Below are 60,948 nucleotides of genomic sequence, written 5' to 3'. Positions count from 1 at the left end.
TGCGGCTGCATGACACCATCAACCTTGAGGTCCGCTCTACTAGACGGGACCTCAGGAAGGGCTAGTTCCAACACCCGGCATGCTCTAATCAAGAGCTAAAGGGATCCATCTCGCCCGACACTATGCCTGGGGACCAGCAGGGGGCAGCCCAGGGACAGATGGGCAACACCGGAGGAGAGGATGGAAGCTTCTTCAACATCCGCATCTGATAGTCAACCTCCACTGGCCCAGGCCTCACAGAGGCGGAGCCATGGGAGGGATGCTGTGGGAGGGGCCAGCAGTGAATCAGCAACAGGTGTGGGAGGGGACCCAGCCCATGGCCTGCCTATCTGGTGTCACAGCAGTGGCAACCATTGTCCCCATAGTAGCCTGCTTTCTTTGTTTTTGGAGGCATAAGATGGCGGAGGGGCGGGCCATTTAAATGCTTCCAGAAAACCAAGCACGGTCTCCCTAGTTCGTGCTGGCAACAAAGCAGTACATGCAAGTGTCAGCTTCTCTAGCCAGCACAGCATGCTCTGGGCTGCTATTATGTAGTTATTTATTTCCCTTTTCACTCAGGCACAGCAACACTGCTCGTGCCTGAGTGAAAAGGCAAAAATGGCATACACAGACATGTTTGGGACGTGTGGGCTGCCATACTTCTGCTACCAAGCAAGGGGACGGGGACACACGCTACCAGGAAGTGCTAACAGGTAGCCGGCACTAGTCACAACCTGAATTCCCCTTTCACTGTTTATTTGCTTCTGCGTCACAGTGCTGACAGGTTAAAGCGTGTGCTTGGAACTCTGACACCTTTCCACAATGTAGCCGAGTTACGAGCGGAGCCCTGCTGGCTGTGTTAACCTGCGAGCTGCGGGCGATTACAGGCTGGGATGCTACTCGCTGGCCGGCTAACGGTTAGCTGGCACGAACTGTAGCCAAGTTCCCCCGTCCAACGTTCATTCCCCACAGTGTTAAGCAGGCCGACAGCGAACACTTGGAATGCTGAAGCTGTATCCCCTCTGTGTTTACATACATCGCAGCCGAGCTGCACAGTACCCAGGCGACAGCATATGCTTGAATGCTGAAGCCGTGTCCCTGCGATGTTTGCTCACTGTAGCCGAGCAACTCGCTAGCCGGCAGCTGCACAGCGTGGTTCGACCGGCGCATAAATTTTTCGAGGCAATAAGGCGGGGAAGGGAGACCAACCAAGGGGAAAGCTAAGGGATACCAGGGCATACCAGGGGAATACCAGGGGAGAGGCAGCGCCCATGGAGGCTGCCGAAACAGGCTCCTGACGGACGCACATACATACAGCACTCTCGAAGGAAGTCACTCACACGCACAACACAAGTGGAGATCAAACAATCACCGGTGTCACGTCTGCACAGCTGTTTTATACGTGAGCTGTGGGGCGTGGCCGGGCGTGCCGGAGTGTCTTCAAGAAGTATCCACACGCCACGACCAAGGCGGGTTGTACCCCCTACATATGGAATATGTAACGGTGTGGAGAGATAGTCTTGATATACTAGAGAACCACTCGTAGTCATGAATGCCATAACATCTCCTCCACCATGTTCGACAGTAGTGATAGGATTTCCGGCTCTTTTTAGAGAACCGCTCTTTCGGCGCCAAAGGGGAGTGCTCGCCCGGGGCGCCAAACAGGCTAGGACCGCCACTACCTACCTCCTTCAGAGAAAGCTTGATGCCTGTCACATATTGAGTGATTTAAAATCAACTGTGAGGAAAACTGTGGTAAAACTACAAAAATTGCATCTTTGTCCAAAGCATTACGGAGTTTGAAAACCTTAAAGTAAGCTTTGTCCATCCTTATCAACCAGCCACATACCAGCACTTTGAGGTTTTTTTTACTAGCTATATGGAAATGTTTTTGTATTATTATTAGGTTGCCTTGAGTTTTAAGTTTAGTTTAGGTTATTCTGTTTTCTTAGTTATGAGTCTGTTTCTATTCTCTTTATTATACAGTCTGTCTTGTTCTCAGGGTTTTACTTTCTGTATGTTGGTGTTTAAGTCTCCCTTGTGGGTGCGTTGTGTGGAGTCTGCGTGCATTAGTCTGTCATGTTTCGTGTTCCCTATATTATCTTGCTTGTGTCATGTCTGTCTCCTGTTAGGGTTCCTGTTTTATTTTGAAGAGGTCTTGTGTTCTGCGTTCATTATTTTAGTTTAACTTTCTCCCGTGGTGTCATCATGTTAATTTGTGTCATCTGTTTCCCCATGTGTTTCCCTTCCTCTCATCACCTCTTGTGTATTTAGTCTGTGTTTTCATTCGTTCCTCGTCACGTCATGTCAGCTTCTTCTAATTTTCATAATTCTGTTCAGGTCATGTTCATGTTTTCATGTTTTTTTGCCTCATAGTCCCTTACATGTACCTGTTCCAGTGTAGATTTTAGTTTAGTTGTTGCCCTGCTAGTCTTTTGCTTTATTTTGTATGCTTGAGTCTCAGCCCCAAATAAAGGCTTGCTTTTTCTGAAAGTTTATTCCGTCTCCATCTGCTCAAGGCAAGATGGCTGCTAGGGTGCAGACACACAGCTTGGCAGGTCCTGTGCTTTTGCCAAAAAACCCACCTAAAAAACCATCTAAAAACCCCTGGATCTTGACATCAACTTGTCTTTTTGTTTTTATACATTTTTATCTTCTGTGGAGTTCGACATGTCCAAGAAAGCTGGATAATTATACCACTTTCCCAGCCAAATGGAGTCAACATCTTTTGTTCACAAGATTCTTGGATTTTGGTCATGCTAGACCACCCCCAGGTAAACACGAACAATCAAATATACCACAACTGTCGCTGGAGATTCTGAAACTTGTTCTGATGCTACTTTTGGCTGGTGATATAGAACTAAATCCTGGACCTAATTCAAACATCAGTGATTTGGACTGGCTACAACTAATTAGCCTAGTTAGCCTATGGGCACAGCTATCTCTGCATTGCTTTCCACCTCAACTAACTGTGCTCCAACCACCGTCCCAGTTAGTAAGGCTACACCTGCAGCTAATAGTGTTTACCCCCCTGTTGTCCGGGCCTCCACTTCTGCTGTTTGGGTTACCACCTCAGCTGCTCGGGCCTCCGCCTCAATTGCCTGGGTTTCTGCCTCAGCTGCCTGGGCCTCCATTTCAGCTGCCTGGGCCTCCACCTCAGCTGCCTGGGCCTACACCTCAGCTGCCTGGGCCTACACCTCAGCTGCCTGGGCCTCCATTTCAGCTGCCTAAGCCTACACCTCAGCTGCCTGGGCCTCCACCTCTGCTGCCTAAGCCTACACCTCAGCTGCCTGGGCCTCCATTTCAGCTGCCTGGGCCTCCATTTCAGCTGCCTGGGCCTACATGTCAGCTAGCTGGGCTTCCACCTCAGCTGCTCGGATTTCCACCTCGGCTGCCTGTGTCTCCACCTCAGCTGCCTTGGCCCCCAACACAGCTGCCTGGGCCCCCATCTCGGCTGCCTGGGCCCCCACCTGCTGTACCCAAACTACAGTCTCCGGTAAAGGGTTTTTCATCATTAAATGCTCATAGCATTGTCAACAAAAGGACAAGAAATCCTGCTATTAAAAGTTATAGAGGAACAAAGATCTGCAAGACATTTAATCAGGCTAAAGTAATCTGGGACACTAAAAATAAACCAAAGGGGCTTCTATGTGGACACATTAACATTCGCAGTATGTTACCAAAGCATGAGCAACTGGAACATATTCTAAGCAATTCCAATATTTCTATTTTGGGTATCTCTGAATCTTGGCTCACAAGTTCTTCTCCTGAGTCTGCGGTTGTCTTTCCAGAGTACACAGTATTCAGAAGGGATAGAATTGGAACAAGAGGAGGAGGAATACTTGTGTATGTAAAAAAACACCTGGATTGCTCTTTACTTAGTTCACCAATAGATGTCGAAATAGAACATATTTCTGTTAAAATCACTCTTTCCCCAGAAATGTCATTTACGTTGATCTGTTTATATCGCCCTCCTTCCGCAAAGAATATTTTTTATGAACAACTACAGATATTACTTAAATATCATACTATAAATAATAAGTCTAATGAAATAATTGTAATGGGAGATTTTAATGTCAACTGGGACTGTGAAAAGGACAGAAAAACACTCAAGGACAAAATGGAGACTTTGAACTTTACTCAACACATTGAACAACCCACAAGAATAACGAGACACTCTAAAACTAAAATAGACCTGGTTTTCAGTAATAAGCCCGAGCGAATTATTAAATCCTATAATTTTATCACTGGTATTTCAGATCACAATTTCATATTATTTTCTAGAAAACTTATAAAATCACGGGTTAAGAATCACTTTCAAAGTTCATCTAATAGGAGATCCTTTTATGAATTTATACCAAGAAGTCAGCGACAAAATGTAGCAGAAGCATTAGCATCAGTTAACTGGGAGCCTTTATTGTGTAGTGATGATCCACAATTTTGCAGCAGTCATTTCACTGACATTGTCAAGGATGTTATATCAACATACTCCATTAGAGGTCGACAAAAAATAAAGACAACATCTAATTTGCCCTGGTTAAACAAAGAGTGCAAGAATCTAATGAAAACAAGAGATCAGTTACTAAAACAGTTCCTGAAAACAGGTCTAACTCTGGATAGACAGAGATTTACTTCAATGCGGAACAAAGTAACAAGAAATTTGAGACAGGCCAAAGCAAATTTTTTTTATAAATATAATTGAAAGAGCCAAAGGTAATGGTAAAATTATCTGGCAACACTTAAATAAATTACTTGGCCGTCATTCAAAGAAAAGTAAAAATACAATTGAACTTTATGTAAATAACTCTATTGTTAGAGAGCCTCTATCTATTGCCAGTAGCTTAAACACTTTCTTTATTTCATCTGTTAAGGAGATCAGTCAGAGCTTTGACTCAGTCGTATGCTCTGATAATGTGAATGATGTTGGTCAAAATTTGTTCACCATCACTCATATTTCAGACACTGAAGTTGCTAAACTAATTACAGGTTTAAAACAATCAAAAGCACTTCATGTATATGGTATTAACACAAATTTCCTAAAGGAACATATGGATTTGCTTGTACGTCCAACCACTCATGTTTTGAATATGTCTTTCGAACACTCCATTGTTCCAACAGATTGGAAAATTGCTGCAGTTACACCAATTTTCAAAGCAGGTGTGAAGACTGACATGTCTAATTATCGCCCCATAAGCATACTCCCGGTCGTATCTAAAATAGCTGAGAAGTGGGTGGTTAAACTCCTCACTGCTCACCTAGAAAACACCCAACCCTCATTACATCCATTGCAGTTTGGGTTTCGGGCACATCACTCCACAGATACTGCCCTGTGTATGTTAGTGGAGAACTTGAAGAGCTTGCTGGACAAGAGTCCCTGTGTTGGAGCTGTATTTTTAGATCTGAAGAAGGCTTTCGACTCTGTAAACCATCAGATATTGTTGTCCAGATTGACTCAGTTTAATATCTCCAGTCAGGCTCTTCAGTGGTTTGCCTCATATCTCTCAGACAGGAAACAGTGTGTGGTGTTGGATGGGGTTAAATCTCCATATTTAGACTGTGATACAGGGGTTCCTCAAGGATCTGTTCTTGGGCCCTTATTGTTCTCTCTTTTTATCAATAACTTACCTGAAGTCTGTCCAAATATATTTGCTCAGATGTATGCGGATGATGCAGTTATATATACGCAAGCAAATAGTGTCCAGCAGGTGGCAAAAGATCTTACAGCTGCTTTAGCATTAATGCATAGCTGGCTGGAGGACTCATGCCTAATGTTGAACACCTCAAAAACTGTCTGCATGTATTTTTCAAAACGCCCCTTAAACTTGAAGCAGTCAAACATATTCCTGGATGGAGTAGAGCTTGATCTAGTACCAGAATTTAAATATCTTGGGGTCATTCTAGACCCAACATTATCCTTCAAGAGTCACATAAATAAAGTGTCCCAGGTACTTAAATTTAATAATCGAAATTTTAATCATATACGTAATAATTTAAATATGAATGTTGCAAAAACTTATTTTTACTCAATGATCATCTCTCATATGGACTATTGTTTGACGTCCTGGTCACTTGCTTGTCCAACAACACTTAAAACTATTGAAAACATTTATAAAAGAAGTTTAAAACTACTTGACAAAAAACCGACTTCCCACCACCACTGTCATGTGTTAAAAAAACATAAATTACTGAACTTCAATAACTTAATGAAACTTAAAAGAGTCTGTTTAATATATAAAGTCTTACACTCCCTTGCTCCACCACCACTAAAGCAGTTCATTAGGCATAAAGAAAGCTCAGACAGGACCACTCGAGCTACAATCCGAGGAGACTTGTTTATACCTCACAGACGGACAGCATTTGGGCAGAACGTCCTCTCTGTCAAGGGTGGCCATCTGTGGAACAGTCTTCCTCAACCCATTAGAGAATGCTCGACTTTCAATTTGTTTAAGGCAAAGCTTAAAAACTGGTTATGGACAAATCAAGTGTGTGATCATGTATGAGTTGTATAGTTTTATTGTTTTATTTGGGAACAGAATGGTGTGTATGTGTAAGTTTGGTGATGGAGTTTTTATTATGAATGAATGATGAATTTTTATGAATTATTATGTCTATTTTTTATGTTTAAGGACAACAGATGGAAATTAGCCTTTGGCTATAATCTGGCATGTTTACATTCATGTAATTTGTTTTTACATTTATGTTCATTAGCATGCACTGTCCTAAATAAATAAATAAATAAACTCCTCACCTGTGTCCGCACTTGGGTACTCCTCACACACTCTGCTCCCGCAGAATGTGACACATAAATTATATGAAATGCTCATATTTTTTCTGTCCTGTTTTGTTTAATTTACAGCTGATAACAAATCTGTTTTTGATTTATTGATACAAAATGCAGAACACAAGTAATCAAACAATTCAGCGATCAAAGCATTATTCTGATTTTATTGAATATGTATCCAACAGTACAAAAACTGATATCTTTTACATTGTTAAAAATTGTTAATTCTTCCTGGATTCTAGATTTGGCTAACAACGTAAAACATCATTAAGATGTAGTTGTTCCAGAGCTTCAGAAGAAGACTGTGATTAGGGCTGAAGACACCAGCAGGAGAATAGCACTGGGACCGGTTGGTATAGCACTGTTGCACAAGTTCCCTTCACAGCAGCTCATAGGACTGACACATGAGGCACTGTTTATGCAGTTCTTAGTGACGGTACCTGTAAGACATGATGGGAAAACCTCAGTTTTATTAATGCTATGCTCATAAAATGTATGATTTACATCTTTAAACACTTCTTAATACACTACAGAATTACTTACCGCTTTCAGTAAGGGTGAAACATCGGTCCATACCAGTAGGACAAGTTTTGATCTTAGTGCAGGAGTGAGGGTCAGAAAGCAAACATTCGTAGCATTGTAATCCACATGCTGGAGAGAAAGACAACTGTCATTCATGGATGAAAATTTCTAAATACAAAGAATCATTCATTAGACTGCAGATGTCTTAATGACATCCAGAAAAGCTTTTTTTTTTTTTTTTTCATTCAGAAAAAAGGCTTCTTATAAAGTTTGTGGTACCACAGCTCAGAGAATGCACTAGAAAATGTACCAAAAGAAAAAAAAGGAAAGAAAAGGCAAAGGACCAGGACTTTTTATTAATAAAATAATAAAACAATAACAACCCAGATTAGATAAAATAATACCCTGCAGATCTACAGAGTATATGCAGGTAAATAGCTTTCTTGGTAAAGATTAAATTTCAAGTTCAACAAAAAGCAAAACGAAACCGTTATTGCACTGTGCAAGCAACAGAAATGAATGTGTTTCAGAGCACAGCGCTGTGTGTGCCGTGTTCTATGTGAAAGGGCTTTAGGGAACTGCCATTTCTGTTACAAAATACAGTTAGAAAGGCAATTTTTTAATAGTTTTGTATCTGTACATGATTAGAATTCATATTAAATCAAATTGTTAATATTACAAAAGTTAAGTTAAGTCGCCCATTGTTTAAGAGTTATTCGATTTTTTTCCCATCACAGAGTGATGTGGTTCAGATGTGCTTTTCATGGTCATTTGAATCTCTCTTCAGTTTCATGTCTCTTACAGTTTTGCTTAAAAATAGAAGAGCTGAAAGGACCAGTGAATATCTGGTAAAGAAGAAAACAAGTGAATTATAAGCTGCTCTTACCTGTGGACACACTCAAAAACAGGATCAGAGCTCCAAGAAGTTTCATGGTAAGAAGTAAGAAAGAAGTACACGATTTGTGAGGAGGACTGGGAATTAAATAGCCTTTGTTTAGCTCTTCAGTTTCAATTCCTCAAAAAGTGAGTAGGGTGGTACCGAACACCCCGGCCTTCTGAGAAGGTGAAGAAATGTTTCACCACTCAACCAGAGTCCAGGGACACAGAAGAACATAATAACAAGAAGGCACTGAATCAGAATCAGAATCAGAAAGGGTTTTATTGCCAAATGTTGAGCAGGTTTACAACATTAGGAAATTGCTGTGGTACTTAGTGCAAACATACTGTTATATAACGCTTAAATAGACATAAAAATAAGAATTAAAAGTGCTAAGTAGATAGATATATACATGAGTGCAGGTGGTGATCAGTGCCAAACATGGAATGACGCAGTGAACACAGTGTAGGGTCATGTGTTAGTGGTGGGAACAGTCATATGGTTATTGTTCATGAGTCCAACAGCAGAGGGGAAGAAACTGTTCTTATGGCGAGAGGTTTTGGTGCGAATGGACCGGAGCCTCCTGCCTGAGGGGAGCAGGTCAAACAGACTGTGTCCAGGGTGAGAAGGGTCAGCTGTGATCCGAGCTGCACGCCCCAGTGTCCTGGAGGTGTACAGGTCCTGCAGAAATGGGAGTCTGCAGCCAATCACCTTCTCAGCAGAGCGCACAACACGCTGCAGTCTCTGTTTGTCCCTGATAGTGGCTCCAGCGTACCACACGGTGATGGAGGAGGTGAGGATGGACTCGATGATTGCGGTGTAGAATTGCATCATCGTCTGTGTTGGCAGGTTGAATTTCTTCAGCTGCCTCAGGAAGTACATCCTCTGCTGGGCTTTCTTAATGACGGAGGTGATGGTGGGCTCCCACTTCAGGTCCTGGGTGATGGTGGTACCCAGGAAGCGGAATGAGTCCACAGAGGTGATGAAGGTGTCAGTCAGGATGATGGGGGGGGAGTGGGGCTGTGTGCTTCCTGAAGTCCACAATAATCTCCACTGTCTTCTGGGCATTCAGCACCAGGTTGTTGTGGCTGCACCAGGACACCAGACGTTCAACCTCCCTCCTGTAGGCAGACTCATCCCCGTCCGAGATGAGTCCAATAACGGTGGTGTCATCTGCAAACTTGATTAGCTTGACAGACTGGTAGGTGGAGGTGCAGCAGTTGGTGTACAGGGAGAAGAGCAGAGGAGAAAGAACACAGCCCTGAGGGGAGTCGGTGCTGATGGTCCGGGAGTCCGAGACATTCTTTCCCAGCCTCACATGCTGCTTCCTGTCCGTCAGGAAGTCAGTGATCCACCGGCAGATGGGATCAGGCACATTCATCTGGGAAAGCTTGCCTTGAAAAACTCTTAATTTAAAAAAAATATTCCTGGATCTTAATTTTCTGTTAAGAACAAAGTAAAACATGATTAAGATGTAGTTGTTCCAGAGCTTCAGAGGAAGACGGTGATTATGGCTGAAGACACCAGCAGAAACATAACACTGGGACCAGTTGGTATAGCACTGTTGCACAAGTTCCCTTCACAGCAGCTCATAGGACTGACACATAAGTCAGGGAATTGGCAGCCCTTAGTGACGGTACCTGTAAGACATGATGGGAAAACCTCAGTTTAATTAATGCTATGATCATAAAATGCTCATAAAATGTATGATTTACAGCTTTAAACACTTCTTAATACACTGCAGAACAACTTACCGCTTATAGTAAGGCTGAAACATCGATCCATGTTTCAGGACAAGTTTGGATCTTAGTTCAGGAGTGAGGGTCAGAGAGTGCACATTCATAGCATCGTAATCCACATATTGCAGAGAAAGAAAGACAGCTGTCATTCATGGATGAAGATTCTCCAAATGCAAAGCATCATTGATTAGACTGCAGATGTCTTAGTGAGATCAAGAAAAGCTTTTTTTTTTCATTCAGAAAAAAGGCTTCTTATAAAGTTTGTGGTACCACAGCTCAGAGAATGCACTGGGAAATTAAAAAAAAGAGAGAGAAAGAAAATAGAAAATGCAAAGGCTCAGGAGTTTTATTAATAAAAAAAGAGCGCAGCGCTGGGCGTGCTGCGTCACATGTAAAAGGGCCTTCAGGATCTGCCGTTTCTATTACAAAATACAGTGAGCACCCTAATTTGATTTATAAAGGCATTTTTAAAATAGTTTTGCATCTGTACATGACTATAGTGTATTTTAAATCAAATTGTTAATAGTGAAAAAGTTACATAGTCACCCATTTAAAAAAAATGTATTCTTTCTTTTTTTCCATCACAGAAGAATTGTGGTTCAGATGTGCTGTTCAAGGTGATCTGAACCTCTCCAGTTTCATGTCTCTTACAGATTTGTTTAAAAATAGAAGAGCTGAAAGGACCAGTGATTATCTGATTATCTGGTAAAGAACAAGACAAACCAATGATAAGCTGCTCTTACCTGTGGACAAACTCAAAACCAGGATCAGAGCTCCAAGAAGTTTCAAGGTGAGAAGTAAGAAAGAAGTACCCGATGTGCGAGGAGGACAGGTTAAACAAACTTTGTTCAGCTCTTCAGTTTCAGTTTCTCAGAAAGTGAGTAGGATGGTACTGAAGCCCCTGCCCTCTTGAGAAGTTCAGGTCACTTTGAGTGGACTCAATGTTACTCTCATTTATGTGCACTTCTGCACTTGCGCAAAATGTTCTTAGCACTTGTGCAATATGGTCACAAAAGAAGCCAATGCTACCAAATAATCACTGTTGCTAAGATACACAGGAATGATACTGCAAAATGCAGCAATCATAAACTTGATTAAGAACAGCCCACTAGTACTGGGTTGGGCCCCACTTGCCTGAATCTGATTGCAGCACTGCACACTTAAGAATTCATCCTGCTACTTCTATCAGCAGTCACACCATGAATAAAAAATAGTGACCCTGATCCATTGTTAGCCATAAAAGCTGTAACATTTCCTCCACCTCGACTTTGACAATGATAGTCCTACTTCTTTCAGAAAAAAGCTGGATGCCTGCACTTCAGTCACATATTGACTGATTTAAAATCAACTGTGATGAAAACTCTGGTAAAGCTACAAACATTACATCTTTGTCCAAAGCATTATCGAGTTTAAAAACCTTAAAGTGAACTTTGTCCATTCTTATCAACCAACCACATAATTTATATGAAATGCTTATATTTGCTCTGTTCTGCTGTTTTTTTTAATTTACAGCTCATTCTAAAAGTCTTTTTATTTAATAATACAAAATGCACAACACAAGTAGTTAAACAATTCAGCAATCAAATATGTATATAGTTGTATATAGTTGTATATAGCACTTGTATTCTATTTTTATCTTATTGCATATTTTATTCTATTTTATTCTACTGTATACAGTATTTTATTTTATTCTATTCTGTACAGTTGTATACTGTATTTATTCTTATTTTATTTTATTCTAATTTTTGCTTCATAACTTTTGCACTGTCCACTTCCTGCTGTGACAAAACAAATTTCCCACGTGTGGGACTAATAAAGGTTATCTTATCTTATCTTATCTTATCTTATCTTATGGAGGACCACAAGAGCCACGCGCATCGAAATAAAAATTTCTATGCTTAAATAATGAATTGTAGAATAAATTCTGCATTTGTAAATTCATTTTTGAATTCCAATTTAATAAACTGCATTTCAAAATCCTTTTTCCAATTGCACTTTAATAAACTGCATTTCAAAATCCTTTATCCAATTGCAATTTAATAAACTGCATTTCAAAATCCCTTTTCCAATTGCACTTTAATAAACTGCATTTCAAAATCCTTTTTCCATTTGCACTTTAAAAAACTGCATTTCAAAATCCTTTTTTCAATTGCACTTTAATAAACTGCATGTCAAAATCCTTTTTCCAATTGCAATTTAATAAACTGCATTTCAAAATCCTTTTTCCAATAGAGATTGAAAATGTGACGTCATTGAGGGGTAAAACCGCAAAGCATTGTGGGTATCCGTGGCAAGAGGTACTAGCGCAAGCAGGCTTTCAATTGAAATCAGTTACACAGCGATAAAAAGAAACAAAAAATGGCAAGAAGCTGTTGTATTATTAACTGCACAAGCCGGGCGAACGACAGCTGCGTGAAGCCGACGGGTAAAGCGATTGGTTTTTATCAGATTCCGGCGTGGAAGAGAAATTGTCCAAGCCATGTCTCCGAAGTCACGAAGAGGCGACGGATGGCCTGGACAGTAAATATTCAGCTTTGAATAAATAGTGAATTGTCCTGACAGAATATTGCGTTTCGCTTCTGTTATTACCACGGTACATTGACAAAAACATATACTTTTATTCACAGGATAAAACAGTTTTTTGTATCACTAATTGCCCAGTACGGTTACAGCATACAATATTATTGTCACTGCTACATTTCTGTAATGCGTACCAGAAAATATTTCCACTACTAATTAATTCCCGTTGAGCTCAAAGTTCCTATTAATAAACGGTTAACGATTGTGTATTTATGACGCTGATTTATGAGACTGGTAAACTTACCTTTGTTCGTACGATGGTCTTTCGTTCTACACAGTGCATTTCAAGGTCCTGTACCCATCCGTCGGTAAACTGTACCTGGGCTTGCTGCAGTGACCTGAAGTTACTAAAAACTTCATGAGTGTATGCACTCACTCCAAGAACCGTATAATTATAAATCTGAGCGTGGTGAAAGTTGAGCAGCACGCTGACGTCTTTTGTCCACTCTGTGTGCTCGTAAGGGTCTAACCCCTTCACTCCTTTGATTTTTTCCTCATATCTTTTCTTTGCCTTTTCGTCGAGTCTGTCTTTGTACGGTCCGGCATTGTTCTCCTTCGTTTTGTACATTCCTTTTTTGGGGAGCAAAGAAAAAGCAAGAAGGCATTGAAACCGGCAAATGAACGTTTTGCGGTGCTGCAAATGCGTGCATTTGATGCGGTACTTGGATTGTTTTGCCACCAGTTCCCGGCATGCAATGCGCGAAAGTCACGTGGTCTGTCAATCTCTATCGAAGATGGACAAGAAAAGCTCAAAGCCATCAGGTGCTTAGTTTAGAAAAAAGAGAAAAGAAGAGGAGGAGAAGCAAGCAAAAGATACCGGGAAGCAGATGTGTCATTGGATAATGGGAGGTCATGTATCCTGAAACAATCAGTATCATATTCAAAATACTTTATTAATCCCTAAGGAAATTATGTGGGTTACAGTTGCTCCAAGAAGAAATTGTAAAAATAGTAACGGACTAAGCTCCAAACAATACATTATTTTACAGATTTTACACATTTAAGAAATAGCACTAATATATACAGATCACACAGTTCTAAATATGAAGGATTAACAGAGGTGATTATAAATAAATATCAAGAAAATTGACAAGAACATTCCAGAGTAGAAAAGAGCGCGTGTAAAAAGGGTGTAACTATTGCAGTGCTTACAGTGTATTAGATGGAGTTGTACAGGGAGATGGCCACAGGCAGGAATGATTTCCTGTGTCGGTCAGTGGTGCTTTTTGGTAATCTCAGTCTCTCACTGAACGTGCTCCTGTGACTAGCCAGCATGTCATGTCATGTCATGGAGTGGGTGGGAGGTATTATTCAACATTGTCTTTATCTTGGACAACACCTGCCCCTCAGACACCACCCTAACAGAGTCCAGCTCCATCCCCACAACATTACTGGCCTTGTGGATCAGTTTATTTAGTCTGTTGGCATCTGTGACCTTCAACCTGCTGCTCCAGCATGCAACAGCATAGAGGATAGCACTGACCACAACAGAGATACAACAAGATAACATCAATTAGTAGGGATAGTGAACTGTCACTTGGCTATGATATTAAAAAGTAGACACTGATGTAGCTTACTGAATCTTTTGGACTGTGTTCAGCACAATATTAATTAGTCATTGTCAGTAGTTGATTTGTCCTATTCTCAATGTATGACGAAGTAGAATGGCTGTTTGGTAGACGTTTGCATACTATGCATACTCTCTCTCTCTCTCTCTCTCTCTCTCTCTCTCTCAATTCATATATGTATGTGTCTGTGTATATGTTTCTCTGGTGAAATGTGAAATTCAGTATGGTTCTGACAACAGTTTTATGTTAATGTGTGTCTCTAATAAAACCTCTGTAACTTTGCTCTGCTTCACTTCAGCAGCATCAGGTAATGTTCATATGTTGATTAATGGTTTTCTTTCGTTTTTGATCTACTGCAGAATATTTTTATAAAATCCCAGGCCAGGAATATCACCTTCACGTTTTTCTGTTTTATCCTCAGTTACTTTGACACAAGGGCATCTGCTGTGATGCTTACACCTTTGATAAAGTCTCACAAGTGTCAGCTTTCTTTTTATGGATATAAAAATATAGATATGTACTGCTAAGTGATCAGAATTATAATATTTCTGACAGTCTGAGGCAAAATTTCCCCGATTCAAATCGAATCAAATCGTGGATCGAATCGATTGGGACCTTGTGAATCGGAATTGAATCGATTCTAGAAATCAGTGACGATACCCAGCCCTACTAGGTACTTGCTCAGAAGTTTAGTTTTCTTTTTATCGCTGTATAAGGAAGTTTTCTTCCTACGCAGTGTGCAGCGGACGCTATTGTTTTTGTCACTTTTTACGGAATCGAACTCAAAGTAAGGTCAATGCTTCCACGCTTTAAACGCTGCACGGTCATACTCTCTCCCACTCTTGATATATTATCCATTGTTGATCTGCACAGGTCTGTTACCACAAACGTTGCATGCGCTTACATCATTCACAAACAAAATCACGGTTTAGTAACGCAGTGTGCTTACCGGAAAGTAACAATAATCAAATTACTTTTTTTTGCACTAGTAATCACTCACTTTACTCGTTACTTACTGCTGTGAGAAAGTATTAGAGCAGGTGGCATGTTTCAGTTTCCCTTTGATGTGCAGAGATAAGGAGTATGTTGTAAAGAAGAATAGAAAAGCAGGAAACCACAGAGGAACAGTTGGGAAATGTATACCTTTCTATGTGAGCGTTGGGGGTGTGTCCTTGAATGTGCTTGATAAGGAAACAACATGTACTCTTTTTTGACTTGTTTTGCTGACTGTAGTGAGCACGAGGGTGGGCTCACCTGTAGCCCCCATGTCTAATCATGTAATCTAAAGGTTGCAAGATGCTTGTGTGACTACTAGATTACTATAGGGGCAGTCCCTTAAGAGAGCGTCCAGAGCCTTTATAATGAACAGACTGGGGAATTGCTCCTCAGATCCGCTTGGTGCTTGCTGTGGCTGCATGTAGTGTGATCTCACAATGTGCATTGGTAATAAAGCTTTGATGAAAGGATACTTCAGCCTCATCTGACTCTTCTTTTCCAGCTGTGATATCAAAGGATTGGTGAGGTCAAGAATTGAACCTCAACACTGCCCATCTCTGGTTGTAACTGCGCTGACTTATAGTGTGGGTGTTTAAGACTTTCATTGTCAGACTTTAAGATTTAATTGTAATTATTGTATTTAACATAAAAGCACATCAGGATAGCATTTAGCTGAGGGGATAGAGAGGCATTTTTGGACAGACCTGGACTTGCAAGGCCTGCCCTTATCAGCAAAGCTGGCTCACTAATGCTCATTGGAGCCACGCCAGCTTAAGACTCCTTTGAATGGTTTCCTAGATAGCTGATTTGACTTGTTGTTGCAGAAAAACAGCTTGAGAATGCTAAAGGACAGAACTGAAAGAACATGATTAAATGAAACCGAAGTCAATATAGGGCAGAGACTGCAGACATTCTTTTAGAGAAATCTGCAAAAGTTTAAAATCCTTATTTTAGAGGTGAAATGTGACAAATGTAGATGCATTGACTGCCCACATAAGTACCCTGAGACATTCTAAAGTTTCAGCCTGGTGGAGAGACCTTCCTCTATAAAGACAGTGCACATATTCCACATGTAATACTTCAAAATTAACTGATGTAAAATCAACTGTGAGGGAAACTCTGGTAAAACTACAAAAATTGCATCTTTGTCCAAAACATTATGGAGTTTGAAAACCTTAAAGTGAGCTTTGTCCATCGTTCTCAACCAGATGACCAAATTATATGAAATGCTCATATTTTCTTCTGTCCTGTTTTGTTTGTTTAATTTACAGCTGATAATACTGAGATAACAAATCTGTTTTTGATTTAATGATACAAAATGCAGAACACAAGTTTCATGGTGAGAAGTAAGAAAGAAGAACACAATGTGTGAGGAGGACAGAAAGTCAAATAGACTTTGTTTAGATCTTCAGTTTCAATTTCTCAGAAAGTGAGTAGGATGGTACTGAAAACCCCGCCCTCTCGAGAAGGTGAATTCACTTTGTGTGTTAACGCAACATTACTCTCATTTATGTGCACATCTAGGCTTTCACTTGCACATCCCAAAGGTCGGTTACTCTATTGAACTATGATCTGGTGACCAGTTTGAGAAGATTTAAACTTTGTGAGATTGTGCGTCATCAGAACACAGTACACTGTGGTCCTAAAGGAATGGACATGGTCAGCAACAACAATCAGCTAGGCTGCTTTAACTTACAAGGGCTAAATGTTTAATTCCCCATCGGTCTTATGTGCACATGTAGGCTTGCACTTGCACAACATGTTCTCCAAAAGAAATTAATGCTACCAAATGATCACTGCTGTTAAGATACACAGGATGGATTTGCAGTACTGCAAAAGGCAGCAATCATAAAGTTCATTAAGAATAGCTTACTAGTACTCGGTTGGACCTCATTTTACCACCAGAAATGGCTTAATTCTATGATGGCATCAATTCAACAAAGTGCTTGAAACATTCCTCAGAGTTTGTGATCCATGTTGACACGATGGCCTCACACAGCTGTTGTACATCCATGAGACAAATGCCCCATTCCACCACATCCCAAAGGTCGGTTACTCTATTGAACTACGATCTGGTGACCAGTTTGAGAAGATTTGAACTTTGTGAGATTGTGCGTCATCAGAACACAGTACACTGTGGTCCTAAAGGAATGGACATGGTCAGCAACAACAATCAGCTAGGCTGCTTTAACTTACAAGGGCTAAATGTTTAATTCCCCATCGGTCTGTCAGGAAAGGTGACCTCATGAAAAGAAAGGTTTCATTATGATAAAATGTGCTAATTCTATTTGTATTTGATCATCATAATAAAAGAATCATTATGAAAACAACAAGAACCCCAAAAATGGACAAAATCAAACTGCAAAAATGTGATAAATGTATATATAATTATGAAAATAAGAAAAATTGAACTCAAGTTATTGTTCTTTTGATTTTACGCAGAAAATGTTATTTAAAACTGTGAATAAATTAACTGGACAGTAGTGTACTGTTGGCTGTTTGATGCTGAAATCTTTTTAAGTGTTTTCAGTGTGATACAACACAACTGTGACCACTAATATCTTTGATGAACAAATGCTTGGCACAATGTGAAGGTAGGTGATCTTTAAACATATATGTTCTTCTTTTATTTGAAAAGCTCGGTGACACCCAAAGAAGTACTGTATGTGTACATGCAGTATACATGTACACATACAGTAGGAACTGTTTTTTACAAAAACAGTATTAAAAACATTATGTTTGAAAACCTTAAACTGAGCTTTGTCCATCCTCATCAACCAGCCACATGAATTATATGAAATGCTCATATTTTCTTCTATTCTGTTTTGTTTGTTGAATTTACAGCTGATAATACTAGGATAACAAATCTGTTTTTGGTTTAATGATACAAAATGCAGAACACAAGTAATGAAACAATTCAGCGATCAAAGCATTATTCTGATTTTATTGAAAATATTTCCAACAGTACAGTAACTGATATCTTTTACATTGTTAAAAAATTGTTAGTTATTCCTGGATTATAGATTTTGGTTAAGAACAAAGTAAAACATGATTAAGATGAGTTGTTCCAGAGCTTCAGAGGAAGACGGTGATTATGGCTGAAGACACCAGCAGAAACATAACACTGGGACCAGTTGGTATAGCACTGTTGCACAAGTTCCCTTCACAGCAGCTCATAGGACTGACACATAAGTCAGGGAATTGGCAGCCCTTAGTGACGGTACCTGTAAGACATGATGGGAAAACCTCAGTTTCAGTAACGGCAGTAATAAACGACTGCAGGATTTCTGCAATATCTACGCTCATAAAATGTATGATTTACAGCTTTAAACACTTCTTAATACACTGCAGAACAACTTACCGCTTGTAGTGAGGCTGAAACATCGATCCATACCGGTAGGACATGTTAAGACATTAGTGCAGGAGTGAGGGTCAGAGAATGCACATACGTAGCATTTTAATCCACATGCTGCAGAGAAACAAAGAAAGCTGTCGTTTATGGATGAAGATTCTCCAAATACAAAGCATCATTGATTAGACTGCAGATGTCTTAATGGCATCCAGAAAAGCTTTTTTTTCATTCAGAGAAAAGGCTTCTTTTAAAGTTTGTGGTACCACAGCTCAGAGAATGCACTGGGAAATTAAAAAAAAAAAAAAAAAAAGGCAAAGGACCAGGAGTTTTATTAATACAATTCAAATCAACAAGAACCCAGATTAGATAAAATAATACCCTGCAGATAGAGTATATGCAGGTAAATAGCTCTCTCTGTAAAGATTACATTTCAAGTTCAACAAAAAGCAAAACGAAACCTTATTGCGCAGTGCAAGCAATAGAAATGAATGTATTTCAGAGCACAGCGCTGCGCTGTGGGAAAAGCCCTTCAGGATCTGCCATTTCTATTACAAAATACAGTGCGCTCCATAATTTGTTTTTTGAAGGCAATTTTTAAAATGGTTTCACATCTGTACATGACTATAGTGCATTTTAAATCAAATTGTTAGTGGTAAAAATCTTACATATTCACCTATTTTTTTAAGTGTTATGCTTTATTTCCATCACAGAAGAATTGGGGTTCAGATGTGCTTTTCAAGGTGATCTGAACCTCTCTTCAGCTTCATGTCTCTTACAATTTGGTTTAAAAATAGAAGAGCTGAAAGGACCAGTGATTTTCTGATTATGTGGTAAAGGACAAATGAATCATAAGCTGCTCTTACCTGCAGACAAACTCAAAACCAGGATCAGAGCTCCAAGAAGTTTCATGGTGAGAAGTAAGAAAGAAGAACACAATGTGTGAGGAGGACAGAAAGTGAAATAGGTTTTGTTTAGCCCTTCAGTTTCAATTTCTCAGAAAGTGAGTAGAATGGTACTGAACACCCCGCCCTCTTGAGAATGTGAATTCAGGAAAGGTGACCTCATGAAAAGAAAGGTTTCATTATGATAAAATGTGCTATTTGTATTTGAGCATAATAATAAAATAATCATTATGAAAAAAACAAGAACCTCAAAAATGGACAAGATCAAACTGCAAAAATATGATAAATTTATATATAATTATGAAAATAAGAAAATTTGAACTCAAGTTATTGTTCTTTTGATTTTACGCAGAAAATGTTATTTAAAACTGTGAATAAATTAACTGGACAGTAGTGTACTGTTGGCTGTTTGATGCTGAAATCTTTTTAAGTGTTTTCAGTGTGATACAACACAACTGTGGCCGCTAAAGGGAAAGTTTCCTGTATATATCTATGATCAACCCGTTCTCACTCCCAAATCGTAACATTTTACGCTAGGTGACAAATCGTCAACATATTACGTTTTCGGGCACCCAAGGCGTTCCTACGTCACGACATCGGAAAACTGCGGACACATGAGAACCGTTTGGACTCAATCTACACATCTTCGCTTTTTCCCTTAAAATCGCTTTAGAAAACACTATTTCACCTCATTAAAGTGCTGGTTAAGGTTAGGAATAAGGTTATGGTTAGGTTTAGCGATAAGGTTAGGTTTAGGCTTAGGTATACGGTTATGGTTAGGTTTAGGCATAAGGTTATGGTTAGGTTTAGGGATAAGGTTAGGTTTAGGCGTAGGGATACGGTTATGGTTAAGGTTAGGAATAAGGTTATGGTTAGGCATAAGGTTATGGTTAAGGTTAGGCATAAGGTTATGGTTAGGCTTAGTGATAAGGTTAAGTTTAGGGCTGCAGTACAGGGCTGGAAACCGCCGCGTACCATAACAACGTGGAAGGTCACCTTTCGCGTTCCTCAGGAACGCCGCAGGACGTGACAAAACGTCGGGATGTTACGCCTCGGGAGTGAGAACAAATGCTTGGCACAATGTGAAAGTAGGTGATCTTTAAACATGGAGCTTTTTTTTTTTTTTTTTTAAAAAAGCTCGGTGACACCCAAAGAAGTACTTTGTGTATATGAAATATACATGTACACATACAGTAGGAAGTGGTGGTTTTTTTTGTTTTTTTTTTACAAAAGCAGTATTAACTGTTTGGAAAGTATAAAGTCGCCTTTTCAAAGGCTTAAATTAATTGGACGAACTAGCAGAATTTTTAATACTTGAAATAACTTGAGTTGTAACTGCGCTGACTTATTGCCAGCATGGATGTTTAAGACTTTTATTGTCAGACTAAGATTTAATTGCATTTATAACACAAAAGCACATCAGTATAGCATTCAGCTGAGGGGGTAGAGAGGCATTTTGGACAGGTCTGGACTTGCAAGGCCTGCCCTTATCAGCTAAGCTGGCTCACTAACACTGACATGGAGCCATCCCCGTTAAAGACTCCTTTGAATAGTTTCTAGGAAACTAGGAGTCCCCAACCTTTTTTGCGCCACGGACGGACATATGTCTGGCAATATTTTCACGGACCGGCCTTTAAAGTGTTGCGGATAAATACAACAAAATAAAACCAGTACAGGTACCAAAAAAAGGAAGATTTATTCATAACACACGGGAAAAGACCCAGGGAAACCAAGTTAACGATAAAAACGATTACAAAAATAACCATAAAAACCCCGAAAACCATAAATTTCACACCCGAGCCTCAACTCTCGCGGTCCATGGTCTGGGGGTTGGGGACCGCTGTCCTAGATAGCTGATTTGATGTTTTGCGTTGTTGCAGAGAAAAATCACCTGAGGGCGCTAAAGGACAGAAATGAGAAGAACATGATTAAATGAAACCCAAGACAGTATAGTGGAGAGACTGCAGACAGTCTTTTAGAGAAATCTGCAAGAGTTTAAAGTCCTTATTGTAGAGGTGAAATGTGACAAATGTAGATGCACTGACTGCCCACATAAGTACCCTGAGACATTCTAAAGTTTCAGCCTGGTGGAGAGACCTTCCTCTATAAAGACAGTGCACATATTCCACATGTAATACTTCAAAATTAACTGATGTAAAATCAACTGTGAGGGAAACTCTGGTAAAACTACAAAAATTGCATCTTTGTCCAAAACATTATGGAGTTTGAAAACCTTAAAGTGAGCTTTGTCCATCGTTCTCAACCAGATGACCAAATTATATGAAATGCTCATATTTTCTTCTGTCCTGTTTTGTTTGGTGAATTTACAGCTGATAACGCTAGGATAACAAATCTGTTTTTGGTTTAATGAGACAAAATGCAGAACACAAGTTTCATGGTGAGAAGTAAGAAAGAAGAACACAATGTGTGAGGAGGACAGAAAGTCAAATAGGCTTTGTTTAGATCTGTCACGAGACCGAGTGGTCTGTACTGAACAGGACTCAGGTGCAGAAACCCAGAGCAGAGACAGCAGATGATGTAACAATAATTTATTAGGCTTAAGTGCAAGAAACGTAGCATGTACAAAAAAAAAAACAAGACGTGGAGTTTGACGCGGCGTGGCCTGGGAAACGTGGCTAGGGCGAGGGAACGGGGCCTGAGATGCAGAGTGGAGCTGAGCAGGGAACAGTCACACTGAAGAGAGAAGACAGTGGAGTTAGGGAGGTAGTGGAGGTAGCTCTGAAGTGGTAAGTTGTAAGAGTAGCAATTCTTACTTGCAGTTGGGGACATAGAGTGTTGAGAGGGGGGTGATGAGAATCCAGGGGAGCTGAGTGGCGTGACAAGGCTGACCTGAGATCCGGGGTCTTCAGTGTGATGGCAGGAGGGCAGGCAGGTGAGGCACAGAGTGATTTTCAAAATGTTTGCTTGGTATTAGTGATGTGACGTTCTGTATCGAGGCTTCGAAGCATGTGTCGAGTAATGGAGGGGGCGTTTCCGCGAAGCGCGTATCGAGGCTTGCTTCATTTATGGGAGGAGCTGAAAATGATGACGTCCGAAGCCTCGCTGCCCGGCTGTACCACGTGACTGGTTCATGAAGCGGTTCGAACTTTGCCGCGAGCTATGACAGCGATATAAACCCCTTAGACTTCATTCAAAATGTGGGTGTTTGATGGAGAGTTGCGGTTAGTGAGAGTTTGGAGACAGTTTGGAGAAAGTTTGGAGACAGTTTGGAGGTTTATGAGAGTGAGGAGAGAAATTCAGGAGAGAATGGAGCCAGCTAAGAAGAGGAGGATGTCCTCCACTGTGTGGGAATATTTTGATTTTATTCCTCCCAACAAGGTATGTAGATTTCTACAGAAGATGTATTTTCATAATACGGATGGTGCAATACAATTTATGTTAAGCTGTCTTTACTTTTCTACAAGGTGAAGTGTTTGCTATGTGCCAGGGAGCTGGGATATAACAACACCTCATCCATGCTCAGGCACTACAGAGCTTTGCATGAGAATAAGGGGAACACCCATTGTGGAGCAAGACCAGGTGAGCCATCAAATGCCATGATAATATAGCATGCTGTAATGTTACTAAATGATATAACAATATTATACAACTGTAATAAGTTACGTGTGTGATATTTATATTTGTGCTTTGTTTTTATAGTCTTTCCTCAGGAGAACAATCTCAAATAGATGAAGACCTGGTTAGCATGGTGATTGAGGACTCCCAGCCATTTAGCATTGTGGAGGACAAAGGATTTAAAAGATCTGTTAAATCATTAAATCCTAGCTATGTTCTCCCCACTAAAAAGGTCATAAAAGCAGTGAAAATGTAGTTTCTACAGAATAAAATGTGAACAGGCAGGACTGTCCATACCTCAACGTTACAAAAGCACAACCACTGTCCACACCCCAACCACACCTCACCTCACAGTAAATGATCATTTCCATTTTAAGCATTTCCAAATAATCATTTTCCATACTGCCAGTATAAATATACACAGTATACTGCCATAACTACAATATAGATGTTTTACACACTCCTTTTATTGCTGACATTTACAGGCTGTGTGCAAAATGCCACACTCTTCAAATTCATGCCAACTAATATTTTTACGTCCACTAGATGTCCTACTAGAGCAAATGAAGCTTCACGAAGCTTTGCGCTGGGGTGAACCAATTGGATGAAAAGCTTCAGTGCTTCATGAAGCTTCATCTGCCCATCACTACTTGGTATCCTGAGTCCAGAGGTAGAGTGTAAGCCAAAGTGAATCCAGCAACTGCAGCACAAGAAAGTCTTGTTAGTAAGATAAATCACAGCGAGAACCTGAAGCATAAGGCCTGTTACCAACATGGGTTGATGACAAACTGGCAGTGAATGAACATCAACGTGTGGCTTAAATCCCTCTGGCTTTATTGCCTGCAATAGGCTCCAGGTGTGCAGGAGCTGGAGGAGTTGGCCCTGCCCAGGGGCGGATCCCAGGTAAGTTCAGGAGCCTTATGGAAATTCCAGCCACCCACCGCAGACCATGACAAGATCTTCAGTTTCAATTTCTCAGAAAGTGAATAGGATGTTACTGAACACCCCGCTCTCTTGAGAAGGTGAATTCACTTTGTGTGGACGCAACATTACTCTCATTTATGTGCACATCTACGCTTGCACTTGCACAACATGTTCTCCAAAAGAAATTAATGCTACCAAATGATCACTGCTGTTAAGATACACAGGATGGATTTGCAGTACTGCAAAAGGCAGCAATCGTAAACTTCATTAAGAATAGCTTACTAGTACTCAGTTGGACCTCTTTTTAAGTGTTTTCAGTGACACAACAGAACTGTGGCCGCTAAAGGGAAAGTTTCCTGTAAATATCTTTGATGAACAAATGCTTGGCACAATGTGAAGGTAGGTGATCTTTAAACATATATGTTCTTCTTTTATTTGAAAAGCTCGGTGACACCCAAAGAAGTACTGTATGTGTACATGCAGTATACATGTACACATACAGTAGGAACTGTTTTTTTTTTTTTTTTTTTACAAAAACAGTATTAAAAACATTATGTTTGAAAACCTTAAACTGAGCTTTGTCCATCCTCATCAACCAGCCACATGAATTATATGAAATGCTCATATTTTCTTCTATTCTGTTTTGTTTGTTGAATTTACAGCTGATAATACTAGGATAACAAATCTGTTTTTGATGTAATGATACAAAATGCAGAACACAAGTAATGAAACAATTCAGCGATCAAAGCATTATTCTGATTTTACTGAAAATATTTCCAACAGTACAGTAACTGATATCTTTTACATTGTTAAAAAAATTGTTAATTAATTCTGTATTGTAATTTTTGGTAAAGAACAAAGTAAAACATTAAGATGTGTTGTTCCACAGCTTTAGTAGAAGAAGGTGATTATGACTGAAGGCACAGCTTTAAACACTTCTTAATACACTGCAGAACAACTTGTAGTAAGGCTGAAACATCGGTCCATAGAAGCCACCAGAAAATGTAGCAAAAGAAAAAAATAAAATAAAAGGCAAAGGACCTGTCCTGCACTGTAAAAAAAAAAATCCTAATATAAAAGTATTTTACTGTGTATTTTACAGTTTTGTTCTGTTCTTCTAGAATATCATTAAATTTACATAAATAGACTGTGATTTCACATTTCAAATGTAAATTAACGTAAAATCACTGTAATGTAATAAAACATAATTTTCTTGTTTTTTAAATCTATTTGTCTGTACATATGCATATTTAGGTTGTTAAAATACATTCACAAATGTATCATGATTTCACAAATATGTGTCCGTTATTTGAAAGATTGAACTGTTAAATTCAAATGTAATGCTATGGAAAAATATATAAAATGATTCTTATAAACTTTTTTGACATCAAATAATAATAATTATTAAGTCGAGTTCGGTTCGGTTCGAGCCCCGGCTCGGACACTCTCGGTCGTTGTGTCCTTGGTCAAGACACTTCACCTACCACCTGGTGATGGCCAGAGGGGCCGATGGTGCGATATGGCAGCCTCGCCTCTGTCAGTCTGTCCCAGGGCATGCAATCCATTATTATTTCCAATGTTTAATCACATTAAAATGTTCCTAATTTAATGTTTAAAAGCACTTGAAAAAGGCAAAATCCCATGTAAAATAAGGGCAACAAACTGTATTGTCATTACTGAAAATAACCGTATTTTTATGAGAAAGTTACTTTCTGTTATTTTCTGGTATTATTTTGGCACCCCAGCTGCCGGAATATTACTGTTTTTTAAAGATGTTTTTTCTAACAGTGTGGGTGTCAGACTGGAGAACCTGAAGGAGGTGTCTGAGAGGAGAATGCTAAAAAAAACTTCTTTGTATCATGGACAACCCCTCCCACCCCATGCACACCTCCATGATGGACAATCGGAGCACACGCAGGAAAAGACTCATCGCCCCGAAATGCAGAACTGACCGCCACAGGAAATCCTTCGAAATGGTGGCAATAAGACTGTACAACTCTTCCTCGCTCTGTATGTGATTTTTCTGAGGATTAATATCAAACTTATTCTGTTCCCATTCAGACTGTGCAATATCACCCATCAGTTTTTCATCAAATGTTTGTTTCATCTCCCCATCATATGCTGCTACTCTCTTTTATTCATTTGCACAATACTATTCCACTTTTAGAATCACCTGCACTGATAGCCAAGCTATTTATTTTTCAGGATATTACTTATAGTTATATTGTTACTTCGTTAGGGTTATTTGACATTATATTTGCACTATCCTACTGTATATTACTGTATACTAGTATTCTTATTGGATGTATTGTATATCTTATTCCTCTGTTCCTCTGTCTCTCTTGCTGCATTGAGCATGTGTATGACAAAAGAATTTCCCTTGGGATAAATAAAGTTCTTCTTATCTTCTTATATTAATAAAAAAAACAAAACAACGACCCTTTTAATTAATGTTCCGATTACGATGATCAGATGCCAACAAAATAAATGTCTGTCCCAAAAAACTCCCCAAAACAAACACACACTAACTATGCTTGTTAAATGTTTGACATTTAGACCGTGCATTTCTGAAGTCAACCTTCTAAACTTTCTTTGTAAGTGAGCAATAACCATATAAGTTACAGTCGATTCATCCCGTGGAGTATGTGTGTGGGCGAATTAGCCAGCACTTATATTGTGTAAAAAGAGTACCTCATGTTACTTTTTTATAGATAACATGATAATTGTTGAATTTATCATCCGTTATTGTCACGGCTGTGGTGGCAAATGTGTAGATTGGTGAACGAAGGAGCCAAATGCAGGCGCTGGCTTTGATGAGAGTGAGCTTTATTTTCAAAATTGTGAGAAAACAGACTGAGCAGAGATGGGAATGACAGAAACTGAGATAAACCTAAACTGGGAAACACTAACTAAACGAAACTGAAACCATGACTCGCAGGATAACACACAGGGTGAAACACAGGATGACACATGGAGGTAACACAAACGGACCAGTGACAAGCAAGGGAAAACACACATTATATAAGCACAAAGGGGAATGTGGAAACTGCATACAGGAGGGAGACACAGCTGAACCTATTAACCATGACGAGACAGGGAGAATGCAAACTGAATAGACTGATATAAGACACAGACCTTCAAAGTAAAACAGGAAACTCAACACACATGCAGAGACATACTTAGAGACATGGGCTTTGCACAGAGAATAGAGGGAACACACGGGCAGGGATGACTAGACACTTTACAGAGGAAGCACAGAAGCAAAACCTAACAACTAGCAAATCTTAAGAGAATACATAACCAGAATAAACAAGAACATAAGAAAATATTAATAAACACAAAACCCTGAGTCAACAGACTCAGGAGCATGACAGTTATGGTATCACTACATGGTTTGGCAATATTTCTGTCAAGTTTAGATCAAATCAAAATTTGATTAAAAGGACTGTAAAGATGGGCGAGAAGTGGCAGTGGGAGAACAGATAAAAAATTGCAGCTATAATTAGGGATGGGTATCGTTTAGGTTTTATCCGATACCGGTGCCAAATCGGTACTTTTGAAACGGTGCCGGTGCTTAAACGGTGCTCAAACCGGTTCTTAAAGAATGGAGAACACAAAATTGGTCCAAAAACCTCTCATGTTTTTATTTTTAGCGGTCTCTTTTTTTCTGCAAAATGATAAGAACCGGAACAACATATAAACATCATCTGTGCAAAGATTTATGTTTTTAAAGTGAAACAGTGAAAAATTACAGCGCTGTCAATACATGAATATCCAGACGTTGTACAAAAATGTCCAATTTTGGCACACAATTGGACACCATGCCAGTTGCATTTTTTTAGGTATTTAAGAGCAGAAATTAATTAATTTTATTAACATGCCTAAAAATGCTTACACTGTAATAATGGGCCTTTTCTGCCATGGAGCGCTTAATTGGCCTCTGGCCCTTTAAACTCTGAGGGGCTGTAACTTTGGTTTCTTTTGGTCAATTTGCATGATTGACACATCTTTTTAATTGTTTAATTGTCTAAAATGGAGGTTGTTGACCGAAAACGGCTCTGATGCGGCTAGGTAGGCGTGGTAACTGCTGATAATCACATGGCTACCGGCTACCGGCGAAAATAACGGAGGAAATCTGGACGGTAAGCCAATTTCTGTCTTAGCGCATTTGCGCCGCTGTGTGTGAATTTTGGTCAGAGTGTGGTGAAACTTGGTGTTTGGAATTGGTGATAGCTCTGGAAGATAACTAGCTTTTCTTTAGCCGGTTACATGAAGTCTGGAGAATTTCTGGTTCGCCTTGTTTGTTTAGCGCACTTGTGCGCATTTACATAACTGCTCGTTTAATCATGGCTTGTTTTCGTTGAGTTTGGTGGTTGTAGAAATGGTTTATATGACATTTTAGCTGAGATTCAGAGGTTTCTGTGGATACCACACATGTCTGGACTTATATTTCTCACCCCGTGTTATAACCGATTAAACGTGATCTCCTCCTTTTTGCTCCCGGTACCGGGGGCGTGGGGCTTAAAGCACTTGTTGCAGGCTGCTGAGTTTGCATCTTTTGCTGTGAAGTACACCCAGACTTTTGACCGCTTGGCCTTGGGCATTTTTAATCTGTAGCTCTGCTCTAAAAGAACGTATGTACCTGGGCCCGCCTACTATCCTTGTAAAGGTAAAATGATTGGCTAGAATCCAAAGTGTATGACATCTCAAGAAAAGAAAAAAAAAGCGCCGAAATAAAGCACCAAAATGTGCGCTGCTTTTCGGTCTGGTTACTACCGTTTATGTCAGAACCGGTGCCATCATGGCACCGGATACCGGTACCCATCCCTAGCTATAATTCACACAAGCTCACCTGGTACGTAAATATAGCAACTTAGCAGTCTCAAAGTAAACTGGCCTTGAATCAGATCTGTAGAAGGAAGACTGGAGTGACCTTTGTTTTTATTGTTTAGCCAACCGTGGTCTGTTGTTGTTGACCAATAGGTCACTTTAGACCAACAGACCAACACTTTAGACAGGTAAAATATTAAGACATTAATCTGCATTATCTTTGTTATCGCAGGAAGAAAGCCATAAAGGATTTCTTTTTGTTTTGTTTTTTAGTAGAGCTATCTGGAAGAAAGCATTTCTTTTGTGTGATAACCTATCACAACTTGTGTACTATATCTTTTATTGTTCACTTCACATTTTCATTTTTAGAATGAAGCAACTTTATTTTTCATTCCCAGAAAACATTGAGCAAGAAAAAAAAGAAGAAAGAAAATTTGATAAATTGTTCTTTTCCCCCCCATCACTTCACAATCATGCTTCAGTTGTGCTTTTCAAGGTGGTCTTCGCCCTGCTATCCTTCAATTACCTTTGTGTCATTTACAGTTTTAGTAACGGAAAAGAAATTAATTCATATAATAACTTAAAAAAAGAGCCTTGCCAGACAAGACAAATGAAATGTGTTCTTAGAGAGCCAAAAACAGCATCAGAGCTCCATACAGTTTCTTTTTAGAAGAAGAAAGAAACAGACGATGTAAGAGCTTGGAAAGAAAAGCGTCTGGACTTCTTTAAGTTGCTTGAAGACGTTTCACCTCTCATCCGAGAAGCTTCTTCAGTTCTAAGGTCAAATGACGGAGAGTTCCAGATTTAAACCCAGTGGGAGTATCCCCCCAAAGAGGGACAAAGGACCCCCTGATGATCCTCTACCCAATCACATGAGCCAAGGTGTGAAAACGGGTGTGGGTCCTAATCAGCCAGGGTTTCGGGTGAGCTCATTGTGAAACCTGGCCCCACCCTATCATGCAATTTCCTGAGGTCAGATGGCCCAGGATGTGAGTGGGCGTTAAGGCGTCTGGGAAGGGAACTCAAAACTGGATTATAGATGGCAGACGGTGTCGTAAGCCACCGCCTCTGTTCAAAGATGGTCGCTCACAGTGGACATAAATGGCTTCTTTCACTCCTCTTTCAAACCATCTGTCCTCTCTGTCCAAAATGTGAACATTGGCATCCTCGAAAGAGTGACCTTTATCCTTAAGATGCAGATGGACTGCTGAGTCTTGTCCTGTGGAGGTGGCTCTTCTATGTTGTGCCATGTGCTTGTGAAGTGGCTGTTTGGTCTCTCTGATGTAGAGGTCTGGGCATTCCTCGCTACACTGTACAGCATACACCACGTTGTTAAGTCTGTTTTGGAGTTTTGTCTTTCGGGTGAACCAGTTTCTGTCTGAGTGTGTTGCTGGGTCTGAAGTACACTGGGATGTCGTGCTTGGAGAAGACTCTCCTGAGTTTTTCTGATACACCGGCTACATAGGGGATAACAACGTTGTTGCGTCTGTCTTTCTTATCCTCCCTCGCTGGTGTCTGATCTTCTTTTTTGTGCCTCTTTGCTGACTTTATGAACGCCCAGTTAGGATAACCGCATGTTTTGAGTGCTTCCTTTACATGTGTGTGTTCCTTCTTTTTTCCCTCAGGCTTAGAGGGAACATGTTCTGCCCAGTGGTGTAGGGTCCTGATTACTCCAAGTTTGTGTTCCAGAGGGTGATGGGAGTCAAAGAGGAGGTACTGGTCCGTGTGTGTGGGCTTCTGGTAAACTTCGATGTTGAGGTTGCCATTTTCTTCAACGTGCACAGCGCAGTCCAGGAAGGCAAACAGTTATCTTTTGTGTCTTCCCTGGTGAACTTGATGTTTTTATCCACGGCGTTAATGTGCGCAGTGAAGGAGTCCACTTCTTGTGTTTTGATTTTGACCCAGGTGTCGTCTACATATCTGTACCAGTGGCTGGGTACTCTTCCTTTAAAAGAGCCAAGAGCCTTCCTTTCCACTTCTTCCATGTAAAGGTTGACTACAATAGGTGACACGGGGGAGCCCATAGCACAGCCATGTTTTTGTCTGTAGAAGCCCTCGTTGTATTTGAAATATGTAGTGGTAAGGCAGAGGTCTAACAGTGTGCAAATCTGATCGGGTGTGAAGTTGGTCCTGTCTTCCAAGGAGCTGTCTTCTTGTAGTCGTTTTCTGACAGTCTCCACTGCTTCCGTGGTGGGTATGCAAGTGAAGAGAGAGACTACATCAAAGGACACCATGGTTTCATCTGGATCCAGGGTAAGTTTCTGGACCTTGTCGGTGAAGTCGGTGGAGTTCTTGATGTGGTGTGGGGTGTTCCCCACAAGAGGTGTAAGGATGGTAGCAAGGTGTTTTGAAATGTTATAAGTGGCTGAGTTTATGCTACTGACTATGGGTCTGAGTGGGACCCCGTCTTTGTGGATTTTAGGAAGTCCGTAAATGCAGGGTATGGCATCCCCTGGATAAAGGTGGTGACATGTAAGGTGGTCAATGATTTTGTCCTTTTCAAGGTCTTGAAGGCAAGCTATAACTTTCTTTTTGTAGCTGCTTGTGGGGTCTCGCTTTAAGACTTCGTAGGTATTGTTGTCACTGAGAAGAGTAGTGATCTTTGGGTGGTAATCCGTAGTGTTTAAATCTGGGTTTAAATCTGGGACTCTCCACCATTTGACCTTAGAACTGAAGAAGCTTCTCGAATGAGAGGTGAAACATCTTCAAGCAACTTAAAGAAGTCCAGATGCTTTTCTTTCCAAGCTCCTTAGACTACGATGACCTGGATGACTGAGAACCTTCACAGACAGATGATGTAAGAGGTTGTATCAGGCTAATAAACCTCACCCCTGGAAGAGAGTGAAGGGTTTTATAGCCAAATAACATGATAAACTGCTATAAACTTTTACAAGTATGCAAAGTATGCATTTGCAATGGTACTGGAAGAGGTGATGCATTCACCAGCTACTTCAGTAAGTATATCTGAGCAGTACTGGGTTAGGCACACTTTCAGAATTGCCTTAATTTTCTATTACATAAATTCAACAAGGTTCCTCAAACATTCCCCTGAGATTTCCGTCTATGTTAGCATTACACAGCTGTGGAAGTTTTTTCAGCTGCACATTATGCTGCAAAGCTGACAGACCCTGCATGCTCTTCTGCTGCTGTAGCCCATCTGCTTTGTGCACTGAGAGATGCCCTTCTGCATACATTGATTGTAACAGGTGGTTTTTGAATTGCTGTTGTTCCTATCAGCCTAAAGCAGTCAGTCTGGCTATTCTCCTCTGACCTCAACAAGGTGTTTAAAGTCACTTAAATAATCTTTTTTTTCTCCATTCTGATGCTGGATTTGAGCTTCAGCAGGTGGTCTTGACCATGTTTACACGCCTTAATGTATCGAGGTGCTGCCATGTGATTTTAAGGAGCAGCTGAAGAGGTGTGCCTAACGATGTGGTTTATTAAAAATTTTAATAAACTAAACACAATTAAACTATTGTACAGAACACACAAGACATTTAAGCAGTTTCCTCTAAATCATGTCCAGAACTGGTATTTATTATTAGAGGCATAAATGTGTATGCTGCACTTACCGAAGTGCAAACAGGTTCAGAATCAGCACAGTTCAATTTCTTTTTATGTTTTGATTGAATAGATACTTTTTCACTCCAAAGTGTGACCTGAACCAGAATCAGCAAGGTAAATATGAGTCTTAATTAGCTGCTGAGCTTCATTGGTGGGATAATAGCCACAATCATGCTTTACCTTTATCACTGTGGATACAATAATATATACTATTAACAGAATTATTAGCTTGAGCCTGGTTGTAACTGCGCTGACTTATTGCCAGTGTGGGTGTTTAAGACTTTCATTGTCAGACTTTAAGAATTAATTGTATTTATAGCATAAAAGCACATCAGTATAGCATTCAGCTGAGAGGCATTTTTAGATAGGCTTGGATCCGCAAGGTCTGCCCTCAACGGCAAAGCCGGCTCACTAACATTGACATGGGGCCATGCCAGTTTAAGACTCCTTTAAATGGTTTCCAAGACAGCTGATGTGCTGAGCTGTTGCAGAGAAAAACCACTTGAGAGCGCTAAAGGACAGAGCTGAGGAGAACATGACTAAGTGAAGACAATATAGGAGAGAGACTGCAGACAGTCTTTTAGAGAAATCTGCCAGTTTAAAATCCTTATTTTAGGGGTGAAATGTGACAAATGTAGATGCATTGACTGCCCACATTAGTACATTCTAAAGTTTCTGCCTGATGGAGAGACCGTCCTCTATAAAAACTTTGGCAAAGCACAGTGCACGTATTCCACATGTAATACTTTAAAAAATTAACTGGACTACCTGGCATAATTTTTAATACTTGGATGAAGCATTCAGAGAAGTGTCACAGTGTGCCGAAGCAGACTGTATGCATTTGTGAAGAGTGGACCCAAAATGCAGACACAAAGGAACGTGGAACAAAAACCTGAGTTTTAACAAAAAGCGAGCTGTTTAATGGGGCTGATGAAGAAATACGAAGTAATGCATAAGGTAAACAAAGACGAGAATAAACAATAACCTAAACTAGTGAAACTAAAGATAAACATAAAAAACACAAAACTCTGCATGGATATAACGATACCAGGAACATGGAACCGTAACACAAAAGACGACCTGATACTGAACAAAGGAGGACAGAGGACTTAAATACACAGAGAGATAATAAGGGGATGGGGAACAGGTGGGAACATAGCTGGGACAAATCAGACCTAACGAGACAAGGGGAAGCAAAACTAGACACACTGCACACAGGACAGGGACTTTCACAATAAAACAGGAAACATCATGGAACGCAGAGATGACAACACGAACTTGATAACATAAGACACGCAAACATAAAACACATGAAGGGTGAGGGAAACTTGAACACAGGGGTAGAAGACACAAGGGGAATCTGAAAAACTATAAACTATAACCGCAACTTAGGTATAATAGAAATGAACTTAGATAACCTTAAGGACTTAAATATAAACCAAAAACATCAAAACAATCTAAAACTCAAAAAGCTGACAAGAACTTGCCTCAATCTGAGTGCAGCACTGCACACTTCAGAATTCATCCTGCTACTTCTTTTAGCAATCACAGCATGAATAAGAATTGGTGACCTGGATCCACTGGTAGCCATAAAAGCTGTAATATTTCCTCCACCATGTTTGACAGATGATGTGTTTTGCATTATGAAACACTTCTCTTCTCCAAACTCCTCTCTTCTCATCATTCTGGTAGGAGTTCACTTTGGTTTCATCTGCATAAGATTTTTTCAGACTGTGCAGACTCCTTTAGATGTTAGTCTAATTCGACCTTCCTTTTCTTAAGTGTAACTAGTTGTTTGCACTTTGTTGTAAATTTTCAGTATATATACTACATTCATGAAAATGTCTCTTGACTTTTCAGGTACCTCGACTTTTGACCTCACATACTGACTGATTTAAAATCAACTGTGAGAAAAACTGCAGTTTTTATACATTATAAAAATATATTGAAAATATATCCAACAGTACAGTAACTAACATATTTTACATTGTTAATTTAAAAAAAATATTCCTGGATTTTAATTTTTGGTTAAGAACAAAGTAAAACATGATTAAGATGTAGTTGTTCCAGATTTTCAGAGGAAGACGTGATTATGGCTGAAGACACCAGCAGAAACACAACACTGGGACCAGTTGGTATAGGACCATTGCACAAGTTTATGGGCTCAAATTGTGGTCATAAATATTTTGCACTTGTAAATCAGTTTTGTACTTGTAAATCAGGATATGTATGTGTAAAAAGAATTGGTGTGTGTGTGTAAAAAAAGATTTGTGTGCGGACTTAGCCAAAAAATACATGTGAAACTCTGCACTCAAGTTTCAAGCTACAAGTATGAATTTGGACCAATTTTTCTGCCTTTCATCTGATTGGCCAATGTCATATCAATCACAAATTTAACAATCCAATCAGAGTACATATGGGTTTGGCTATTGGAGGGGTGCTTTATGGAGCTTCAGGTACTGAGGGAATAAATACTTGTGGACAAAATCAATACCAGGATCAGAGCTCCAAGAAGACGAGTGAGAAGTAAGAAAGAAGTACACGATGTGCGAGGAGGACAGGTTAAATAGGCTTTGTTCAGCTCTTCAGTTTCAGTTTCTCAGAAAGTGAGTAGGATGGTACTGAAGCCCCTGCCCTCTTGAGAAGTTCAGGTCACCCTGAGTGGACTCAATGTTACTCTCATTTATGTGCACTTCAGCACTTGTGCAATATGGTCACAAAAGAAGCCAATGCTACCAAATAATCACTGTTGATAAGATACACAGGAGTGTTACTGCAAAACGCGGCAATCATAAACTTGATTAATAATAGCTTACTAGTACTGGGTTGGGCCCCTTAAAGTGAACTTTGTCCATCGTTGTGTGGTAAAACTCCAAAAGTTGCATCTTTGTCCAAAAAATTATGGAGTTTGAAAACCTTAGAGTGAGCTTTGTCCATCCTTATCAACCAGCCACATAAATTATATGAAATGCTCATATTTTATCTGTCCTGTTTTGTTGGTTTTTTCATTTACAGCAACAACAAATCTGTTTTTGATTTAATTAAACAATTCAAAACATTATTCTGATTATATTGAAAATATATCCAACAGTACAGTAACTAACATCTTTTATATTGTTAATTAAAAAAAAAATTCCTGGATTGTAATTTTCTGTTAAGAACAAAGTAAAACATCATTAAGATGTAGTTGTTCCAGAGCTTCAGAGGAAGATAGTGATTATGGCTGAAGACACCAGCAGGAGCATAGCACTGGGACCAGTTGGTATAGCACTGTTGCACAAGTTCCCTTCACAGCAGCTCATAGGACTGACACATAAGTCAGGGAATTGGCAGCCCTTAGTGACGGTACCTGTAAGACATGATGGGAAAACCTCCGTTTAATTAATGTTATGCTCATAAAATGTATGATTTACAGCTTTAAACACTTCTTAATACACTGCAGAACAACTTACCGCTTGTAGTGAGGCTGAAACATCGGTCCATACTGGTAGGACAAGTTAAGACATTAGTGCAGGAGTGAGGGTCAGAGAATACACATGTATAGCATTTTAATCCACATGCTGCAGAGAAAGAAAGACAGCTGTCATTCATGGATGAAGATTCTCCAAATACAAAGCATCATCGATTAGACTGCAGATGTCTTAATGAGATCAAGAAAAGCTTTTTTTTTTCATTTAGAGAAAAGGCTTCTTATAAGGTTTGTGGTACCACAGCTCAGAGAATGCACTGGGAAATTTTAAAAAGAGAGAGAAAGAAAATAGAAAAGGAAAAGGCCCAGGAGTTCTATTAATAAAAAAAGAGCGCAGCGCTGGGCGTCACATGTAAAAGGGCCTTCAGGACCTGCCGTTTCTATTACAAAATACAGTGAGCACCCTAATTTGATTTATAAAGGCATTTTTTAATAGTTTTGCATCTGTACATGACTATAGTTTATTTTAAATCAAACTGTTAATAGTGAAAAAGTTACAAAGTCACCCATTTTTAAAAATGTATTCTTTTTTTTTTCCATAACAGAAGAATTGTGGTTCAGATGTGCTGTTCAAGGTGATCTGAACCTCTCTTCAGTTTCATGTCTCTTACAGTTTTGTTCAAAAATAGAAGAGCTGAAAGGACCAGTGATTATCTGATTATCTGGTAAAGAACAAGACAAACCAATGATAAGCTGCTCTTACCTGCAGACAAACTCAATACCAGGATCAGAGCTCCAAGAAGTTTCATGGTGAGAAGTAAGAAAGAAGTACACGATGGAGGACAGGTTAAATAGGCTTTGATCAGCTCTTCAGTTTCAGTTTCTCAGAAAGTGAGTAGGATGTTACTGAAGCCCCTGCCCTCTTGAGAAGTTCAGGTCACTTTGAGTGGACTCAGTGTTACTCTCATTTATGTGCACTTCAGCACTTGCGCAATATGGTCACAAAAGAAGCCAATGCTACCAAATAATCACTGTTGATAAGATACACAGGAGTGATACTGCAAAACGCGGCAATCATAAACTTGATTAAGAATAGCTTACTAGTACTGGGTTGGGCCCCTTAAAGTGAGCTTTGTCCATCCTTATCAACCAGCCACATAAATTATATGAAGTGCTCATATTTTATCTGTCCTGTTTTGTTTGTTTTTAATTTACAGCAACAACAAATCTGTTTTTTTTTTAAATTTAATTAAACAATTCAAAAGCATTATTCTGATTATACTGAAAATATATCCAACAGTACAGTAACTAACATCTTTTACACTGTTAATTTAAAAAGAAAATCTTGGATTGTAATTTTTGGTTAAGAACAAAGTAAAACATGATTAAGATGTAGTTGTTCCAGAGCTTCAGAGGAAGACGTGATTATGGCTGAAGACACGAGCAGAAACACAACACTGGGACCAGTTGGTATAGCACTGTTGCACAAGTTCCCTTCACAGCAGCTCATAGGACTGACACACAAGTATTATACTTGCTCTGTCCTGCTTTGGTTTTTTTTAATTTTTATTTACAGCTCATTACAAAACTCTTTTTATTTAATGATACAAAATGCAGAACACAAGTAGTTACACAATTCAGCAATCAAAGCATTATTTTATAATGATTACTGATTAGCATACTGATTTTATTGAATATATTGTCACGGTTAGCGCTGGCCAACCGTGGGGATGTGAGGAAAGAGGACCCAAATGCTGGACTCTTTAATGAAGGCAGTGCTTTTATTTACAGACTTACAAACTTAATTTGGCAATGAAATTGATGATATAATGATATAATGATTTAATTATATTTATAACATAAAAGCACATCAGTATAGCATTCAGCTGAGGAGGAAGACAGGCATTTTTGGATGGGCTTGGACTCGCAAGGCCTGCCCTCAACAGCAAAGCTGGCTCACTAACATTGATATGAAGCCATGCCAGTTCAAGACTGCTTTGAATCGTTTCCTCTATAGCCGATGTGTTGTGTTGTTGCAGAGAGAGACCGCCTGATGGCGCTAAAGGACAACCTGAGAAGAACATGATTAAATGAAACAGGAGACAAAATAAGAGAGAAACTGTAGACAGTCTTTCAGAGAAATCTGAAAGAGTTTAAAATCCTTATTTTAGGGGTGAAAAGTGACAAATTTATATGCATTGACTGCTCACATAAGTACCTTGAGGCAAATTGTGTGCCTAGTGTCGAGACCTTCCTCTATAAAGACTTTGGTGAAGCACAGTGCACATATTCCACATTTATTACTTTTTTTTGCAAGTGTAGTGTTTGGCAGTAGGTGTAAATAGCCCAACCAGAGGTCAAATCACCCAGGACTCTCCATCAGTTTGTAGAACACAAAAAGCCTCTTGAATGAGAGGTAAAGGTCATTTTAAGCACCTATGTCATTTTGTGTTTTGTCATTTTCTTTAAAAAAAATTCAGGATCTAAATGTGAAAGGCCTATCTCTGAACTTTGTTTTTGTGATGGTTAGTAAAACAACCTCCAACATTTGTTTGATAGGTAGTCAGCTAATTAGGAAGCTTATAAGCTTTATAAAAATCTTATTCTATATCTCATGGGGAAAATAAGATGGATGGAAGAGCTGAGTTTGCCTTGTGAAATTAATATAAACCATGATCATTTCCTAAAACTGACCAAACAGCAACCAGGAAGACAATGAACGTCTAAAAATACCAGTAGGGATCAAGCTCTTTCTTCCTTGTGAGCAGTCATGAGATTAATGATACAATACTGATGTACTATGTTGAAACGTGTTTCTCCTTCCTTTAGATTTGTCTCATCAGCATCTTTCAGCTACTTATTGAAAAACAACAAAAAACAAAACAAAACTGTATTTCAGTAAACAGACTTTTCTTATGAAAATTCTTTTTTCTTTTTTAACTGTGAAAATAAGAACATTTGAACTCAGGTTTTACACAGATTTTTAAAAAAGTGATGCTTAGTCAGGAGCAGTCCTATTGGCTGTAGCGTCCTAGTTCTCGCCTTTATTTCCAAAAATGGTGAGTCTGGCAGTGAGGTCACTTAAGGGGCCACTGTTATTCAGGTCACTTCTTAGAAAGCTTTGTGAAGAAATGCAAATTCTCAGATTGTCAGAACAAAACAGTGGAAGTTTCGCTAAGAAAGAAAGGCTTAGCCACAGCTTTTTCCCCCTATAAGACTGATTATTAAACTGAGTTCATGATGCAGCTTTATCGAGCTCTGATCCTGTGTGTGACTCTGTCTGCAGGTAAGAAAACACTTCATGTTGGTCCTGTGTGCTTTGACAGATAAACAAATGTATCGATTGTTAAAGGTGGTCTCTAAGCCTGTAAGAAAAGTGAAAGTTAAAAAACTCAATGACCAGATTGCGAAGAAACAGAAACAGACACTTTATATATCTTCTTAAAAATATCTGAAGACTTTAGTTATTATAGAATTTAGTTATTAAGTTTAAAAACAATTGTTTACAGTTTAATTAGTATTTACTTTATGACTTTAAAGATTTCCTGTTTGATTTTGTTTCACTTCCCATTTTCTGCCAACTCTCATCAAGCGGTATAAAATGGAAATATAAACTGCAAATAATTACAAGGAAATGTGAAAGTGTGCTGTTTCTTTCTGTAGTATGTGGATTACGATGCTACACATGTACAGCCGCTGATCCTAAATCCTGCATAGACAGCAAATCTTGTGCCGTCATCTTCAACCGTTGTTTCTCTCTCAGAGTAGACGGTGAGTCGTTTTCTCATATCAGACTTGATAACTGAGAAGTCCAAGCATGCACAGTGATGCTACACAGCATGCTTTGTGAAGTGGTTTCTGAGAGTTTTCTCCTCATGTCTTGCAGGTTATAACTTGGTTACAAAGGGCTGCCAAACCAGTGCATTATGCATTGGGTCTATGGCTTGCTGTGAAGGGGACCTGTGTAACAGCACTACTCCAACCGGTCCCAGTGCTTTCCTGCTGTTGGTATCTTCAGCCATCCTCAAGTTTCTTTTCTGAGGCTGTGGAATGATGTTTTTTCTATTTCTTTTTTTCCTTTTTTAAAAAAAATAAATAAAAAATGCTGCTTTCTGATTTTATTTTGTACAACTGAAGAATAAATAACTTTGTTGTACCATCATATGAATCAAAATTGTCCTTGACATTTTAATCTCAGTCAAAGTAATTCAGGCTCCTATTCAAATATTGTATTGCTTCAGCGTTAAGTTTTCCTAAAGCAAATAAAAATGCAACCAGAAAATACCTTTGCATATTTTTTGATTGATTAGTTTTAACTGCAGCTCTTTCAGATTTCTCTCACTAAGACACAAAAGGGGCAAAGGAGTGAGTGAGAGAGAGGGACACACAGGAAGCGCGAGAGTCAATACGCCTACACGCGGAGAAGTGAGACATAAAAACAGATGACATGACAGACTCACATAGGCAAAACAGGATTGAGACAAACATACATGAGGAACCTCACAGAGAATAAACTATAAATAAACTATAAACTTAAATCATTAGAATACAAAAGTCAGAAAAATACAATAAGCTCGTACAGAATGTACACCAGCTCTCATTTGGTTGGTTTGCTGTTGTGTTGCTGCAGTTGTTGCAGACGGATTCAGTACAGAAATATGAACCAATGAAGCCAGAGTGAGAAGTGAAAATGAAGACGGTATAATTAGAAAGCAAACTTTTATCTATGAATGATGCATCCGGTCTTCTGTTTATTTGATTTCCTTCCTGTCTCGTTGGTCTATCCTTCAAGCTCACTGCACCTAGTGCTCCGATTACCACTGGAACCACTGTTACCACAACTGTCTGCATCTTCTCCAGCTCTTCTCTAAGCCCTTCTCATGTTCCTTCTTCCTGACGTTGCTGTCATTCAGTATCGCTAAATCTATCACTATGGCCGTCTTCCTCCACTTGTCTACCACTACTATGTCTGGCAGGTTAGCTATCACCATTTTTTGCATCTGGAAGTCCCACCGGATCTTAGCAAAGTAATTCTCAACCACCCTCTATTTTGACCTTGGGACTTCCAGCTATACTTGGCACAGATGTTTCTGTATACTATGCCATGTATGCCCCTCCTGCTAGCATCTTACGCTCTGCTGTTATGTGCTGGATTGTCTCAGGGGCATCTTTACACAGCCTGCACCTGTGGTCTTGCCTGGTGTGATAGACTCCAGCCTTTATGGATCTTGTGCTCAGAGCTTGTTCCTGTGCTACCAAGATTAGTGCCTCTGTGCTGTCTTTCAATCCAGCTTTGTCCAGCCACTGGTAGGATTTCTGGATTTCAGCCACATCCTCCATCTGCTGAGGTACATACCGTGGAGGTGCTTGTCCTTCCATGATGGTTCCTTCTCTTGCTCCTCTTCCTTCTGTCTATCTTTCTAATCTATAAATGTAAAAACATAATAGGACACAACTCAAATTTCCAGATTTCATTTTTTCACAACATAAAGCTCTTTTAATCAATATGTTATGTAGTTCTATCAGAAGGGAAACCCTTCTAAAACGGGAAGAGCAGTGGGGGAGTCAAGGCAGTAGAAAAATAAAAATGTTTCAGAAATATAATTTTTTTTAACCATAAAACCTTCATCAGTTGCTGGCCTCCAGCCCGCACTGGAACGGTTCGCAGCCACAGTCGATCTATGTCCCTGTCCTCAGCTATGGACATGAGCTGTAAGTAGTGACTGAAAGAACGAGATCACGGGTACAAGCGGCAGAAATGGGCTTCCTCCGAAGGGTGCCTGGCCTCTCCCTTAGAAATAGAGTGAAGAGTTCAGCCATCCGGGAGGGGCTCAGAGTAGAACCGCTGCTCCTCCACATCGAAAGGAACCAGTTGAGGTGGTTCGGGCATCTAATAAGGATGCCTCCTGGGCACCTCCTGGATAAGGTGTTCTGGTCATGTCCCAGTGGGAGAAGGCCTCGGGGCAGACCCAGGACACACTAGAGAGATTATCTTCCTCCTGGGAACGCCTTGGTGTTCTCCCAGACAAGCTGGAGGAGGTGGCTGGGGAGAGGGAGGTCTGGGTTTCTCTGCTAAGGTTGCTGCCACTGTGACCTGGCCCCAGATGAGCGGAAGAAGATGGATGGATGGATGGAAAAACAAGCAATAAAAAAACCCTGGCTGGGGACAACAAGAATCTAAATATATAAAAACAATCAAATTAAAGAGTTACAACAGCGACAGCCGATCAGTTAAAACCACAAAAAGTCCATAAAAATTCAAAAGCCGGCAGCATTCTCACATGTCCACTTAACTTCGTTGTCAACTGAAGAAAAAGGAGGACAGCATCAGTCACTTTCTTTTATTGACCCGCAGTTCCTTCATAAAATGACAGGGTCGAACTTACCTGAAATGGGCAAACGTAACTCTGTGTTAACTCTTCTCTGTGTCTCATTGGGTAGGCCTTTTTTTCATTATGTGCCGCGCTACATGGCAGTCACCACCCCATGACTCTCTGCTCATACATCCTGACAGGCCCTCTTATTGGCCTTTGGTGGCCAAAAGGCTAACCCTGATTGATCAATCTCACAGTCCTTCCTGGGCAAAAACTCACAGGTGCGTCAATTAGTTAGAAGGAGGCAAAGAGTCTCTCAACAAATGTCAGAATAACAGCATGCAATAAAACTGTAAGAATAAAATGCTTAACATTATTAAAAGATTAAAAATGATAAAACACAGCAACACATGCAAAATAATTAAAAACACCCCAAGTTAAAACATGCCAACCACAACATGCACATTCTGCCTTATGACACATACCTACAGTAAATAACATAAATCTATGAACAGCGCAAACCATTTCTAGCACCAAGATATGCTGTATACTTTGTATTCACTTTAACTCCAAATGGCACAGCACCCTCAGCAGAAAAAAACATTAAAACAAGGCAACATATGTACATACAAGAAGGCTCACGTTACCACAGATTGTATGGGTTTGCATCTATCTGTGCATATTTGGTAAAAATGTTTCTTCACTCGGTAAAATGATGGTTTAGCTTCAGCAACAGCTGTCTTTCAAGGTTCTGTGACACCGTGACCATTCATCAGTGGACAGGAGTCAAAGTCTCTCGCACGCGGCAGATGCAGGAAGAGCTGGATTGACTTTGATTGACAGCTTCTTGATGCGAGAAAAGCTATGTAATAGATCCATACCTCCAGTGGATGGACATGAAAGGTACCTCTCCAGCTCCCTTGCTTCTGGCTCTCCTGACTCATGGTTCCAAAGATGACATCTTCATCGGAAAGGCTGGTGTTTGCATTGGCCTTATCCAACTCTGTGTCTGGGTGATGTCTGATGAAGTTGAGACCCGTGGAAAGATACATGGTTTTCAAAAGAATTAGGTCTGGGCATTATTGTGCTGTATAGACTGCCAAGCTCCTGATTTTTGGCATGAAAATGTTAACACACTGGAGATCTTTTTTTTCTAACTCTTGTAACCCTCTGGGTTTCTAACTAAAACTATAATCCTAAATCACAGTAACAATAAAAGTTAATATAAGTCCGTGTCTAATGGCTCACAATTTAATGCGTAACAAGTATATTTATCAGCTTTTAAGATGCTTTCCTCTGTGGTCCAAGATGTTCTGAATCTTGGTAGAAGTATTGCATCTGCAGTCAGCTCAGGGTCTTTCATTACTTCTCTGAAATGTTTCTGGATCCCGTCCCGCAGGGCATCAACAAGAGGTCCACACATTTTGCAAGATGACTCCAGCCTCCTCAGCTTCTCCAGCAACTGGTTAAGTGTTGGCAGCAAGAAGGCCATGTGCATGGATTAATCCACCTGGAGGATGGCAACGGGCTTCATCACAGCAGTGTACCCAGCCAACAATCCCATTTCAGTGGGACTGAACCTAAAAAAGGTGTAAAAATAAATAAATCACAGCCATTTTGACAACAATGTAATCACTGTACATTGTCTGTGTGAAATTTGCAAAATAAGACAGTAAAACTATTTTAACCAATATCCCCATTTGTCAGTCTCATAAAGTTACTTAATGGTGGATTCACCCATTAGTTACACATTAATATTTAAAAAAATAAAAAAAAATTCTGTCAACTTACATCTTTATCTTTGATGTCGTGCAAACTTTGCTGATTGATTTCTCCCCATGCTCTTATGAATGCACACAACTCTTTGCACAGCAAAGAACAGAGAGCTCCAACAAGTCTGAATGGGTCAGAGAAACTGCAACTTGGATTCACGTTCCACCATTTCATAAGCCATGACTGACCTGCTGATTTTATTCCACAAAGCATGATATTGTGCAGAACCAGACAAAGACAGAAGCTGCCAATGTATTTATCACTGGCAGCTTCTGTAGCAGTGGCATCAACTGTTGATATAAGATTTAGTAAATGACATGCATCCTTTTGGTGCCTTGGAAGCTGATACTCAAGACCTGTGTTGTCATTTATAATGGCACACACATCTTCATACTCCACCTCTAACTCACCCTCTTCTGCTGCATCATCAGGGGTAAAACCCTCCATCCTCCTGTCCATTGGTGGCTTCTTCCTCTTTCTCTTTCTTCCTCACTTCCACTTTCCATATAATCGAAACGCCTTCAAGATGTTTGAACCACTGTTTGCTGTCGTCCTGGTCAATTTTTCTCTGATGTAATACTCTGAATGTATTTTTTTCTAATGCTGCAGCAAGAACATTAAAAATGTGTGAACCTCTAAGGTCTACAAGTCAGTACAGCAGAATGCCTTTCTAAAGAGATGTCATCTATCCAGTGACAAGTGACTCCTACAGTGGCCTGGAAAAGTATTCGGCCCCCTTGAACTTTTCCACATTTTGACACATTACAGCCACAAACATGAATCAATTTTATTGGAATTCCACATGAAAGACCAATAAAAAGTGGCGTACACGTGAGAAGTGGAACGAAAATCATACATGATTCCAAACATTTTTTACAAATAAATAACTGCAAAGTGGGGTGTGCGTAATTATTTAGCCCCCTTTGGTCTGAGTGCAGTCAGTTGCCCATAGCCATTGCCTGATGAGTGCTAATGACTAAATAGAGTGCACCTGTGTGTAATCTAGTGATGGGATTTCCGGCTCTTTTTAGAGAACCGGCTCTTTCGGCTCGGCTCACTAAAAAGAGCCGGCTCTTCAGGTTGTTTTGTTGCTTTAATTAATTTATTATTAACAATAATATAAAATTATGCACAAAAGGAATTACTAATGTAAAAAAACCCATTTTTTTTACTAATGTAAAAAAACCCAAAAAAACCATTATTGCTACTGTGAGTGTAACTACCGCCCCTCCCCCTGCGCAAAGCACAAGGCTTGCATGCGGAGTGAAACGGAAAAAAAGTGCGAGAGAGAGGGTGAGAGAAAGGAAAAAAAAACCCATGGCTCGCTGTCAAAGGAATATTGTTTTTATATAGTGTTATCAGCTACATGAAATGTATTCTTTTATGGATCACTAAGCAAATCATATGTCTACATGACTTTTCACCTAGTAACTTGTGTGATGAACCTATTCAGCAAATAACCGCTTCCTGTTTTCAGAGAACATTTAGATGTAGAGAAGTGAAACCTCAGCTCTTTTACAAGAACATACAGATGTAGAAAAGGGAAAAACCCGCTACTCTGAGTGACGTTGTTATATTTACACGCACACGCACACACACACACACAGACACAGACTTGTATAAATAAAGAACGCAGGCAGTGATGAGACGCAGGTCACGCGTCCATGGCTGCCCTCGCGAGCGAAAGAACTGCAGTTGTTTGTGCTTTCTAACTCAGGAGTCTTGGCTAAAGAAAGAACGGCAGGGTGATTTAAAGAAATCCCCTGTCACTCGCGATAAGGAGCCGGCTCGCGTCCTTCACGTCAAAGATCCGGCTCTAATAGCCATTTTGTTCGCGACCGACACATCACTAGTGTAATCTAATGTCAGTACAAATACAGCTGCTCTGTCACGGCCTCAGAGGTTGTCTAAGAGAATATTGGGAGCAACAACACCATGAAGTCCAAAGAACACACCAGACAGGTCAGGGATAAAGTTATTGAGAAATTTAAAGCAGGCTTAGGCTACAAAAAGATTTCCCAAGCCTTGAACATCCCACGGAGCACTGTTCAAGCGATCATTCAGAAATGGAAGGAGAATGGCACAACTGTAAACCTACCAAGACAAGGCCGTCCACCTAAACTCACAGGCCGAACAAGGAGAGCGCTGATCACAAATGCAGCCAAGAGGCCCAGAGATCGAGCCGCAGAGATCTACAGCTCAGGTGGGGGAATCTGTCCATAAGACAACTATTAGTCGTGCACTGCACAAAGTTGGCCTTTATGGAAGAGTGGCAAGAAGAAAGTCATTGTTAACAGAAAACCATAAGAAGTCCCGTTTGCAGTTTGCCACAAACCATGTGGGGGACACAGCAAACATGTGGAAGAAGGTGCTCTGGTCAGATGAGACCAAAATGGAACTTTTTGGCCAAAATGCAAAACGCTATGTGTGGCGGAAAACTAACACTGCACATCACTCTGAACACACCATCCCCACTGTCAAATATGGTGGTGGCAGCATCATGCTCTGGGGGTGCTTCTCTTCAGCAGGGACAGGGAAGCTGGTCAGAGTTGATGGGAAGATGGATGGAGCCAAATACAGGGCAATCTTGGAAGAAAACCTCTTGGAGTCTGCAAAAGACTTGAGACTGGGGCGGAGGTTCACCTTCCAGCAGGACAACGACCCTAAACATAAAGCCAGGGCAACAATGGAATGGTTTCAAACAAAACATATCCATGTGTGTCAAAGTCCAGATCTAAATCCAATCGAGAATCTGGGGCAAGGATTTCAGTCTCTAGATGTGCAAAGCTGGTAGAGACATACCCTAAAAGACTGGCAGCTGTCATTGCAGCAAAAGGTGGTTCTACAAAGTATTGACTCAGGGGGCTGAATAATTACACACGCCCCACTTTTCAGTTATTGATTTGTAAAAAATGTTTGGAATCATGTATGATTTTCGTTCCACTTCTCACGTGTACACCACTTTGTATTGGTCTTTCACGTGGAATTCCAATAAAATTGATTCATGTTTGTGGCTGTAATGTGACAAAATGTGCAAAAGTTCAAGGGGGCCGAATACTTTTGCAAGTCACTGTAAGTAGCTATTTTGTCTGGCAGACAAAACCTGTTGAGGTAGCAACATAGTTCACAGTGCTCAGTTTTATTTTGTTTTTTTAAATTATTATGCACTTCATGTTCTTTGTATCTTCTTGTACTTCTGAGCATAATGTTTTCCTTGTCATTACTGTACACTGAGGTTTCAGGGTTTCCATTATAGTCTTGAAGGAGGATGTCTCAGCTATAAATAATGGTTTGTTAAACATAAGCAGAAGCTTGTCAAAAATTGCTCATGTTACTCCCCTAGAGCTGCGACATGTTCCCTCAGGTTAGATGTTGAGTTTTTGTACGCTGAAATGTCAGTTTGCCTTTGCTCACACAGAAGACACTGCATTATATACTTGTTCTTTGTACTGCTTTTAAGCAATGCATGCTTTGTATATGAGGCCAAGGGTGTTCTTCCGCCTCAGTTTTAGCATCAGAGACATTGGCCTCGGCCATTTTTTCATGCTTTTTTCCGTGTCTGCTAGTTTGAAAGGCTTGGGCTGCTCTAGCCGCCACTCTGGTCATGTGACTGCATGGCTACGTCTGATTCGTGAAAGAGTTGGGGTAGATCCAGTGGAGGCATGATCTATTATTAGAATTATTATTTAATGTGTGAAATAAATTATTTTTAACAAGAAACAAGTTGAATATTGCCAAATATAGCGACGCAAAAGTAGCGTTTCTTCTTTACAAATATACTCAAGTATAAGGAAAAAGTATGGTGCAATAACAATACTTTTAGAAGTACATTTTTGTTTTCATAAATGTACTCAGGTAAGTGTAACTCATTACTACTGACCTCTGCAGGATTTCTTAGTGGCATACTGATCACTATGAGTTCCTGGACTTCTTCTCGGCTAATGTGGACTCCACCAACAGCCCCACCTCACTCACTTTTAAAGTCTCAAAATACCAATCAAAGGATTTGTTACAAGAGGTCCTCTGATTGCTGACACAATACTGATCATCCTGTTTTTAAGGAAGACTTCCTACCTGCTGTGTTCTGGTCTTGATGCCTCTCCTCCTTCTCTCCCCTGGATGCTCTTCAGCTTACTGGGCTGGTCATCAAAGCTAAGTCTTCCATCTGCCCTCTGGACCCAGTGCCAAAAACCATAGTCAAGTCTTGCCTACCCACCCTGTGGCCCATCATAGTTGACATCAACAGCAGCTCCATAGAAAGAAAGTTTCTGTTAAATAAAATAGCTGCTGTCACCCCATTCTCAAAACACCTGGTTTGGACCCTGAAGACCACAGTACCGGTAACTACTGCCCAATTTGAAACCTTCCATTCATCACTAAAATCCTGGAAAAAAGCAGTCATTGCCCAACTCCAGCAAGGTGTGCCTCTTCATGAACCTTTTGAGCGGCACCAAAACTTCTCTCATCAAGATTAAAAATTAGTCAGACCACATCAGCATCCTCATTTTTCTGGCACTTTCAGCAGCTTTTGAAACATTCTCCCATTTTATCTTCTTTGACCACCAAGCTAACTATGCTGGCCTCACTGATGTAGGGCACTCCTAATTTCAACCTGGACTCCACCCTGTCAGTCTCATCACATATCAAATCCATCTCTAAATCTGCCTTCTACAACCTAAAGAACTTCAAATTCCAGCCATTACTCACAGACTCTGCAGCTGAAATCCCCATTCAGGCCTTCATCACGACCTGCAGTGATGTACTGTTTATTCTGCCAAATAAAACCCTGCAAAAGCGACAGCAGGTTCAGAACTTAGCTGCCAGAGTTTGGCAACACCCCCACCCTTGACAAAAAAAGATACTTTAGCCTAGCTGATAAAAAAATCCCAACAGACTGAAAAACAACTTTTCATTCCAAAGCATAATGAACAAAAATCTGATCTGATCAAATTAAACTGTATTTGTATAAATGTATGTAAATTAAACACAGTTTGAGGAAAAAAGCGATGAAATTTATATTTTATTATGAAAAAAACTTGTGACATCACATTTCCTTTTCTTTGCAATTTCTTTTTACAAGTTTCCCATGATATTTTATTCAGTAACCTTCTATAGCATTGTCTTACTTCATGTCTTCATTATGAAAAACAGTGGGTGTGTGCAGTGATTTCACGCACAGGGGCATGGTTAGGTTACTTGGTAGGAAGCTTTTTGAATAGATGCAAATGCTCAGGTACTGACAACTAAACAGGAAACTGAGCTAAGAAAGAAAGGGAGCACCAGATTTTTCTTTCACAAGACTGATCATCAATCTGAGTTCATGATGCAGCTTTATGGAGCTCTGATCCTGTGTGTGACTCTGTCTGTCAATAAGAAAAACATTTCATGATGGTCTTGCATGCTTTGACAGATAAAGAAATGTAGTGGGGTTTAAAGATGATCTTAAAAGCTGGAAGGAAACTAAAAGGTTAAATAAACGTAAACAAAGTTAGCAGGTCAATAATGAGTTATAATACTAGCTTAAGGGAACAGCAAGCAACAACTGTTTATAGTTTTACGGGTGTTACATTGATCCCAGATTTTAAAGTGAAAAAAAGGAAAATAAATAAAAACAAAGCAAAACAAAATGAAAACGAAAGAAACATATTTCCAGCTTTTATAAATGTATGAAATCGTCTGACATTGCGTTCTGCTTCGTTCTACAGCATGTGGATTAATGTGCTATAGGTGCACAGTTGTGGACCCTAAATCCTGAACAAACACAACATGTTGTTCTGTCGTCTCCAACCGTTGTTACTCTCTCAGAGTTGGCAGTGAGTAGTTCACTTGTTTTGGAAGCTCTGTCTAAAACTAAGGACAAATGCTGAATGTTCACTGCCTGTTAGTCACAACATGTTTTTAAAGTAGTCTGAGAGTTTTCCCATCATGTCTTGCAGGTGCTAACATAGTCACCAAGGGCTGCGTAAGCAGTGCATTATGTTTGGCCTTGTGACTTGCTGTAAAGACGACCTGTGTAACAGCGCTATTCCAACTGGTCCCAGTGCCATCCTGGTGCTGGTATCCTCAGGCATCATCAAATTCCTTTTCTGGGGCTTTTGGAATGATCTGTCCATGCTGCACTTTTTTTCTGATTTTATTTTGTAGAACTAAGGATGAAATAAACAGCTTTGGAATGAACCGATATAAAATGAAACAAAAACTGTCACTGGTATTTTCACCTGTCATTTAGAGAAGTTCAGAGTTTGAGCAATTCAAATTATGTATTGTTTTCCCTAAAGCAAATGAAAATGCAAACAGAAAACATATTTGCATGTTTTTTGAATAGTTTGAGCTGGGATTGAGAAGAAGGCAGGATTTCTTTTGTTTATTTCATTTTACTACAGCAAAGAAGGAATAAAAGTGGAGAAAAGGGTGAATTTTAGGTCAGTAAGAGGAACTCGACATGAGAAAGTCACCACTTAAATATTTGCTAAACACGAAGGTTCAAATAACAGTTTTTAGCTTTCATTTTCACATAAAGTTGATCTGATTCAAGTTGAAGTTTCAAGTGTCTTGTTTCCAGCTAAACTCTACCTCTACTTCAGTTAACACAGTGCAATGAAAGCTCCTGCAAATGTAAGAGAAATACACTTAAATAGAAACGTGTAACAAAAATTGTAACTTTAGAGTTGATAGCTTCTCATAAGATTTATGGTGTAGTTTTCCAACACTTACCATGCAATTCTTCTGAGTTAAGGGGACATAAGTTCTTTAGGGATTAATAATGTATTCTGATTCTTTGTATCAGTACCTAACAATGCTTAACAGTTCCTTATAATACTTAAAATGTAAATGCAGTTAATCAAGAGTTTAACAACTGCAGTTTTAAAGGAAAAGAGAAACAAAAAAGTGTTAATATAAAAGTCTTAAGTGTTAGTATTTGTTCATTACTGAATAGCTTCAACCAATTTACAGGAAAGAAAGGATGTATAAATTCCATTGGAAGTATATTTGAGGTATTAGCCACCTTCAGGTCTTTTCCAGGAAATGAAACATTAAAGTGAGCTCCACATAAAAGTGTAGCCGTTGATTTACCGGTCAATCTACATCCTTAGTCTCATGTATGTTCATGAGCTGTAGGTAGTGACTGAAACAATGAGACACAAGTGATTGAACATAAGCTTCATCTGAGGGGTGGCTGGGCTCCCCCTTAGAGACTGGGTTCTTCGAGAAGCACTCTCAGTAGAGCCACTGCTTCTGCACATTGAAAGGAGCCAGTTGAGGTAGCTTGGGGATCTAATTAGGACGCATCATCAATGGGTCCTGGGTGAGCTGTTTTGGACATGTCCTACTGGGAGGAGGGGAGGAATTTGAGCCCACCCCTGTTTGCAGAATCATTTGAATCAAAGGGTTTCTGAACACAAATGACCTCTGTAAGGTCATGTCAAAGAATCACAATCTGATTTAAGTCCGGACTTTGACCAGACTTCATTTTGATTTTTGAGCCATTCAGAGGTGCACTTGCTGGTGTGTTTTGGATCACTGCCCTGCTGCATAACCTGACTGTGCTCATCACCGGACATTCTCCTTCCAGGTTTTCTGGTAGAGAGCAGAATTCAGGATTCCTTTGCAGTCCAATAGATCTCTGTGACTTTGTTTCTCATGTGTTGTTGAGTTTCTTTAGATCTTGGCTTGATGTGGTGTTTTGAGATCATTTCACCAGAAATCACTTTGTTAAGGTCCCTCTTGTCCTCCAGTTGTTGACCTGCCTTTCTATTTGTCTCTCTTGTCCACATGGTGAACATGGTATATTGATATATAGAATTCAATTAACCTACTTGGCAACTAGACTCTGATGGCCGATCACAGCAGAATGTAATCCTAGGGTGATACAAATTAGGCCAGGATGTTTTTGCTAGACGTTGATGATGGAGATGGGGAGGAGGTAGGTTTCACAAAGGTGTGTGCAAGGAAGAATGACAGATTAGCAGTGAGAGTTAAAATTCCCAGAGTGAAGGCTAATTGGCCAAAAGAAGCCAGGCAGAAAGATGATTAGACCAGTGATGTCAGCAATGAGCTTGACAGCATGGGAAAGGGGAAGTAATGTAAAGCAATTATTAGCCACCAAAAACCAAGGAAGCACATATGTGTCATCTTCCTTATTGAACATACTTCTTGACCTTATAAAACATAAAGAACCATAAAAAAAATCTGATAAAATTATACTTGAGGCAATTTTATGCACCAATCAAACAGACCTTCAGAAAGAATAAAATTTATGTCTTATTATGAATACAACATAACTTTTCACCTAAAGTTTTGTTATCAATTTATTTTCACACATTTTATTTAATGTGATATAGTTTATTTAGCAAGAATCTAATGCATAACCTTAGTTCTTGTCTTCCTTTCCATAAATGGATAGTCTGACAGTGCTGACATTTAACAGGGTGTGGTTATTTGGGCACTTGCTAGGAGGCTTTTTGAAGAGATGCAAATGCTCAGGTTCTGAAAGCAGATTAGGAAGATGAGCTAATAAAGAAAGGCTCAGCACTCGGAAGTATAGGAATTGAGAATTGGTTTTGTGGAGAATGCATAAACTTCACACTTATGCTACTGTGCAGTTTTAAAGCATCCATTAATCGGTTTTTAAATGTAAAACAATTCTGGGTTCCCTTGAAAAGCACTTTATAAATTTAAGTTATTATTTATTGTTATCAAATTATATGAAGAAGCTCTTCTGTCCTTTGGCTATGACTTATAATGACTGACAGGGTTGACACTTCAGGGGGCGTGGTTATATGGATCACTTGGTAGGAGGCTCTTTGAAGAAATACAAAAGCTCAGGTTCTGAAAGCAAAGAGTTGAGCTGAGGAAGAAAAGATTAGCAGCAGCTTTTGCTCTCAAGAGACTGATCAGCAATTTGAGTTTATGATGCAGCTTTATGGAGCTCTGATCCTGTGTGTGACTCTGTCTGCAGGTAAGAAAAAATGTATTGATGTTTAAAGGTAACTAGTTAAAGAAATGTTTTAACAATTCAACAATGAGTTTTATAAACAGTTTGTGAGAAAACAGAAATGAACACTTTATATATTTTTTGTTTAATCATTGAAACTTTAACTTTAAAAATAAGTGTTTTTAGAGTTTTAAAGATATGTTCAATGCACCAAACTTTATAGGAGTCATTTCCTGGTTTATTTTGGGGGAAAGAAAACAGGCCTAAAAACATACAAACATATTTACTTATTCTGTGGTCATTAGAGGAAATATTTTCCACAAAGAGAAGACTTCTCATGATTTCACTTCTTATATATAACCCAGTTTCTGACAACTCTATCTCAAAGGGCATAAAAAACTCCCAGTAATTGGTAATGTATATAAAATTATGTTCTTTTTATTTCTATAGCATCTGGATTAAGATGCTACACATGCACTGAAGTTGCCAATCCTAAATCCTGCACAGGGACCACATCTTGTGCTTCTGTCTTCAACCGTTGTTACTCTCTCAGAGTAAATGGTGAGTTATTATCTCATATCTGAAGCTTTAATTGAGCACAAATGCTGAATGTCTGCTGGCTCTTGTCATCATGTTTTGTGAAGTTCTTTCTGAGAATTTTCCCCTCATGTCTTACAGCTATTAATTTAGTTTCAAAGGGCTGCCAAAACAGTTTAGCATGTCTTCCGCCTATGTCGTGCTGTGAAGGAGACCTGTGTAACAGCGCTATTCCAACTGGTCCCAGTGCCATCCTGCTGCTGGTATCTTCAGCCATCCTCAAATGTCTTTTCTGAGGCTGTGGAATGATGCTGTTTCCCTGCTGCACTTTTTTTCTGATTCTATTTTGTATCAGTAGGGAAGAAATAAACAACTTTGAAGTGCCTGATATGAAATAAAACTCATTGCTATTTTCATCTATCATTCAGGGAAGTTGTGGGTTTGACCTATCCAAATACTGTATTGTGTGAATGTAATGTTTTCCAAAAGCAAATAAAAATTCAAACAGAAAATATATATTCACATTTTTTGAATACTTTAAACTGTGTTTGGGAATATGCCAGAATCTTTTTGTTTATTTAATTTTACTCCAGCCAATGAGGGCTCAGAGGACAGGTAGTTTGATCTGTAATGTAACCAACTGTTGTTGTTGGGTTTTTTTTGGCTTTTTTTTTTAAGATAAAAACTTTATGCCAATTTACAGAGTGCTTCTTTTTATACTTTAAGAGGAATTTAACGCAAGGAAGTCCTGACTTCCTAAACACCGAAGATTCTGATTTTTTGCTGTGTTTATGATATCTCAGTTGATTTATTTTAAAATAGCACACATTAAGTAGATCTGTTACAAGTTAAAGATTCTTGGTTTCCTTGTTTACAATTTTATTTTCAATAATTTGAAACTTATAAGCTGAATCATTACTCTGTTTAAAAATTACAACTTGCCATATAAGTCTTCTGATTTTAGGTTGTAATCAGACAAACAGCGTCTCATTCAGCTCTCTTTTTATTTTTATTATTTTTAATATAAAACTCGTTTTTGCAGCTAGGGGCTATACAAATGTGACCCCTGAGACTGCTTTTTAGCTGTTTAGCTGTTTAAGGGGCTTTTAAAGTTAGCAGAAAATAACTTTATGTTATAAAATAACATAAATGCTAAATGTCTGCTGACTCCTGGTCACATCTTGTTTTGTGAAGTTTTCTGAGCGTCTTCTCCTTATGTCTTACACGTTTTAACGTAGTTTCAAAGCCTAATCAGTGTGGCAGGTGTGTTATCTTTAAGATCAGATCAGAGCAGCAGTCCTGAGTTTGACTCCACCATTTGGACGGGGCTTTGTGTGTAGAGTTTGCATGTTGGACTTCCCTGTCTCTGGCCTAACAACAACTGGGATAGGCTTACAGGAAAGGAAATGTTGTTCTCTTTCTTACATTATAATAAAACAGTGTGGTCCACACAATAGTTTTAGGATGATGGGCTTTATTAGAGAGACACTTGATTGTAAGGGATCCAGTGCTCTTTGGAGTATTTGGGTCCTTCCTGATTTGTTGTTCTTGTTTTGTTTTTTGTTTTTTTGCACCTTTTCAAACTTTGATGTTTCAGATCATAAAATTATTTTTAAAAATTCTGAAATTTTGTAAAATTTTAGGGAAAAGGGAAATTTTAGGAAATAGGAATTTAGGAATCCTTGCAGACTATCAGGTTTGGGTGTAGCTACAGAGAAACTGAACTTATCTTTCAATCTACTAGCATTATCGTTTTCTAATAATAACATGTATTTATTTTTGTTTTGAAACATGTAGGAGTGATGCATGCAGCAACAAAATATAAAAATAGTCAGTAAGGGAGGAAATACTTGTTCACAGCACTGTATGCTTCATCCAGGAAACTGGTGGATTGTAGTAACCTGGGTAGAAATGCAGCACATCTGAACAGGTTTAGCTCAGACTGACTGACTGTCATTTTGCTGGTGTCTCGGCTCTTGACTGTAATGTTGTCTGTGACGTGGCCTATGCAGCCATGAGTAGCAACGTCCATTTACTTTATATTGATACTAAGCCTGCAAAAATTTATTTAAGTGGATGAGATAACTTGATGATATTCTTTTTTTTTTTTTTTGCTGCAGTTCTTCTGTAGCGCTCTGTCATCATCACATAAACACGAGTGTTTCACCTACATTTGCGACAAAAAAAAGAAAAAAGAAAAAAAGGCCTGTAGTAGGAACTTAAATAGGAGCCTGTGTGTGAATAAAAATTATGGCAGCCCAAACAGGCCCCAGTTTTTAAACAAAATGACTGATAACAGTAGCATTGAAGATGATGTCGTCATTGTTTATCGTGGAACCAGACTCTGCACACACTCGGTGAAGAGCAAGCCTTTTATTGTATCCAAAACAGCAATAAAAACATTTCTTGTAATTACCGTTAAAACTTCAACTAGGAAAAAGCTAGCAGGCTAACTCCTTCATCAAAGCAACTGATAAACAAACTCAGAAGAAAAGCAAACTTTGTTGCTGCTTCATCCACTGCTGTTTGTTTTACACGGTGAAAAATCAGCTTTGGTTAGATTATTTTTCTTTTTAAAGTGAAATAATATGAAATATTATTCATTAAATTATTTTATCCATGGACCAGTGAAACTCTGAGCCACTGATCTGGGGCTGCTGGACACTGAAGTATTATGAAGATGAATTACTAACATCTACACCATCATAATGTCTGTTTTCAGCAGCACAAAAACTTTGCATCAAAGTACAGGACAGACTTCAGAATTGTGACATGTTTTTTTCCCTTTATTGTGGCCACCACATGCTCTAAAGCTGATAGATACAAATTCACTAGCACACTTGAACATGCAGACACACACATGCACAAAAACACATACACATAAAACGCACCAAATCTATGTCATCTAGTGATAAAATACTATCAATAATACAAATGTCATAAAGGCAGAAACTTTTAAAATAGAAACCAAAAGACCAGTTTACTTTTGAAAGACTTTTGTTTTTGTGTGGTTTTTTTTTTTGAATATTTATTATTGCTCGCTAATAAGAGGAAACTATTCCCTATCCAATTCCTCGATTAATTCATAGAACACTTGATTACTAAAATAACTGATAGCTTGAGCCTTAATTTATATCTTTCAAATTTGATCAGTGAATCATACATAACAGAATCATAAAGTTGAACCTTTGCATGAAAAAGTGATCTAGATATTTGCTTGGAGGCAGGGCCATGCAGAAATGTTTGAAGGGGAAGGTACTCAAAGTTAAAAAGGGGCAAAGAAGAACCAGGGCAAATAACAAACAGCCACATTCATCAAGAAACTAATATGGAATCACATCATACTATATCAGTGTCATTAGGTGGGGGCAATGCAAAGCAAACATAGCTTATGTTTTACCTGATGGCTTACAGTGTTGCTGTTGAGGGGTTGCTGCTGCAATTGGGGCATCCAAGAAGAAGGGGGCAGTCTTAAGGCTCAACGTTGGGGAGTCAAGCGCAGGACTCCAGAATCAGCTGTACACAAGAATTTATTCACAGAGTTCACCAGGTGTATATACAGGAAGTGCAGGGCAGTGCTATATACAACAATGTGAGGGACGGGGCTCCAGGGAAATCCAAAGGGGGGAATCACTCGCTCTCCAACTCTCGACATTCACGACCGCAGTTCCTTTCTCCACACTTGACACAAAGATTCACACAGGGAAGGTTATCCAGGAGGTCTGTAGATGAGGAAATGAGAATGAGTTACGATATTCACAAATAGACACTTGACTTAGCTTGAACCTTAGCTTGAACCTTAGCTTGACTCTCACTGACGCGTGGTTGACAATGATCCAGCAAAGACCAGCAGTCTCTTCCTTGATGCCTTGATGGGCATCAGGTGTGTTCCCCTTCCATGGGTGTGAACCCACAATGAGTTCCGCCCCGGCGACAGAGAGGAGGAGAGAGAGAGAGAGAGAGAAAAGGTAGAAATGGCCGATCAGCGTCTCGCTGATCCCCCAGGCCGTGACAGGCAGGTGCTCAAGCCCCCTCCTCAGCACGTGCCTGTTTGGAGGACATAAGGTGGGTAAAATTAAAATTGAATGTGTTACTAATTTTTTAAATAAATACATTTCTAAGTAAAATAAAATTCTCACCAGATGTTGGCAACACAAAAATCAAATGACAGATTTCCATTAATTAGGTGTAATAATGAGAAATAACACAGGCAAAAGGTATTGAACACACTTACTAAAATTTATTATATACTTCAAATTTGTTGGTAATTAGAGCTCCAAGACGACTCATATGGGGAAACTAGTCACATGCAGGCTGGACTGGGACAAAAAAAATCAGCCCGGGCATTTTGACTAGTGGCCGGCCCACCATGGTATTATAGGAAAAGCCATAAAGCCTTTATAATAAACTTAATCCTCCCTATTCTGGCATTCTAAACAGTACTTAGCAAAAATATAAAACAACCTAATTTATAATTACATATACCTAACTAATAGGGTTGCCAACTCCCAGCAAAAAAAAAAAAAAAAAAATAGGGAACCACTCCCCCACCCAATTGACAAAACCGATTTTAATTTAATGCACGTTTTCTCCAGTAATTAAATAGATTCAACATCTTTCTTCAACATAATTGCAGACTGCACAGATGGTACCTTCCCAAAGGAAAGAATACTATAACTTACTAGGGTCTATACTAGACTTAATATTTACTGAATACAATGATGGATTTCTATACATTTTACATCAGATGAAAACTTTGGTTGTAAGATTCAGATAATTATTTATTAAAAGCTAGACATTTTAAATAAGAATAAGAAAGAAAAGTATTTCTTTGTGCACCCCTTTCACTGTTAATGCCCTACCTGGCCCCCTGGCAAAACTTTGCTAGACCCGCCCCTGCACACGTAGCTGTCAGCTACGTAGAAAAGGATCCTGGTGTTATTTCTCAGAAGCAGTTCATAACTTCCCTTCAACTCAATCATGTCACCTAAAACGTAAACCTGTTTCTCCATCACCTGTTCAGCTCTGATGAATCAGTAAGGACATCTCCTGGTTTCATCTTCATGTTTCCCTCTCACCACATATCCAAACGGACATCATGACCAGCAGCTTTACAGCTGTGGCTCCAGCAAACATCAGCTGATACTAGAAAGTAATATTAAATAAATTCTAACAACAGCTGATCAAGCTTAAACGTGCTGCTGTTGTTTAGCGTGACCTCCGCCGGTTTCCTCTTTCTGGCGCAGAGAGAAAAGCCGATCAGCTGATCACTGATCAGTTTCATGATTGAATTAGCAACTTTCTAGCTGAAGTAGTACGGGACAAATCGCGTTCCTTTTCACCTCAACTTTAAAGTTCGACCTCCTCGGCTGTAATTAGTCCAGCCCAGAGTCGATCATGACCAACTGGCCAATCCACCACCATTCATTTATACCGTTAAAAAAAAGAAAAGAAATAAAACCCCATCGGCCCATAAAATGGAAAAATCACGAGCCGCCCACCGGGCAAATGCCTGGTATGCCCGATGGCCAGTCCAGCCCTAGTCACATGTATTTCTAAGGTGTGATTCTGGCCCATTTTTCCATACGAGTAAACCTAAAATCCTGAAGGGTGTTGGACCCCTACTATGCTGGTATGTAGCTTGATTTTTATCAAGAATGTCTCAGTATATTTCCAGCCATCCATCCTGAATGTGCATACAGGCTGTGGCAGTAGTGGTATTACGTCTGACACTGAATCCTTGCGCATGAGTGAAGCAAAGTGTTTTTTTCCAAATGAAGCCCACATTGAGGCCCATATCGTTATTGAGGAGCACCTGGCATGTCTGGCAACAACAAGGTTGTGATGGTCTTGAAAGAGAGCTCACTAGTTTTACCCATCATGAAATGTTTCTTGTGTGGCATCTTGGTAATGAAACATATTTTATAGGCCATCAGTTGGGACTGAACCAGCTGATATTAACTGCTGTTAATGGTATGATTGCTTTCTAATTACTTGTTGATTTCAGTCAGTGTCATGGTTTTTGTTGGGATTAAATAATTAGCAGTGCCTCAATAATGCTATGCTTTTTTATTAATAAGTGTTATAAAGTTATATAGTGTAGTATTAAGTGGACACAGCCCTGAAAAATAAAGGCATGAGACCATGTGTCCTTGGGGAGTAGAAAGCTGTAGACTCTCGCTCACGCTTGCCTGGGAAAATGTAGGTAAGAGGGGACCATCTCTAGTGAAAAGTTACTGAGACACTGTTGTTGAGCTTCTGTAATAAAACTGTTAGGGGTACACCACCATTTTGAGATCCGCGGCAAGGTGTCATGCAGGACGCATCTCCCTTCTAGAAGTAATGTGAAAGAGAAATAAAGTGTTGAATGGTCTACTGAGCAGTGTTTTGTCTTCCATCGGATGCCTCTGAGGAATCAAAAGAACTCAGTGAAGTGTTGTTATTTACACTTTCTATTCCTTTTTATACCTCCCTTTCATTGAGTCAATACTTTTCCCCTGTGCCATTTCTCGTTACTGTACCAAATCGAATTTACAGACATCTATGGTTTGATTTCTTTACATGTATGGATTGGATGGGTCGTTACTGACATCTGGTGAGAATTTCGTGTCAATAGCACCTTTAGAAATATATTTACTTTTTACCTGCTGTAGGAGACAGAAAGTAATGCCTACATGCTTATTGTTAACATGTGTTTCTGAAATGATTATTTAACCACACTGTGAATGTTCTTGCACAAAAAGTAAAATCAAATTTAAACATGAAATAATTAATTGCTGGGTTCCATCAGAGAAAGGTACATTTTAGAAGCAATACAAATGGGGAAGTCAAGAAAAGAGGACTCGAAATGCACAACCATTATGAAATACCTGTGTATACTACTTTGAAGAAATAGCCAGAAATATGTGGTTGTCTGTTGAAAAATGTTGGTGAGAAACAGTTTTAGGAAAAGAACCAAAGGTTTTGGCACTGTGCATAAAGCTGCTGTTAATCATTGTTATTTACATGCTGGCTTGCCAAATAAATTAACAGTCAAAGCGCCAGTCATGCATGATTATTTTTTTTCGTTAATCCATGGATGGCACCTGTGAGTCATTAATTTCTGTTTCAAAATTTTTGCAATGTTAAAGGAACACTCCAAATTCAACATGAGACGTCATCCCAGCCCAACACTGAATAGTTGCTTTCATTCAAATCACCAAAATGACAAGTGTGCCCAAGTTTTTGCACAGCCAGTTTTTCACATTTTATTTAATTTCTTACAGCTAAATACTGCGTCACTAAAAATCTGTGTTGAGAAAACAACCCAGTACTGTTCACTGAAAATAAAAGACAGCACTGTTATAACGTCTTGATGCATGCTCAATCATCCAGGTAAGTAAATCCACAAATTCTGTTCATCTGGACGTAGCGTTTTCAGTGAGAGAAACGTTTCGTCACTCATCCAAGTGACTTCCATCCAAGAACAGTTATGACAGTTCTTGTAAACAGTACATTTGCATAATGACTGAAACTAGCACCACTGAAGTGGTGTCATTATGCAAATGTACTGTTTATAAGATTGGGGAAACTGCAGTCAGCTGAGACTGAATAAGTCACTTGGATGACCTATGGCCACGAGCTGTGGGTAATGACAGAACGAACGAGATCGCGGATACAAGCGGCGGAAATGAGCTTCCTCCGAAGGGTGGCTGGCCTCTCCCTTAGAGATAGGGTGAGGAGTTTAGCCATCCGGGAGGGGCTCAGAGTAGAGCCGCTGCTCCTCCACATTGAAAGAAGCCAGCTGAGGT

At 39.5% G+C, this 60,948-nt stretch overlaps 1 protein-coding gene and 1 long non-coding RNA gene across 2 annotated transcripts; one reads left to right on the top strand and one right to left on the bottom strand.

Annotated features, from left to right (window-relative positions):
• Positions 1-18,060: 18,060 nt before the first annotated feature.
• Positions 18,061-19,314, bottom strand: LOC134639483 (lymphocyte antigen 6S-like). The gene is made up of 3 exons (XM_063490693.1): positions 19,258-19,314; positions 18,404-18,511; positions 18,061-18,266 (listed from the first exon to the last, which is right to left on the bottom strand). Exons 1-3 carry the CDS (start codon positions 19,301-19,303, stop codon positions 18,118-18,120), a joined length of 303 nt encoding a protein of 100 aa, XP_063346763.1. The 5' UTR covers positions 19,304-19,314; the 3' UTR covers positions 18,061-18,117.
• A 19,383-nt stretch (positions 19,315-38,697) lies between these two features.
• Positions 38,698-39,761, top strand: LOC134639385 (uncharacterized). Its single transcript, XR_010573901.1, has 3 exons — positions 38,698-38,885; positions 39,263-39,370; positions 39,486-39,761. It is a non-coding gene; the product is annotated as an uncharacterized LOC134639385 (long non-coding RNA).
• The last annotated feature ends 21,187 nt before the right edge of the window (positions 39,762-60,948 follow it).

Source organism: Pelmatolapia mariae, linkage group LG12 (assembly GCF_036321145.2).
Source record: "Pelmatolapia mariae isolate MD_Pm_ZW linkage group LG12, Pm_UMD_F_2, whole genome shotgun sequence".
NCBI lineage: Eukaryota > Metazoa > Chordata > Actinopteri > Cichliformes > Cichlidae > Pelmatolapia > Pelmatolapia mariae.
Note: the sequence above shows the minus strand (reverse complement) of the source record. Positions and strands in the feature narration are given on the sequence as shown.

What these genes read in the sequence shown, in the direction of transcription:
- LOC134639483 (XM_063490693.1), bottom strand. Translation starts at nt 19,303, where the DNA reads ATGAAACTTCTTGGAGCTCTGATCCTGGTTTTGAGTTTGTCTGCAG. An exon ending in GGTTTTGAGTTTGTCTGCAG is followed by an intron (nt 18,512 to 19,257) that starts GTAAGAGCAGCT and finishes GTTTCTCTGCAG; the next exon opens with CATGTGGATTAAAATGCTAC. An exon ending in TTTCAGCCTCACTACAAGCG is followed by an intron (nt 18,267 to 18,403) that starts GTAAGTTGTTCT and finishes CATGTCTTACAG; the next exon opens with GTACCGTCACTAAGGGCTGC.